Source organism: Dermochelys coriacea, chromosome 1, assembly GCF_009764565.3.
Source record: "Dermochelys coriacea isolate rDerCor1 chromosome 1, rDerCor1.pri.v4, whole genome shotgun sequence".
Lineage (NCBI taxonomy): Eukaryota > Metazoa > Chordata > Testudines > Dermochelyidae > Dermochelys > Dermochelys coriacea.
In genome coordinates this window covers 208,689,252-208,761,340 of record NC_050068.2, presented here as the reverse complement: position 1 = coordinate 208,761,340, position 72,089 = coordinate 208,689,252, and the positions used below count along the sequence as shown (strand labels likewise).

At 41.5% G+C, this 72,089-nt stretch overlaps 1 protein-coding gene across 1 annotated transcript; it reads left to right on the top strand.

The window, feature by feature from the left end:
• Nucleotides 1-15,634: 15,634 nt before the first annotated feature.
• On the top strand, nt 15,635-63,742 carry TBX15 (T-box transcription factor 15). Its single transcript, XM_043505951.1, has 8 exons — nt 15,635-15,674; nt 15,802-16,012; nt 24,389-24,490; nt 25,812-25,983; nt 26,432-26,599; nt 32,283-32,347; nt 44,017-44,114; nt 62,864-63,742. Exons 1-8 carry the CDS (start codon nt 15,635-15,637, stop codon nt 63,646-63,648), a joined length of 1,641 nt encoding a protein of 546 aa, XP_043361886.1. The 3' UTR covers nt 63,649-63,742.
• Nucleotides 63,743-72,089: the final 8,347 nt, after the last annotated feature.

Here is a 72,089-nt window from a genome sequence, read left to right as displayed (position 1 = left end):
TGTGCAAAACCAGCTAAACTGGAACCTTGAAGTCTGTCACGGGCATAGTTCTCCATGTGCAGCACATGCTTTTCAAAGTTTAAAAAAATGGGCTGTGAAATAGCCTAGTTATGAATGTTTGAAAGTGGACAGCTGTGCATGTATGTAGAAAATGTATGTCCCTGTTTGTGATATAGCTTGGATCCTAAAAGTGCCTACGCCACTCCCCCACCCCCATAAATCAATAGCGTGTAATACACTGACTTCAACAGCTATGGGATTAGGCCTTAATAATGAGCCACTTTCATAAATTTAACATTGCCAGATTGATTGGCTATGTACAAGCTACAGTTTAGGTTGGTATAAGTTATGTTGCTTAAGGGTGTGTGAGTAAGCCACTCCCCTGAGCGATGTAAGTTACACCAACCTAAACGCTGGTGTGGACAGCGCTATGTCGGCAGGAGAGCTTCTACCACTGCTCACGGGGGCTGGTGTAATTAAGTCGACAGGAGAGCGCTCTCCCTTCGGTTTAGAACTTCTGCACTAGCAGCGGTACAGTAGTGCAGCAGCATTGGTGCTACTGTGCCATGGTAAGCTGTGTAGTGTCATCAGACCCATTGTTTTCAGATGTACCTTGTAATTTAAGGTTTGGTGAGATCTACAAAATGAGATGGTTTGATATTTCTCTTGTCAGTAATTTGGGATTTATGCAAATGCAAACTTTCTGAATTAAGCACCTTTGAGAATATGCCAGATTTAAAGATTCATAACTTCTAAAATTAGGATACTTCTTTTCTTAACACATACCTTGATGTTTAGCATTGGATGACAGCCATAAAATAAAAACTGTTTTTTGAAGTTTCTAGCATCTAGAGATGTGAAGCTATGCAAGCACAAACTTTCTGAATCAATTTCTAATGCTATAGGACTTGGACATTTAGGCCTGATTCTCCATTTAGATGCACCATTTTTATGCCAGTATCACTCTGCTGGCACGAGCTGGTGTAACAAAGTGGAAAATCAGGCTATATAGCACACAGAGGAGGTGTATATAGCCTGTATATAGTATGTACATGAGACTGCAGCTATGGCTGAAGAGGAATGTACAAAGTCTGATCTCCTGTGGGTAACTGTGAATAGATATAGAGGTAGTATGTCAGGGCAGAATAGAACATAGGTGTTTGAATGGATTTCTTTGTGTGTGACACTGAATATCAGGACAAGAGCAAAGATTTCTTTTGATGAAGGGAAAAGGTTTGGGACCTCTTCAGTGCCTGTCTGATTGGAATGTGTGAGTCTATAAATATGAAAGGAGCTTGCAGGTTCATTTGGTTCAGCTTGTGATTGCCAGGATGTTTGAAAATGTGTGTATGAATGTGCGTGCTCCTCCTGTTTGACTAGTAATGTATACAGATAGGGGACAACTGTATGTGCGTTTATCTCTGGGCCAAATCTTCAGCTGGTGTGAGTCAGGGTAGCTCAGTCAAAATCAACAGAATTACACCAGCTGAAGGATCTGGCTGATGGAATCTATGCGTGATTGCATGTGGTATACGGCTGTCTGGGGTTGTGACTGGCACACTGGGTAAGGATGCTGCTTTGGAAACTTGAACCGAAAATAGCTTGTAATGCAAGAGAGAGAAAGCCTAGCCACAAATAACCATCCATACAACCATGAGGTTTTCTGTTAAAGAAAAAGAAAATGCTCATTAAGACTGGTTCACCTGTCTGTTACATCAGCGTTGTGACGGAGTTACTCCATTGAAATCTATAGGGGGCTCTGGGTGCTTAGAACTTTGGAAAATCAGATCACTTATTTCATTGTTTAAATATGCATTTAGGAGCCTACCTTTAAGCACACATTTTTAAAAAAGTCTTGGACTTAGCATCCCTCTTTAGTGCTTATACTCTTCAAATATCTATATATGGTTATCTTATGCACCTGTGCATCACTATACATATATAGTTCTTCTAAAATCTTTTCCCATAATTCAATCCGTCTAGCTCTTTAAGTGTTTTTTCCTCTAGTTTGAACTCCTTCCGGGTTTCTCCTACATCTTTTGGCTACTGAAGTGCTCCAGTTGAACACAATATTCCAGCTCCCCTCTCTCGAGGCCTAACTAGAGAAGGACAGTTCCTACTATAGGCTAAAAAGAAAAGGAGTACTTGTGGCACCTTAGACTAACAAATTTATTTGAGCATAAGCTTTCGTGAGCTATAGCTCACAGCTGTAGCTCACGAAAGCTTATGCTCAAATAAATTTGTTAGTCTCTAAGGTGCCACAAGTACTCCTTTTCTTTTTGCAAATACAGACTACACGGCTGCTACTCTGAAACCTGTTACTATAGGCTAGTGTGAGTTAACAATCTGCTCTGAGCATGGGGTAATGTGTTGTTGTGCTGTCCCTGGAGTAACCCAGGAGGTAGGTTGTGACATACCAAGTCAAGCACTCCTTTCTGGCTCCCTGCTGCTCAGGGGAGGGAATAAATAGGTATAGAGTCAGTGCAGTATATGTCTGTCAAGGTGCTGGCTCAGCTACGCTGCCTGGCATGTAGGGAGCAGGGATGAAGCCAAGGAGCAACCTATTCCTACCTCTCCATCCACTTAAAGGGGAACGTAGTGGCTCTACAGAGCCTGTTTCCCCTCCTGCACCATGAGTGAAGGTAGTCAGCTCAAGGTAGTAAGGGGGGTTGGCTTCCTACACCCTGTAGGAGAGCTGTCTTACTGGTCTGGCTTCAGATTAGCCACTGCCTCTGTTTCCGCTCAGTTCCAGGGACCTGTCACTTGCCCACACACACCTAACTTTTCCAGGAACAAGTTTCTGCCACACCCAGAATCTTTCAGGTCCTTCTTCCAGGGCAGTATTTGGTTAATTCAAATAAAACAAAGTAAGACAAACTCACAATCAGTGCAGGCTGCCAGTGCAGCCTTCCTTCTCTCCCTTCTCTCTTCTTCCTTTTCTCTGCTCGACCCATTTGATGATGATTCTCCATTTACAATTACACGTTGAGACCTATCAGTTAGCCATCTTTTAATCCATGTAATGTGTGCCTTGTTAATTTGATATCTTGCTAGTTTTTTAATCAAATGTTGTGCTTTACCAAGTCAAATGCCTTAAAGAAGTCTAAGTCTATTACATCAGCACTATTATGTTTATCAATCAAACTTGTAATTTCATAAAATAATGAAATTGAGTTAGATTGACAGGATCTGTTTTCCATAAGCTCCTGTTATATTACCCTCCTTTAATTCTTTATTAAATGAATCCCGTATGAACTGCTTCATTTTCTGCCTTGGGTCAATGTCAACCTCACAGGCTTATTATTATCCAGGTCATCCTGTTCACTCTTTTTTAATATTGATACAACATTAGCTTTCTTCCTGTCTTCTGGAACTTCTCCAGTGTTCTAAGACCTATAGAAAATCAACATTAATGTTCCAGTGACCTCAATCAGCTCTTTGAAAACTCTTGGATGTAAGTTATCCAGACATGCTGATATAAAACTTTCTAACTTTATTAGCTGCTGTTTCACAGCCTCATGAGTTACTATTGGAATGTAAAGAGTATCATCATTGTCATATAATATGATTACATCATCTGGCTTTTCCCCAAATATAGAACAGAAATATTTATTGAACACTTCTGCCTTTTCTGCATTATTGATAATTCTACCATTTCCATCTAGTAATTGACCAGTACCATGCTAGGTTTCTTTTTTTTCTTAAAATATACTTTTAAAAACTCTTTTATTGTCCTTAACTCTACTGGACATATGTTTTTCCTTTTATCCTTTTGTTTCCTTTGTCAATTTTTTACAATTCCTAGCTTGTGATTTATATTCATTACTATCACCTTTAGTTTGTGACACTGTTCTGTCTCACACAGTAATGCAGGCTTTGTTTCAAAGAAAGTTTTGTGTGGTCCTTGGGGGCTAGAAGTTAAAAAGGAAATCTCTATTTCATACAGAGTTTTCTGGTGAGCTGTCTCATTCAACCGTAGATACCTTATTATATGGCCAGATACTAGTAGTACAAATGATCCAGTTTGGATACAAGGCATTAATCTATACAAGTCTCTGAAGAAAGCAATAAATTTGCCACTCAGGAAAAAATACCTGAGGATGGTTATAGACAGTTCAATTAAATTTTCTGCTCACTATGCAAAAAAGAGGTTAAAAAACAAACAAACAGTTAAATTGTATAAGGAAATGGAATAGAAAATACTAATGAAAATATAATTCCATTACATATATCAATGGTACATGCTCATCTTGAATGTTGAGTACAGTTTCAGGAACCCAATTTTTTTAAAATGAAAGGCGTTCAGAGACAGATGATAAAAATAATTGGAAGAATGGAAGAACTTCCATCTGAAGAAAGTCTAAAAGGACTGGAACTAGAAGTGAGAGAAATTCAGAATTTCCATCCCATGGGAAATTCTGACATTTCCACATGTTTGTGTCCCAAATCTGGATGAAAAGTTGAAATTTTGAAAATTTTCACAGAATGGAAATAAAAAAAAACTAGTTCAGAAATGCCAGAATAAACATATTGCAATTTTGAGAGAAATGAAATATTTTGACATTCTGAAATTGAAACATTTTGTTTTGGTTTGTTGAACTGACCTGCATTGTTTTTGTTACTAGTTATTAAACTGCATTTTCCCATTGTGGCACATTGCCTAATAGGAGTTATAGTTCAGGAGCCTGGGTCAGGCTCCCTGGCCAGACTATATCTCCCATGATGCACCATGCAGCTTAGTCAGAAGGTAGCACTGCATTATGGGATCCAAGTGCATAGGGAGAAATGGGAGTCCAAACTATAATTTCCATAAGGCAGTGTGCTGATAGGGAAATGTACTTTAATATTTTGCTGAACTTATCTGAAACTAAAATTTTGGGGTCAGTTCATCAAAACAAAATATTCCAATTCAGGTTGAATCAACCCAAAACAAAAATATTTCATTTCAGCTTTCCTAACAAAAAAATTTAATTTTTGGGGGAAAATTTCTCACCCAAACTTTTGATTTTTGTGGAAACTTTTTTTTTCCAGAAAATCATTCAAATGGAAAATTTCAAGCCAGGTCTTATTGGATTGGTGAATTTATCCCATATAAAAGGGATATGGTAGAAGTATCTAAAATAATGAAGAATACAGAGAAGGGAACAGATGCTTATATTAATGTATTCTTATAATACAAGAACAAGAGGACCTTCAATTGAACTAAAAGGAACATTTAAACACATTTAAAAGTGTAAAAAGAAAATACTTTTTTCCCCCATTGTGCAATTACATTATGCAACTCACTAGCACATGATGTCTTCGAGGCGAAGAGCTTAGCAGGACTCAAGAAAGGATTAGACATTCTTCGTTATAGTGACTGGCTCCCTAATACTTCTGGGTCACAGCCACAGCAAAAAGTGATGGTATAGGGAGACATATGTAATGCCCCTTGTTTGGAGTTCATAAACCCCCACATTTCTGTGAACTGGGATTCAGACACATTTAAAATGACAATCTTTGATTTGTTTGAGTTGAAGTTGTTTGATGGACAGTAGGTTCAGTTTGGCTATGGCTAATTTCGAGAACTTTAATCTCAGGGAGAGTATCACACATTTCTAGCATTATTCCTATGGGCAGTTTGTGGCAGTGAGATGATAGTTTTTCCTTTCTTCACCAATTTTCATTTTTGCTGGTTGAGATAAGTGCAAGCTGAAGAATCCAGAAACAAACTGCCACAGAGTCTGTGATTAGGAAGGGTCAGCCATAAAGCTTAGACCTGGTTTAAAACTGCACACTTTGCAGTTAATAAGATCCAAAATTTTGGTTCAGACCAATTTCTAAATGTTTGTGGTGTGATTTTATCTATAAGTATAAGCGTCCTATGTAAGAGCGACACCATAGGATGTATCCACCTGCCTCACCTTTTTTTTTTTTTTTTTTTTAGTTTTCCTTACCTTTCCTTACCTGTTCCCACTCTTTAATTTTTACATAGACTCTTGGACGTTGGTAGAACAAATTCTTTGTAGTCTGTATAGCTGAGTATCCCGATCAGATTAAAGAGATCACTAATTGCATACTGTCCTCCTCTTTTATTTATGGGCCACTTTCTCTGTAGTACTTTTTATATTTGTAAAAACCCATAGCCTCTCTTTTGCTCTGCATTTGGTGGTGGATGTTGCCCTTTTCTTTTTTTGTGCAGCGTTAACTGATTTGTTAAATTCTTGTCTGGTTCCCTCCTCCTTTTCCATTTCAAGTACAGGCTTTTTTAATCTCAGATATTTGAACAGTCTCTTTATAAGCCAATTTGGTAATTTCTTGTCCTTCAGAGTCAGTGGAGCAATGCCAATTTACACGAGCTGTGAATATGTCTCAGTGACTTTTGCAAAATGCATCCGATGAAGTGAGCTGTAGCTCATGAAAGCTTATGCTCAAATAAATTTGTTAGTCTCTAAGGTGCCACAAGTACTCCTTTTCTTTTAGTGACTTTTAAGATTCTTCTGATTTCTTCCATTCTGGAAGTTTAGTTGCATTTTGCTCACTAGTGGTCCAGTCCATTGAGATACTGAATATCCTCAGCCCCATTTTCTTCAGTGGAAGTTGAAGGTGCTCAGCAGCTGGAAGGATTGAAATATTTTAAATCACCAGGATTAGTTGCCCCGCAAGCTAATACTGAGGGCAGTTGTGGAGCACCAGCATATGCTGATAAAGGAGACTATAAAAGAGAGCAAGATACATAAATCCAGAGATAATAGTGTTGATATAATAGGCTCTTGTTTAACATCAGATTGATGGAATGGCTGAATTTCTTGACTGTGACAGATAATCTTGGGTAAGGTCCAGACTGACTGGTTCGTGGGACTAAACCCTGCAAACAAATTCTGTTCTGAAACATCACATACAACAATTCTGGTCCCCTGCTTCACACATGTGTAATGTGCTTTGCAAGGAAGATTCCAATGGCTAGGTTTTCAAAAGAGCTCAGCATTCAGCAGCTCCCATTCTCAACTGGAGCAGCTGTAAATGGGAGCTGAGCTCTCTCAAAAATCTGGCTCCAAACTGTAATCTTCAAAATGTAAAAGCTTTCTTTACCTCCACACTGCTAGGTGGGACCTCAACACTGTTGAAGAAGAGGACTGACTGGGAGATAAAAAGCCACTTTAAAGTTTTAAGAACAGGAGTACTTATGGCACCTTAGAGACTAACAAATTTATTAAAGCATAAGCTTTCGTGGGCTACAGCCCACTTCATCGAATGCATAGAATGGAACATATAGTAAGAAGATATGTATATACATACAGAGAAGGTGGACGTTGCCATACAAACTGTAAGAGGCTAATTAATTAAGTTTTAGACTGTGAATATATACTCATATTCCTGGATGAAGCAAGAGTGAGCTTTTTGAGAAAAACATATAGGGCCAAATACACTGGTAAACATCATCTGCTTTGCACTGCTCTGCCAATTCAGAGGAGCAGTAAATCCAGTTCAACTTGTGGATTAAAATAGGTGTACAGCAGCTTTGCATTGCTGGAGCAGTGCCAAGCAGATGAAGCATACCAGTGAATCAGGCACATGTTTTTTTACTTCGATCGGACCCATGTTCCTTTACTGGGTCTCGTGTGGAATAAGCCAATGTGGAAGTAATGGAGCCTGGCAATAAGCAGTCCGGTGGATGTGAGACCCACATTGTGAACTAGAATGACTGTTGTTTACTTTTTGTGTTGATAAAAAGGATATCCTGGTGGTTAAGACACTGGACCAAGGCTCATGAGCTCTGGATTGAAATCCTGACTCTGTCCTAGATTTCATGGGTGACTTTGGGCAAGCTGTTTAATCTGCCTGTGCTTCAGCCCCCATCTGTAAAACGGGATGATAATAATACTTACCTTTCTCCCACTTTTTGTCTGTCTCCTCTGTTGAGCTTGTAAAGCCTGTCACTGTGGACCTAATTCTCATTTATGTTGAGATCTGCTCTGGCTGTGTAAAAGGTCTAAAAGTGGAAGGAGATTATTTTAAGGCCCCTTTCTGCTGCCAGAGTGTGTAAAGGGGCCTTCGTAAATGAAGAAAACCAGACCCTGTGTGTCTTTACATTGGCTACCACAATAGGCCCAATATTATCTGGGGGCTGTAGGTGCTACTGTAGTACATGTACTACATATTGATGATAATGAATATATTACAATTGGGACTGCACGCTTTTTATAGTGTACCTCAAGTTTGAGAGAGCACAGTTAATACATTAGAATGAATGAATGAAAAATAGTTTTTTCTGGTAAGACACTCTGGTACACCATGACGGACTGCTGTAGAATTATCTTCCAGCTGTATTTTATGTTTAGCATGTGGCATTTGGCTACTGTGAAAGATACTTAGGGAGAGGTCTATGTGGTTGAGCTGCCACTATGTGGTTGCTATATCCTCCAGGCACTTAGCCTTCCTAAAAGTGACCTTTTGTACTTATGACCCCAATAGCAAGGTCCTTTTATGCATGTCTGTTATATGTGATTGACTTTGTGGAGGCCCTTGTGCTGACATTAGTTAATATGAAAGTGAGAGATCTAGAGAGAACTACAGGCTCTGTCTGTGTTCAGCAGCCTGAATAAGGAATTCCCTTTATAGTCATTTCAGCTGTGTTCTCTCTCTACCACAAGGGTCACTATATGACTATATGTGACCTCACCCAAGTTTGCCATGTCTACGTGTGTGCAGGGTTTTGCGTGATCTATTTAGAGCATAGATTCTTATTGTTAGCAAATGTACTTTAAGAAGAGTAATGGCCACCTGTTGTACAAAATGTTCACAAAGCTTGCAAACAGAAATAAGCTGTGCAAATAAATAACTAAAACCTAACAGCTGCCACATTCTGGCCCAGAGAAACCGTCATTGCAGTGGAGTGGGAAGGAATCCACACTGTACATATACAAACAGAGAGAGAGTGTGTGTTAAGGGTTGTAAAGTGTTCCTGGAGAAGTGGCATTATACACATGTAAGATTTTCTCTTTATTTTTAATATTGTGTAGTTTAGTATCTTGGGTTCTTTACAGTAAGGAATTTTTGAAGCCTAATATAATGAGTAATACCCCCAAAATAGGTGACCAATAGGAGAACCCATTAGGAGATCTGAAGACAGTCATTGTGGACCAGTTCTGCCCTGAGTTACAGAAGTGCAACTCCCAAAACAAAGATTTATAGATTCATAGAGTTTAAAGTCCAGCAAGGGCCATTAGATCATCCAGTCTGACCTCCTGTATATCATAATCCATTACATATCACCCACTTACCCCTATATTGAGCCCAGTAACTTGTGTTGTAGCTAAAGCATATCTTCTAGAAAGGCATCCAGTCTTAATCTGAAGACATCAAGAGATGGAAAATCCATCACTTCCCTTTGGAGTTTGTTCCAAGGGTTAATCGCTCTCACTGTTAAAATGTATGGCTCATTTTTTATTTATATTTATCTGGTTTCAGCTGCCATCCCTTGGGTCTTGTATGCCTTTTTCCTGCTAGATGAACAAGCCCTTTAGTTCACTGTATTTTCTGCCCTTGAAGGTACTTACACTCTGTAATCAAGTCACCTATCAATCTTCTTTTTGATAAGCTAAACAGACTGAGCTCTGTAAGTCTCTTACTATAAGACATTTTCTCCAGTCCATGAACCATTTTTGTGACTCTTTCCTACACCCTCTCCAATTTTTTCCAACGTTCTTTTTAAAACATGGACATTAGTATTCCAGAACTGGTCTCACCAATGTGATGTACAGAGGTAAAATCACCTCCCCTACTCCTACACGCTACTCCTTTGTTTATGCTTGGGTACTTGAGAGTAATGCATTTTTTGAGTGCACGAGTTGCACTACTTGAATGCAAGATTTACCTTATATGACCACGGGTCCTTTTTTCTTAATGCTCAATATTTATTATTGATATTCCAAGTACAAATAAAGCCCTGCTGAAAAACAATGTGTAGAATTAGTGAAAAAAGTCAGCACCTTTCATAGCTCTGATATGGCTTCATCTTCAGCACTGGGTTGCTGTATGGTCACAAGTTGGCTGTTATGGAAAGGTAGGTTGTCTGTGTGGGGGACATTGGGAAACTGGGTTATAGAAAGCACTTGAAGATAGTAGACTGTTGTGTTGTATAAAGTGGGACTCCAGAACAAGTAGGGATATGCAGCTATGCTGCAGAAAGCAGGTCAGGGATGCTGCCCTGTTGTGCACCACATAATGCAGATGGTGGCATTGTATTGTTGGGCTGTGGAAAGAGGGGGATCACTGTTTGTCAGAGAGTGGAGCTGGATGGCAGGAGAGAGATCACTAGATCATTGCCTGTTAAGTTCACTCCCTCTGGGGCACCTGGCATTGGCCACTGTCGGCAGACAGGATACTGGGCTGGATGGCCCTTTGGTCTGACCCAGTATGGCCATTCTTATGTTCTTATGTTATGTTAAATTCTGCTCTTGCTTACACCTATGGAAGGGATTGGAATATCAATAGATTTGCACAGTGAAACTGGGGCAGAATTTAGCCCTGTGTGGGGAAGACACTGGGCTTGTGTATAGTGGAAAATGGATAGGAGATACTGGGTTGTTGTTTCAGAAGGTAGATAGATAGACTTTAATTTTTTAACTAAACAGTAGGGACAATGTCATATTTAACACCCATTTAAAAGTGGTTTGTTACAGTAGGCATGCCCCTTAATCTCCATTAAGTATCTATGTAACACTATTGGTCCACTGAGAACAGTTTCAGTTCACAGTAGTGCACACAAAGCTCTGTGGAGCCCGTAGACAAAAAATGACATATATGATGAAAACCATGGTGAAAGCCATAGGGAGGTTCAATTTATTTGGAGGGAACAGGAAAAGGAGATCTAAAAAAGGATTATCGGTAAAGTTAACAAAACAACAATCATAACCTCAAACAAACCATAATAGTTCCCTCTTGTCCCCCAGTCCCAGCCAGCCTTCCCAAGCACCAACATCCCTGAGGACTCACAAAGTGACCTCATGATGTTGCTGATAGGCACAGGCACTATTAATCATTCCAGGAGTTCCCTTTTCCTTCTGGCCCAATGCTAGCAGATTGCTGGATATGTGGTCAATGTGATATTCAGGGCCTTTCATGACAGTAAAAATCCATACAATAGGGTAACAGAAAGAGGAGAACTTGTTATAAACACCAAGTCCAATAGACAGAAGGTCATTGCTTCAGGTCTAGGGATGTTTATTATGCATGTAAAAAAAGCCCAGGGCATCTTCTGAATCTAACTGTCAATATTGTTGCAAGATGTTCCTCACAAACAGCACCAGCTCTTCTGATGCAGGTCAGAAACAGTCTCCATCATCTGAAATGGGATCAGCTCACTGGTTCTACAGGCACTTTGTGATGTGGGGTAGCAGGTTGTGGACTCTTTATTCCCTTTTCCTTCTCTAGTCTCTCTGGGGAGAAAAGATTGCCTGGGCTGGCTGAAGGGACAGCATGGTACTGTGGTAGGCGGGGACTTCTCTGCACAGAAAACAGAATGTCAACATTTCCTTCCAGTTACATTTCTACATATATCACAGCTGAGTTAAACAACAGAGTACAGCAGGGGGGAAAGAGAATATATGAGGTACAGGCAAGAGAGAAAAGGGTTGTTTTTAGAAGATATTGGAAAATGGTGGGAGAGTCAACAACGCAGGGGTACAGGAAATTGTTCCAGTCAACAGGAGCCATAAAGAAGCTATGGGATTTTGGGAAGGGACATCCTGGAAGTAGATGTTTGATTGGAGGGAGTTCATAGAGAAAAGTCCATAAAGTCAGCTGGTGCAAGTCCAGGGTGGCTGTTAGAAACAAGGAGGGCAGATCTGAACTGAGCTCACCCTAAGTGAAAGGGGTAAGGATACTATATGAAAGGATTAAAATCCTCAATTGTCTCCATTCCCACCCTTACTAATGTCAGCAATGGAAGAGCTCAGTTTTGATGTGTCCTTTCTGAGGGACTATATCCTGCCCTGGAAGGAGGAGAGACTCCACCTAATAGGTCTGTAACCACTAAGAATCAAATGTACTTAGCAAATAGTATGAGTTCCCACCCCCAAGCCCATCAGTGCTGTATATGGCAGCAGGTAGCCAGCCTTCATATGATACCGATCACTATAGTGTTCCGTCCTTCACATGGAGTCACTTGCCTGTTTGTCCTGCACCTCCTCTGGATCTCAGATTAGGCACTTGGTGTTTTGTATGAAGCAGTTCTTCCAGGGGACTCTGGCTGGGCCTTTCCCTGAGTGAGATAGAAGAAGTCATATGAAGCTTCTCTTACCTGGAAGCTTTTTTGTTAGTATCTCAGTCAGCAGCAGTAACTGGTGTTTGCCGTTGCTCACCACTGAGCATGTCCACAAACTTTTCTGCATCAGGAACCACTCCCTCCATAGCCAGAATCATAGGGCTTGATTCTCCCCACAGTTGCGCTGGTGTAAACCAGAAGTAAATCTGTTGAATTCAAAAAGAAGAGAACCAAGCCCAGAAGTTCAAAGTGTCAGAAGTGACTCAGGTGGTGTTGCTACTATATTCCATTACAAACAAGTAGATGGGCCAAAATGATGTATGCTACTGCCAGCCACTGGTCTCTGCAATGAATAACCCTATAGGGACTGGAGGCAGCAGGTTCTTTCTGTTAGGACATAAAACCAAAAAGAGCAGGGCAAGTTGGCCATTCCTCTTTATGTATTATGACATTTTCAGACTCACTTGGGGACAGCAAAGTCCCTGATCCTCAGTATCCCAGTGCGTATCAAAGATAGCATGCTATGGTTTTGGAGTACTGCAGGATGCAGAGTAGGAAATCAATCACTGGAGCTGCCTTTGAGGTGCTGAATACCCGCAACTGATTTTGAATTCATTAGGACTGGAATGAACTCTGGATCTCAAAGGAGTGCTCAGCACTTCACAGGATCAATCTTTTTTTTAAGTTTGATTCCAGATTGGAGGACTTGGCTCAGCAAAAATGAAGGAAAATGCTAAGTAAGTCCCAATGCTTACAGAACAAAGAACTGGCAATGCCAGTGAGCCCTCCTCACCCATCTCCCAAATTGAAAAACAAAACAAAAGGGTAATTTTCTGAACAACAGCATTTGCTGTTCTGAAGTCTAATATAGGGATAATCACAGATCATGTTTCAGGGCACAAAAAAGTGATAGTCATAGGGGTAAGGAAGGATTTGATTTTCCCATGTGTCACATTGCACAGTTGGTCAGATATTGACACATAAGATATTGGCCACTGCTGAAGGCCTAATGGACTAACAGTTTGCACCTGGACAGTGAATTATAATAAAAGGATCTGATTCTTTTTTCACTTACATCATTGTCAAACAGGAGTAATTCTACTGGAGTTACTGGAGTTACATCAATGTAAAACGGGAGAGAGGAGGATCAGGCCCAAGATCTGTAGATCTCGGTAGCACACAGTTCCAGTCAATTCACTGAAATGCTGTTGACTCTAAGGCATCTGCTTAAAGCCAGAGATTGTCCAATGAGAAATCACAGGGATGACTTATACTGAAAATTGCTCAGAGTGAGGTTCAGTGCCAGATTCACTCAGGATTGTTACAGAAGCAAAAGGTTTGTGAATTACACCTTATTCTGTAAATTCATCAGCTAATATGAGCTAAGCAGTTTGTGCCCATGTCATTACTTTTAGGAGGTTTCCAAGAACACTTATGTGCTTCAGGAAGTGGTCCTGGTGGTTCAATAGGTGGCACTTTTCTCTCTGAGTTTTTACTGAACCAGTGCTTTTTGCCTTCAGATGTACTCTGCTGCTGATGGTATGTCTTTCAGACAAACTGTCCTGAGACTCTGACCACTAGTAATTATTAAAGATTCCACCACACTTTTTGCAATGGAAGAGATGCTAGCCCTTGAGCTAGCCTTCCCTATATGACCCCTATGGGCAGTACTTCCTGTCTTAAACAGTATGTAATATTCCTGTACACCATTAAACAGTTGTCTTATTCTCCCATGAACATGGCTGCATTTGAGCGATTGGTGAGGTCATCCCTGGATATAGTTTGTATATCAATTTTTTAAATTTGCAAAGCTCCTTGGAATCCTTTGCTCTGAAAGTCTCTGTGTATGTTTGTTATTTATCAATTGCATTTGATTATTTAATATTAATATTAGTAAGTAATTTGCCATAAAACCAATTTGTAAGGCAATCTCTATTTTTAAAAGGTTATGAATTTCTTTCGATGTAAAGATGGTGTGAATACTGGTGCAAGGAATCACCACTGTTAAACATAACTTTAATTTACCCCAGTAGTCTAGTACTATACTGATTATTGTGCTTTTGCTTGTTAGTACAAAAGATATTTTCAGTATAGACATCTGGCTCAACATACCAGCTTTCCTTTTGGTTGATCTCAGTCCCAGCTCTCTTCTTTAGCTAGTCCCCTTTAACCCCTTCCTTCTCCACAAAGAGATCTTGCGGTCTCTTGAAATCCTTTATGCCATTTGTTTCAGTTGCTTTCCCATGATTCCATATGTTTACCATCCTTCCTCCTTGTCCTTTGGTAGCCTATAGCATTTTCCTCACCAAAAGCGGCATGGTTGTTTTCCCAGGAAATGTCATTGTTCCAAAAATTATATTATAGGAACATGGGTGCCAGGTTTGTATAATTTTTGTTGGTGCCCAGAACGGGTCGAAGTAGAGCTGTCCTATCCATAGAACGGACTGGGGCAACTGCCCTGGGCCCCGTGCTTTACGGGGCTCTGTGCTTCTGGGGGATGCAGGGTCCAGGGTGGCCTGGGGATTTAGCAGGGGTCCTGGTGCTGACAGCAGTGAGTGACCAAGCCCCAGCCCACCCCATTCTGCTCTGTCCTCCCGCTCCCAGCATTGCTCGGGGGAGGGTGTGGAAACCAGAAAGAGGAGGGGCGGGGGCTTGAGGGAAGGGGTGGAATGGGGGAGAGATGGGGTTGGAGCAGGAGTGGGAAAAGGCGGGGTGGGAGAAGGATTGGAGTGGGGATGGGGCAGGGGTAGAGCAGGGGCAAGAATAGATGGGGCAGGGGATTGGGGGAAGGCGTGAAGTGGGGACGGGACAGGGGCAGAGCAGGGGCAGGAAGCAGAAGGACAGAGCTGCTGCCAGTGCCAGGCCCCCCACTAGTCCCCAGACTGCTCTGGACCTTGCGTCCCCCTGAAGCGCAGGGTCCCCCAAAGCGCAGGGCCTGGGACGGTAGCCCTGGTCCGTCCTATGGATCTGAAAATATAAGCCCCAACACTGGTGGAACCGGGCCCACGTTCCTGAATTATTGGTGGAGCACAGGCACCATGGGCCCATATAACTAGCCACCTATGTATAAGAACAAATAAAATACATTTCCAAAGTGGTGCTGCCAAAAAACAAAAACAAAAACCCCTTCATTATTTTTGATGACAAGGGTATTAAAAGGAAAAAAGTACTTTGTTTAAAAATAGCTAACTCTGCAATAGTAGTGTGGGATGATGTGCAATTAAATGGAATGTAGTTTTCCAGTGAGCCCATCTAACTGGGGGTTGAATTATTTTTTTCCTTTCTATTTTTAATCTATACATTGTGCTTCATTCTCGGCATCATGGTGATGTTTTATATTTTATGTTGTGGGCAATTTTATTCAGCTGTTTCTAAAACTTTACTAAAATGCTAGATGTCATGTTGGAAACAGAGATCCAGAAATCAGGTAATAAATCAGAACAATAAAAGGCCATTGCACCATCTCCAGAGGTTCTCACTGTTGGTTCTTTTCCTTTCTTCTCCCACTTGTGCAGCAGAATTGAAGTGTCTTACATGGTGTATTTACTTTTCAGATTCAGAGCAGAGCACTGGGTCAGACACAGAGGTGTTGACTGAGAGAACATCCTGCTCATTTGGCTCCCACTCTGACCTCACATCTGGCTCAGGTCCCCAGCCTCCTCCTCCATCATCCATGGAGGAGATCCAGGTAGAGCTGCAGTGTGCTGACCTCTGGAAAAGATTCCATGACATTGGGACAGAGATGATCATCACTAAAGCAGGCAGGTAAGATACTTCTGGCTTCTTGCCCAGTAAAAACAAACAAAAAGGATACACTTTTTAATATGGCTATGGCTGGGTTTTAAACTAATTTTCTTTCTTTAAAGAAGAATGAATACATGAATGAATTAGAAGAAGCAAACAGTTGTGGAAGTTATGTAGCTGTACCCCCTTGTGCTGTGATCTTCTAAGATCTCACAGGTTAAACAGAGCTGAGCCAGATTATGTTGAGAGAGGAGACCTCTAAAGGAAATTCATGCACTGCAAGATCAAGATATGGTTGATGCTGGTCTTCTTTCTGAGGAAATATTGAAAAAATGGCCATAGTGCTGTCTTTCAGATGAGATATACAATTGAAACCTGTGCCATTCATGTTCTTTAAAGATCCCATAACACCCCAGGAGGTTAGCTCTGTTGATCCCAGTTCTAGTGGAATTAACTCAGGTTTGTGCCAATCTAACATCTTTCTTAAGCTCCAGCTGGGTACATTCTTGACTTCCTCTGCTAACAGGTACATACATAGGATTTCTCACAGCTGTCATCTTCCACCCCAGAAGTAGCTGCATTTCAGTTGGGAGTATGGAGGAACCAGGAGTAATTTGGGATTTTTTTAAAAAAAGGCAGTTCATCCTGTCACACCATCAGCCATAACTGAAGACATTTTCACTCACTGCAATAGTTAAAATTTTATATTAGCCAAAAATGAAAGCTGAGATTAGCTTTAACATTTCTAGAGTTCTCAGATTTGAAGAGGGGAGGGAGAATTCCAACTCTATGTGCATTAATTTAATGCTGTATGTTTCAAACTATTGTCGTTTTAATTCCAATTAAGTTTGTTAAAAACAAATCAGCACCATGGACAGAGAAATGATAAAAGATGAGTGAGCCAGTTTGGCTAAAATATGAACTACTCTGCCCCTTTTTCAAAAACGCAAATAGAACCTTTCTGAAGGTTTGAGGAAAATGATTAAAATATTTCTTAGTCTGGTCCTTTTAGGCTATTCTTGTGGGATGTTCACCATTGTTTTGTGGCTCCGGGAGGATCAGGTAGCTTGGGAAAAGTTTGGAAATATCTATCCTTTGAAAGCTTATCAGAACCAAATTGACTTTTGGGACCTTTTGAGGCTCTCTCATCACTAACTTGAGGTCCCCTCATCATTAGAGGATCACCAATACTCTTTGTGTTGTCATTCTTTCAGACTGCAGTACATGCCCTCCTATCTCAAATAGAAGAGGAGGGGTAACAGGAATAACTTAATAATAATACTTGCTCTTATATAATATTTTCCATCTATAGATCTCAAACCTTGCAGTGGCTGGAATTATGGCACAATTTCCTTCTGCAGTTGTTTGCAGAAGTCACCTAACTAGCATGCACAAGAGAAAGGTATTTGTGAGCTGAAATCTCTTTTGGGATTCATCAAATATCCTGAAGTTCCCAGCTTGAGAAAATTTGGAAGATGAATTGCAGTTCCCTCATCTCCTACAATTTAAATTAAGACCCATTCCCACTGAGCATGAGAAACAAGAGTGGGTAATGGCTTTGGGATCAAGGGGCTAACATCCTGTTTTGTTCCTCAGGTTTGTGCATACTGGGATCCATACTTGGAATGAGTGATTACTATGAGGAGATGTCAGCTCCATGCGTCTCCACTGCCATTGTCAGGCATGTCCCATGGGAATATCTGATATTGCAATATTTATTTTCATCCCAAATATGGATAAAAGTTGAAATACTGAAATTTTACATGGACTGAAAAGTTCCACCAAATTTTGATGGCAGAATATTGTGTGGCATTTTTGAATGGAACAAAACATGTAGATATTCCCCCAACTGAAATGTTTCATTTCTGTCTGTTAAACTGCCTCATGCCCCCCTTCTTTTCTATGGACAAGAAGCTGCATGGCTGGACTACACTTCCCATGATGTGCCTGCAGTCATGTGCTTTCCATGAGGCACCAAGTGGGTCAGTCAGAGGGATACTGCATTGCATCATGGGAGATGTAGTCCAGCTGGGGATCCCAGCCCACAGGAGACTCTGGGGGCATGAGGCATCTGAACTAAAACTCCCAAAATACAATGTGATAGCATAGAAAGGTACAGTTTAATGAAACAAAATATTTTGGGTCAGCTCAACAAACTGAAATATTTAGATTTGGGTCAAACTCATCCAAAACAAAATATTTCATTTTTGCATTCCTTCAAAAAATTTGGAAAATGTAATTTGTGCAGAAACTGCATTTTCTACTAAAAGATATGTTTGATGAAAATTTTCAGCCAAAAACTTTTGGCTGAAAACAGACTCTTGCAATTTGGAATTGTCAAAACATTTTGTTTTGAGATTTTTTTATTGAAACAAAATATTTCAAAATGTCTGGATTGAAACATTTCATTTCAACTTGGCTTGACATTAAACCACATCCCCGGAGCTGCCACGGATATCATGGAAGTTGTAGTTCAATTGTTTCATACATCCCTTCGGCTCTGTGGGCTGAGCTCCCCAGATAGACTACATCTCCCATGATATACCACACTCATGTGATTCCCTTGATGCTCTGCGATGGGTCAGCAAGAGAGGAGGCTGTGGTTTTTCATGGGAGAGTAATCCAGCTGAGGAACCTGGCCCCTAGGGGAGAATAGGGGCATGAGGCACCTGAACATGAAGTGCTATAGCAGCAAAGGTAGACCAATTTTAACTTTGAACTGTCATGAAATAAGACATTTCCCCAGCCTGAAATGTTTTGAGTTGGTCAACATGATCCAGAATGAAATATCTTTTTTTCAATTTTCTCAAAGGGAGCTTTCAGTTTTTGACTGACTGAAAGTCTTCAGTTTTCAGGTTTTCCTTTAAAACCCAATGTTCTGTGGAAAATCTTTGTTTTTGTCAGTATTTTCCATGGATCCTCCTCCCCTCACATGAAAATTTTTCAAAAATCTCTAGAACTGAAACACCTTGTCTGAGATATTTAGCAGCAAATCTTAAAATAGTTAAGAGCCTTAAAACAATCTTCTTTGTAAATAGGATGATACGGCATTCATTTAAGTCATTTTTAATATGGAACAAATTTGGGGAAATATTAAGTCTTTAAAGGTCTAGTAGGGAAGGGGACACTTCTTTCTCTGTTTTGTACCATGAGCCCATTGAGCAATCCCAATGATAGCTACTTCAGGTGCCTTAGAAAATCCCAGCCTTGATTAAATTTATTTTTCCACTAACAAAGTGTAAAATCTCTGGGCATGATACAAAATATATTAAACCCCCACATAAACACAATTTATTGAGCAAAACCATAGACTTCTTCCTATCTCCAAATCATGTCCACTCATGCAAAAGCATTGAAAGAAGAGAGAAACCCTTCACTGTACATGTACTGAAGGTCAACAGACACATGCTCTGGCTGACCAAAGGAGAAACAAATGCCACAAAATAGTCTCTCTTCCTAGCCTACCAACATTCATATCTAGGCACCATTAGCAAAAGCACTTTACCCTACCTCCTCTGCCACTTGGCTTGATCAACTCACACTGGTCTGGGGAGATGAGTTTGGAAGGGAGGGGAGTCAAGAGCTCCATCTGGTGTCGAAAATTTTGACAGGAATTTTGGCATCAAAGTTCATAAGTGAGTTTGTGCAATATGAGCAATACCAAGGTGACACATTAAGATTCTGCTTAATAGAAATCCGGCTACTAGCAACTAGTATTCAGTAGCAACATATACTCCCATTCCACCAACAATAAAGTGTTAAAGTGATTTGGATATGGACCAGAAGCATACTGCTGATTATTCACTTCTTTAAAAGAGAGGTCCTACCTATAATCAATGTCCTGGCTCCAAGCATGCTCAGCTGAGCAGTTCTGCTGCATGCCGTGGGTGCCAGACATGTGACCTTGTTCCTTGCCAATAAAGTTTGGATTTTGGAGGCCCTACATGAGCCTGGTGCTGAAGCAAGTGAGAGTAGCCAAGAAGCTTGGTGTTTCAAAGTTGACTGTTTTGTGCTTTTTTTCTAATTGCAGTTATATTTAACTTTTAACCCCTCGCCTTCCCTCTGCTCATTAATCCACTTACACTGGGACATCTTCCAACATCTGAAAAGCTTCAAGCAACTACCATTGTCTTTTAAAACAACCTGCCAGAGAACAGTTTCCTTCTTTCCCTCTGATGTGGTGTTTCCCCCAAAATCAAACTTGACCAAAGTCTAGATGTGACACTCCTGTGACAGAATAATGGACTAGTATCTCATGACTCAGCAAAGTTAGAAACCAGAGCTTTAAACCATTGGAATGAGGAAGTCCCCAACTTTGGAATATGTATCTGATACCCATCACCACAGTATGTCAACACCTGTCGCAAAGGAAAACTGAGACCTTGTCTCTGTATTAAACAAAAAAGTTGAAACCAAGAAAATGTGCTGGCTGCCCCAAATTAGCACTTCCTTCTAGCCCTGAAAGATCCTCAGATATTGCTCACACTCAGTATGTTGTTGTATATGCAAAAGCTATTTTAAGTAGTTATTAGAGATTTAAAAAATATTAGTTTAGTTTTCTGTGCCCCAAGAGTGCTATACATTTGAATTCATGGTATTATGGCAGCCTGGCTTTGTAGGAGGAGTGAGATGAACAGCTGTACCAATAATACTTTAAAAAAAACCCTCACAAATATTCCTAAACTAATGATGATGATTTAATTCAAGCACATTTCATCTGGAAGCCTACCAAGCCCACACACAGACTTTTTGTATATAGAGAGAATATATGGTGCATGTGTGTGTTTTGAAGATTTTATACAAGCTTACGTTTAAAGACCACTTTACTGCTGAGTAGTAAAAAAATTGTTCATCCCAAATTCATGTTAAAATAAAACCACCATATTATACCATATGTATTCCCTTTACATACATACAGCAATTGTGAGTATAATTATTAATTGTGAAGCTAGTTGGTATAATTCTAGATGAAGGGTACTTGAACATTAATGAAGTCATTAGCCCATTCTCTTCTATTTCCTCCTTTTCATCCCTCAATCCCTGCTGGATGCCCACTGTGGTAGTTCTTTATGTCTAAGAACTTTGAGCTACTTTTACAGCCAAGGCGAAAGAAAACAATAATTTTCTACAAAACTTTACAAATAAACCAAATTTTTTCAGCTGTAGCATTTTTATGAAGGTGGGGCGATGCATAAACTTTTTTCCAATTATTTCAGAGATTACCCTTTAAGCCTGTTGAATGGGCTGTGGTAATCTTTTACAAGGTATTTCATGTGCAACCACCCCCTTTGGCTATTCTGCAACCTTACACTTAAGGTTTTAGCTTTGGAGAGAGTCACTTGGAATACACTGCATTCAATCTTCCCAATGTGGTACACAGATTTAGACCCAAGGAGCCTCAGATTTAATCCTGGATTCCTCATCAACCCGCTGAAACATGACTTATCTTTTAAACCATTCCATAGCCCCCTCTTTCCAATTAAGAAGAGCTGGGCTGTAAAATGCTACATCCTGTACCCATGTGACTTGACAGGTTTAATGAGCCATTGTGGTAGAAACAAGGTAATGCCGCTCTAGTCCATCATTCCTTTTTAATTTATTTAGTTGTTCAACTATGAAACTAACCCCATCCAGAGCATAAATCCACATTCTCACTAAGGGGCGCCTGCACAGAATTCTTCTGACAGTTTTATACCTCTCATTCTAGCTGGCTGGGCCCCAGTGACCACAGTGTGTTTTTCCTTTTCTCCTCCTGTGAATGCCCCTTGCAAAGTGAGATTCAATAATGAATCGATCTACATTTTCCTTCTTTTTGGAATAATGTGGAAGAGCTGTGGCTAGGTGGAGCAGTGACTCAGTAGCACATCAGAGATTATGAACTGGCACTTCCTCCTTCCCCACCCTCTGTCCAGCTGGAAAGCATGAACTGGTTGGGAAAGAATAAAATACCCTCCCATCTCCCACACCCCTACAACAGAGCCTTTAAAAATGTTTGAAGAAATACAGTTAAATTCGTCCATTGTCTCCTTCTTCCTTACTCCCTGCTCAGGCCCCAGTTCTGGATAATTTGCCACAAAGTGAGAATTGGGGGTGGGGGGGCAGGGCATCTGCTAGGAGGATGTATTGTGTTGCTGTTACAACCTCCCTGGTACTTTGACCCAACTTCTATGTGTATGTCTACACCACCAGTGGTGTGACTGCAGCACCTGTAGACATGCCCCAGCTAGCTTACATAACAATAGTAGTGGAGTTGCAGCAGCATGGGCAGCAACACTAGCTGTAGAAACCTGCCCGGGATGCTGGATGTGTACTCAATTTGCTAGCCTGTGCTGCCACCCATTCTGCCTCAGCTTCACTGCTGTTGTTGTTATTTAAACTAGCTAGATCAAAGCTAGTTTGGGTATGTCTACGCATGCTGCAGTCACACCTCTGTTTGCAGTGTAGACTTATCCTATGCCTCAAATGAGGTTAAATTCAGTTTGAAGGATAAACAAATGGGGGAGGAGGATGTAATTTTTTTTTCTCAAGCATGTCACTCTTCTCTGCTGAAAAGAAGAAAAATCATCTTGTATGCAAGGTCTACCAGATTGTGCAATAGTCCCTCAAGGGATGTAGTAAAGGACCCATCACTTAAAACATTAAAACTAGGTAAAACAAAGCCCTGGAGAATACACTCTGGAGAGGGATGAGTTAGACATTGGTCTAGATGTGCTTGCCGTTTATGCATTCTAATCACAACAGAGCTATGCCCAGTATGCTCAGATTGAACAAAAATGCTTACAACTGATTTTTGGGTTTGAACATTTTAAGGAGTATGCTTAAGGAGTATTGATTTTAAGAGTAGAAATCAATCAAGACAGAACCAGTCCATAAGTCACTGGAATTTATATTACAAAAACTAATGTGCAAAGCACTGCCTAGACTTCAGAGAATGATAATGAAATGGCAAAAGTTCTCATTAAATGTGAAATATAGGCCCAATAAAGCAAATTCATATGAGAGATGTGCTTTTAAGAGTGCCTATAAACAGCAAAGCAAGGAGCTTCAGGAAGGGGAACTGGATGGGAGGGATAGCTCAGTGGTTTGAGCATTGGCCTGCTAAACCCAGCGTTGTGAGTTCAATCCTTGAGGGGGCCATTTAGGGATCTGGGGTAAAAATTGGGGATTGGCCCTGCTTTGAGCAGGGGGTTGGACTAGATGACCCCCTGAGGTCCCTTCCAACCCTGATATTCTATGATGTAAATATGACTTAAGGACTACCCCGGTTTCCAGAACTAAAATTGATCTGCTCAATGAAGAAACACAAAAAGTCCCAACTTTACAATGGCTTGGAAGGGTAGTGCTAGATGAACAGTCACCAGAAAAAGCTCAGGCATCTTCAAGCATAAAAACCTTTCTGGGGCTATATAGATGACATTGCTTCATATAACCAGATTCTTTACAAGGGCTTGGTGTCACAACATGCTACAGCGTGAAGTAAAAAATGCTAAGCATAATCCACAGTGCCCATCTGGGTACTGAAAAGTGTCAGAAGAGAGTCTGTGACGTCTGCTTCTGGCCAGCTATGAATGTTGTCACTGAAGGTAAAGTATCCAAGTGAGAAATTTGTAGCTCATTTTGGGAACAGAATGCAAAACAATCCCTGAAACCACAGGAGATTCCTCATTGCCAAACCTATTTGAATTAGAAAGGAAAGATTGTCTCTTATCAGTGGACCAATATTTAATTTTTTGTAAGTTGTTGCACAACACATTGAAAAGCAATGTAGTAACTCATTTTAAATCACAGTTGCTTTCCAGGGGATTCTAGCTGAGTTAGTAATGGCTCACAATTCATGAGGGGCTCATTTCAGCAATACTTTTTGATATATCAGTTCAAGCACATCATGTCAACTCATTTAACTCTGGATAGTAGGGGCTCAACAGAAAAGTCAGTACAAATAGAAAATAACTTGATAAAAACAGCCTTGGTGGATTCAAGATTTAGTATTTTTGGACTGTTGAAGCATGACTCACAATACTTTATTAGCATTACCAGTTCAAAGACTCACAAGCAGAAGGACAAAAATCTAGGTGCCAATCTCTAACAAGATGGGTGAGTCAAAGACAATTAACCCTGAAGTAGCTATGGAAGAACTATGCACTAGGAAACTAGAACAGAAGAAGGTATCTGGCAATCTACCAAGGTAACAACTATAGCACCCTTACCAAGCTGATGTCATATAACCACCCATAAGTCAGTCCTACAAGAAGGACCTGCATTACAAAAGGACGTTCATGCAGCAATATTCTTATGGTTGCTCCTCTTGTCAAACAAGATCCCAACGAGTCTCCCAAGCTTTTCTAATAATTCCTGCATTCACCATTTTCTTCTTCATTTCTAATTTTATTTTTCTAGGAGAATGTTTCCAGCCATGAGAGTGAAAATTACAGGCTTAGACCCTCACCAACAGTATTACATAGCCATGGACATTGTGCCTGTGGATAACAAGAGATACAGGTAAGACTTTCAACGGCACTATGAGGAACGCCATGAGAGCTAGACTCAGAATACCAAAAGAATGAGAGGCTGGGGAAAACATTCACCACTATACACAAGTGTAAAGGTCCATGCTTCAATCAGAGAGAGATTGGATCAGATTCCCCAGCTGGTGTAAATCAACATTGCTTCATTGACATCAGTAGTGCTATGCTGATATAAACCATCTGAGTATCTGATCCATCGTACTGAGGGTCTCACTGAGTCAGGGGATTAATACATTCCCTCCCTTGCATTTCTGGAGACCAGGATTCAAACCCTGCCTTCTGATTCAAGTAATAATCATTTTTTCTCTTTCTAGTCTCTATTGGTCTGTGTGCATTTCACAATTAACCAGGATTAGCAATCACTCACCAAGAGAGTCATGGGATGGGCAACCTGTGACTGAAATAGCAGGGAGTGCTGCAGATCAGGACTGAGCTATTTGCAGATCTGTATTTCGGATGCAGCACTGGAGTAGCAGGTGACACAGGCACTGATGCTCTCAGGCATTTGAATTTCCATCCAAGCAGAGTTGACACAAATCAAAAGAAAAAAAATTGTCATCATCTAATAAATAAGAAATAATAAAATAAAAATGTAAAAATTAAGACTCTGAATAAACATATGTGACGCTATATGATTGCTTAAATAAATGTGTGTAGATACAGTTTATCCCCTGGTAGCAAAAAGAAGTATCCAATTTAGGGTGAAGGCTATATTTAGTTGCATATCAACATGTTTTAATGGTTACCAACCAGTGAGAATCATCTTCTCTTTAAGAAAAGAACTACAAAGTCTAACTGCAAAACAAGATTAAAATAGATGATTTAAATCAGGAATTCTTGCTTGCTGATTTAAAACATGTTTAAAATCAGTGATTTAAATCACTTTGAGTCAAATCAATCCATCCTGAATGTACATGCTGAACAACCCAGTGTGAGAGGTCCCACCCCCACAGGTCTGTCTTTTAGAAATAATGAAGTGTTCAGCAATATTTTCACAGGCTTGTGTTCCAGCACAGAGAGGGTTAAGGAGCTGGGACAGCACATATGGCAGAGCTTTATAGCTGAAAGGAACTGGGAAGGTGATTTTAATAAGGAATCCCTCGGCCACGCGTTCAGTTCAATTATCTGGTTTGCGTTTGCAAGGTGAAAGGTTGCAGTAAAGCACATTCCCCCTATCTGTGCATGAGACCTTGGCATGTGTATGGCAGGGTGGTGGGGAAGAGGAGCTCTGGCAATGTTCCTTCTTCACTGGCTCTTGGGTTCCTTAGCCGTAAAGATTCACCCGTCTCTCTCAGGTACGTGTATCACAGCTCCAAGTGGATGGTGGCAGGCAACGCCGACTCCCCAGTGCCTCCCAGGGTATATATCCATCCCGACTCGTTGGCTTCTGGTGACACCTGGATGAGGCAGGTTGTCAGTTTTGACAAACTCAAGCTGACCAACAATGAACTTGATGATCAAGGCCACGTAAGTCAGAAGCTAATCCCAAAGCCCTTGCCCCAGCCCCGCCCCACCGTGTCCCAGGGAGATATAACATTTCTCAGCTCTGCTGCTCCAAGCCCAGGGATGCAACCATTCCACACACAAGCTAGAAAGGCCTCTTGCACAGCCCCATTGCTTGCACTCTGGGACACTGCCTAACCACATCAATGTATAAACCCTTGTTCTCCAGTCCCAGGGCTCCCTTTGGATAGGAGCTCAGTTTTGTTGGGGTGGTTGCACATATACACACGCCACGGAGGGATCACTGGCTGAATCTCACTCAGTTATCAGACAAGTGTAAAAACTGTGCAGTTGTATCACAATAGGCTAAGTCTTGGGATTTGTTAGCCTGCCCCCATCCCCATGTAGTCATTATGGGCCGAGCATAGGAGACTTGAAGGCAAATAATTTCCCCCCTCTTCTTTATTTAAAGATAATTCTACATTCAATGCACAAGTACCAGCCTCGAGTTCATGTGATCCGCAAGGACTTCAGCAGTGATCTGTCTCCTACAAAACCAGTCCCTGCAGGTGATGGAGTGAAAACTTTCAACTTCCCTGAAACTGTCTTCACCACAGTGACAGCCTATCAAAACCAGCAGGTAAAGCAGTGTGTGTCCCTGGCACCCATCAGCTCCTTCACCTGCAGTGTTTTCCCCTGTGTTTACAAAAATAGTAGCATGTTCTGTGTCTCTGTGAGACTAAATCTCTGAGAAAGCTAGCTAACAGAGAAGATGCACTTTATGGGCAGTTAAACTATGTTGTCATTGCAAAAAAAGATGGCTAGCTATCCTGCTTCAAAATCCTAGGTAGACACAGGGCATTGTAGTTTTACTCTGAGGTAGCTAAGGGAGGTCAATCATTGTGGGTAGGGGGAAGGAGGATACTGTTGACCTCACCTGCCTACTACGTAGTAAAAAACACTAGGATTTTACAGTGGGTAAAGCTAACACATCTTAGGGGTAAGTCTACACTGCAAAGAAAAACCCATGGCGCAGAGTCTCAGAGCACAGGTCAATTGACTCAGGCTCAGGGAGCTTGGGCTGTGGGGCTAAAAATAGCAGTGTAGACATTGCTGCTCAGGCTAGACCCTCACCCACACCGAGTCTCAGATCCTGGACTCCAGCTTGAGCCAGAACATCTAGACTGCTATTTTTAGCCCTGCATGAGCCCAAGTCAATTCACCCAGGGTCTGAGACTCAGTGCTGTGAGTTTTTCTTTATAGTGTAGACATACTCATAGCTATCCCATGGTAAAACACACCAGTTTTTGGCAGTGAAAACAAAGTCATAGATGAGAGAAAGGGGCCACTATGCATAGCAGCTCTTAATGGCTTAATACTTTACTTACAAGTACACTACAAGTACAAGTATTTCAGGACCTGGTCACTTTCCACAGGAAGGTACGTACATTAACTCAGTATACCTTCAGAAAAGGGCATTGCTATGATGAAATTATGATCTGGAGAACTAGTTATTCCTGGAACAGATAATGCTTTGATTATGGACTAACTGTGTTCCTTGACCCAGACTTTTAAACATCCTGAAATGGCATCTTAGCCCATATTATTTATTTGTGTTGCAGTAGCCATACAGTAGTCATGAACCAGGAGCTGTACCAATACTGAAGCAGACGGTTCCTGCCCCAGAGAACTTACCATGGAGAGCTGTGTTTATTCACCTGAGTAAATAAGCATTCTAGATGCACTAAGGAAATTATTATAAATTATTTATATAGGATTCCATACCTGTTCTAATTAGTAATGACTTCAAAAAGATGTTTTGACAGGATATGAATTTCTTGAGACCGAAAGGAAAATAAGACAATGCAAGCAATTGAGATTTTAACCAAGACAGGAAGTTTTGGAGTAGATTGGCCAGTTCTGTGTTACCTAAAACATACCCTGACAAAAGTCTGGTTCACTCTTTCATTCTTCCATGGCTTGTAGAAAAAAATTGGTCCTCTTTCTGAAACTACAGAACTCTGGTCTGAATCAGTGCCTGAGAACTGTGGGTTGTGTTTAAAGAGAAGAGCCCAATTGTCCAGAGGTAAAAGGACAAAGAGACAGCTGGTTCAAAAATCCCATACCGATGGCAACTTTGCTTTCTAAAGACTTTACCTTAATAGGGATGGATTCAGCGGCAGTTTCTACCAGCAGCTCAAGCACATGGCCCATAAGGCAGAAAGTGGAGAGTGGTTTCAATCAAGTCTTTACCGAGCCCCAAAGCGGGGATTACTGTCTGGAGAGGAGGTGAGGTCAGGTCAGTAGGGTAATGTGCTGATCCCTATGGTGTCCCAGCTGTAAATTAAAGCTACCCTTCCCAAGTGGAAATCCCAAGAGAGAGCAGGTGTCAGTGCTAATGCTTGCCCTCATCAGAGTGAATACTCCCAAGGTGCAGGAGGGTCAGCTGGTGCAGGGAAGGAGATGAAAATGACATTAACTGCCACTACCATTTTGGTTCTGAGGACATATTATGTCACACAACTTTAAAGGGGCTTGGAGCAGTTGTCCTGATTCTGGGAAGCTGGGTAGAATTGAATATGAGTTGAATGTGAGCTCAGTTCCTGAATGTCCAGGGAAGTCTGAAAGCCACAGAGAGGGGGCACTTGCTGGGCACAGAACCAGGGTCGGTAGAACAGTGGTTCTCAAATGCTTTGATTTTGGAGAGCACTTCTTATACTTTGCATGCTTAGGAAAGTGTTAATTTGGATCCTCAACTCATTGAAAGGATCCTCCGTTCACCATCTTTGCATGAAAACAATCACAACCATGTGAGGTAAGATGTCATAACAGACAAAGTCCTATGCAGTGTGCCAATACCATGATGGTCTAGTTATATATCATAAACAAGCATCATAAACTAGAATGATAACATGAACTAGCTTGAAAGTAAAAATCTGATAATGTTGCCTGACTTGAAAGGAAAATATGGTCTGCAGTTTGCTGCTACAGATTGCAGGGATGAAAGAATTTGTCTTAAATCAGGAATGGTAATGAAAAGACATTTCTCATCTTAGCTATTTTGCAGATAATAACATTGTAACCTCAATCTTTAGGAATCACTTCTCTTTTCAATGAAATATAGTCAGATTTATATGTTAAAGTAAACAACATTGAAATAAGTGACAATATCCTGCCAACACAATTCAAAAGAGTTTGTCACATTTAATTAATTCATTATTAAAAATGTTTAAACAGCACCATAGAACTTTAGAGAACACAGGGACACACTCTGTTCTGTAAAGAACTTACAACCTTGGCAAATTTTCATTCCATCTGAAAATTGTGTTTGTTGGGAAATCTAAAAAAGGGAAGCGGAGGCCGGGAGAAAATTTCAGAATATGAGGTTTCCCATTATAATATAGGATATTTTCCTTTCATTCCCAAATCCCTCCTCAAATCCCACTCCTTCTTTGAAGCCTTCTAGCTGCAAGGTGATGTGTGTGGTGTAGGATCCTGGATAAATTAGACAGATTGATGCCATATCCACAGTCACTCTGTTTAGATGGTAAGTGTCAGTAGAGGTGGACTGGTTAATGTAGGGTTAATATAGTGTAAGATGATCCTATTTCTCAAAGTGAAAATGGGACACAGCGAGGAGCTGATCCCAGCTGATCATCTGAGACCCTCCACCTCTGCGTGGGGCTGGCCCGATCTGCTTGGCCAAACCCTGCCATGCGGAGCTGGTGTCATCGCTTGCCCCTCCTCCCCCTCGCCCGAATATTCCTCTGAACCCTTTTAGCAGGGCACACACCACTTTTTTGGCAAGAGCAAAAGGGAAAAATACCCCATTCAGCAAAAAAAATTGGGATGTCAGGGACAGGGTTTAAAAGGGGACTTTCTCAGCTGAAACAGGATGTATGGTCACCCTAAGATAGTGCCTTGGGGTATAGGAGGTGATAGGTTCAGTTCCTATCCAGTTTTAGGGTACATTGGTGGCTTATGGGTCTGCTTCTCACTTATGCTGAGAGAGATCATTGATTCAAATCCCAGGCAGGCCCTAGCCCAACAATTAATAATTGTTGGACTTTTGGCTTTTTTTCTGGGTGAGGTTCTATGCTCCGTGCTATGCAGGAAGTCAGATTAGATTCTCATAATGAGTCCTTCTGGCCTTACAATTTAAGGATATATACTGTTTTATTTTTTATTTTATTCACTTTTGATTTTGAACCTTTTGGGTGTGTCACATTGCGGGGTGCAATCCAATCCAGTGAGGGTTCTGTCACTTCTTGCCATGAAACCTGCGGTGCCTCACAGTGCTTTGCTGTTGTAGCTCCCAATCAGGGTTGCTGACAAACAGCCTACCAGCATGCAGGTCACACCCTGAGTGTCTGTGTATAGCTGCAGCCCTGACCCAGCAACCTGTCAGCAACATTCCAGTCACACTCTGGCTTCCACCAGCCTTGGTTACTACTTGCTGGGTGACCCCAACACACTCCCATTCCTAGATTTCCCCCAAAAACATGTGTTCTGCAGTGTCCAGCCCTCTCCTGACTGTTCATATATTAAAGGTCCATTGCTCCCATAAAGGGTCAATATTCAACAATTTGCTACTTTAACTGGAGTTACCAAACAGTTGGGTTTAAACACAGCACTGGATTAGTTCATATTAAAAATAAAACAAATTTATTTAACTACAAAGAGATAGGTTTCATGTGAGTAGAAGTATAAGGTATTAAAGTTAGAAATGGTTACAAAAATAAAGGTAAAACATTTCTTGTAGTTCAAACTTAAGCTACACTTGGTTCAAGGTAAAATCCTTACCACAGGCTCCCAGCAACATGGTTGATCAAATTCTCATTTCAGGCTCTCCCCCAAAAATCAAAAGGCTGGTTCCTTTGTCTTGTTAGGTGAAAGAGAGAGATAAGATGGGGGTGTTTTGCCCCTCACTTTTGTAATCCAGTCACCTTTTGAAATTCATTTTCCTGAGGTTACCCCTAGATAAAGCTCACTCCACTGTGAGGATGGAGACATGGAGTCTTGGGGTGAAAGAGGATCCATGTTGTTGATTGCTAAAATGCACATCAATCTGTTCCTTCCCCCCTTTCGTTGCCAAGGAATGGCCACTTGACAGGTGATTGACAATCACCTTTGATGACACCGGGCTAGAGGCATCAGCTTGTTCTTTGTCTTTGAGAAATCGGCATACCCACTACCCAGACTTATCTGGTAAACACACTGTAGTAATAATTTCAGCTTATGTTTATAACTCTTAATATGCATTTCATACATACATTACACAAGAATTTTGATTATCGGTGTATTCCTAGTTTTTAAATGATGCTTCACAAGGCATATTTTACACAAAGGTTATTACATGAATTATAGTGTGTGAATACAGGGGTGCTTTCAGTGCTAGGGGGCTAGGTCTCTGATCTTTGACTCCTCCAATCTATTGTACAGTGCCATGTACATTATAACAGTATATAAGTAACAATAATGTCCTAAAGTGGGACACAAACTTGAATAATTTCTAAAAGATTCTGATTAATGGCTTTGAGGTAGGGACCAGAGGACTGGGTTAGAAACCAGCTGTACCTCATCCCCTTGAACCTTCACCATCTGACACTTGAACTCACACCAAAGCTTTTTCTAAGGTCTGAAATGTGCAGGTAAGTTTCTGACACTGACATTTTCATTTTCAGCCAAGATGGGAAATGCTCAAAATACTGTACAGTAGGCAGTGACCCTCAGGAGAGGGTGGCAGAAATCACAGCCTATTCTTGTGAGATTTACAGCCTAATTTTGCACAATGAAAAAGTCAGTTTCATCCCTATTATTGAAATTGGTGGAATGGAGTTATTCAAGGTTGACTGTGGATCAAAGAGCCATATTCAGCAGCAGTAATTCTATTGTGGCCATGTTTGGCTCTGGGGTGCTGTTGATTTATTATATGTATATACTCTGCAACCCCAAGATATCTCTATCCTGAAACAATTATCAAACACAAACAGGACTGTTGCTATCAGAATGGCCAGGGAAACTAACTAACCCAACTTTGAGTAGTTATGAATCACCAACCACCAGGAAGCAGAGCTAACAATAGCCCTCTTCTGGTTGGGACCATCTTGGGTTTTGCAGTCCTGCCTAATGTCTGGAGGCTGTGCTCTGTGCTTTGCTGTTGCCTTTTCTCCTTAGCATTGTTTGGGAAGTTAGTAAGTAGAAAATAAAAAAACATGTTGGATGAATAGAGACAGCATATATTAGGTCATTAAGGGTAATTTCATTGCTCTCAAAATAAAAATCTTAAAACAACTCCCAATTCTCAGTTCCTTCCTTTGCAGATCACTCGATTAAAAATTGATCGAAACCCTTTTGCTAAAGGATTCAGAGATTCTGGGAGGAACAGGTAAGAAGATCTCATTTATCTTTCCTTCTGTTAAGCTCATTTTCTCCTTGTACCCCTTACACTCCCCTTTTTAAGTCCCAGGAAAGCACTTTGTTGGGTAATTCAGTTTTACAGCAGAAGAAAGTTGCTGTAAATCTGTTAGTCTTTAAGGTGCCACCAGACTCCTCGCTGTTTTTGGGGATACAGACTAACACGGCTACCCCTCTGATACTTGCTGTAAACTAGTTACCAAAGAACTTTGGAATGGCTGTTTTACTTTGCTTAAACACACCCACTCTATACTGCTGGCATCAGTAGAAAACACAAGAACCAGATTAAACATTTCTCCTCACAAGTCAGTTCTTCCATTTTGTTGCTTTTCAGTGAATGTATTTCAGTTTGTCAGTATTTTCCAGGTAACTTGTGTCCAGAACTCAATGCAATGTTTTAGGCATTGTTACACAAGATCCCTATAAAGAGAGATAGATATCATTTCCCTGCTTCATGACGTTATGCCCCAAAGTGCATATGTGCTTCATATTATTTTTCATGACCTTTATTAGTACTGGGTTTTTCCAAGTTAATTCTTATTTTTTTTATTATCTAGTCATGTATCAAACCTCTTTAGATACTGTTGTTTAATTTTTCTATTCTCTCTGAAGTTTGCACTTTTCTCAATTTAGTATTATCTGCTGATTTAATTGCTGTGGTCTTTGCTCTCTCTTTCAAGTCATTTATAACTATTATTTACTACTTTCATAGTACCATAATATATATAGGGCTTTCCATAATTAATAAAGATATAGCAAAATATTGTTGAGTTTTTCAAAAATAGATGATAAAAATTGTTAGCGGCATGGAGAGACTTTTATATGAAGACAGACTAAAAAGTTTGGGACTGTAAATTTAGAAAGACAAATTAGAAGAGACATGATGGAGGCATGCAAAATAATAAATATCACAGAGAGAGAGTAGACTAAGTGGTTCTACCTACTCTTTGTCATACTTAGAGTTGGTCAGAAACCAGAATTTCCATTCAGTGGGAAATTCCAAAACGCTGGGGGAATGAAACTGTTCAGAATTGGAATGACAAACCAAAACTACAAAATTTCCTGCAGAACAAAAATTCCAAAAGGTTTTGATTTGGAACCACTGCAGTATTTCATTTCAATCATGTCAGTTCATTTTGTTTAGACCCTTATATTAAAATAGTAGCTATAGTATAAAATTATACAATGTAGACAAATATTAACATTAATATTTTCCTATAAAATCAAAACAAAATTAATCAAAATGGGAAAATTGAAACAAAACATTTTTTACCTATCAAAATGTTTCAGTGTTATCAAAACAAAATAAGAAAGTCAAAATAAAATGTTTTGACTTTTTCCAGTTAAAAATTTCATCAAAATATCCCTGTGAAATACTTTGATTTTCAATGAAATTGCATTTTTCAATTGTAGAATGCTTGACAGAACAGTATTTCACCAGCACTAAAACATAATAAGGGATATTCAATGAAATGGAAAGGCAATAAATTAAAAACCTATAAAGGAAATACATTTTATACAATGCATTATTTATCTGTGAAATTCATTATTACAAGTTATTACTCAGGCCAAGAACTAAGTAGGATTCCATCCACAGTTATTATGAATGGTGCGGACAACACTGCCTATAATTAACGTTGCTGAACACATGTCATTATAAGAGTAGAGACTTGTTAGAGTCTGGCAGCTAAAATCTTTGAAGATTCCATTTGCTCTGAGTATGCTCTAGCCAAAGACTTCAGGGGCTGAACAGGGCTTTCCCTGTAATTGCTGCTCCTAGCTGCTGTAGGCCTCCTTGGAGCTGGGTAGTAGAACTGAGAACAGGGAGATTGTCTCTCTGGTGCTTTCAGAGCTCCTTCTGCTGACACCCAGACAGTAAGAGGGAGGAAACAGCCTGATTTGAATGCAAAAGAGACAAGAACTGAACTTGGGGCCTGGGGGACAGTGGAGGGAGTAGATTGAGAAAAGGAGTCTGAGAGGGAGACTGGGAGTGGGACCTGGCAGTGTGTGGGAAGACTGGGATTGACTGTGCAAGGAAGCTGGGACTGGGAGCCAGGTGTGCGGGAAAAACAGGGATGGAAGGGGAAGAGTCAGTAGGGGGAAAGGAGACTGAGGTTAGATGAGAATTCAGTAAGAAGAGACTGGGACTGGATGGGCAAAGGAATTTAGGGTGGGGACCTGGATTTAGATCCTGATCATGAAGGAGACTGAGATGAGGAACCCAAGCCTGGAAAAACTGGACAAGGAAACTGGGACAAGGAATCTAGGGAGGAGACTCCAGTCTCCTGGGGAAGTGGCAGGGAGCAGGACTCTGGAGGGAAAGACTGAGACTGAATGAGGAGCCCAGGGTGGGGAATATGTGAGGCTGGGACTGCCTGGGCAAGGAGACTTGGTCAATGAGTCTGGGGGTCAGAGGGGAATGGAACTGAGAGCAGGGGACAAGGGAAGAGACAGGACTGGGGCAGGAACAGGCTGGAGGAAATAGGGGCAGCAGAGGTCAGGCTCAGAGGGAAGCAGAAGCAGAAGGGTTTCTGAACGCTAGAGCACACTGCTCTCCAGCACCTGTAATGGAACTTGGGATTCTTCTTTGAGTGCTGGTCCCTATATGTATACTTCTGTGGGTATGCATAGCCTCAATGTACCCAGAGTCAGAATTCTTGAAGGTAGCATTTGTTGGTTCATGTGTGCATCTTTGCTCTCCTCATGCATCCAACTGAGGACATAAATAGCAGAGTGGACTGACTGCCTCTCCAGTTCCTTCTTATTGCCTGATGGCCAGACTTGGAACCTCCAGCATCTGGACCTTCATCTATATATCTGTATCCGTATCTATATCTATCTATATCCACCTAATAATTTAGAATTTTTTACTCTACAGTTTTAGCTAAGTTATATAGTTAAATAGATTCCCCATCCCAGGGAACTCCCACCTCATTATGGGTATTCAATTATGCCCAGAATCCCGAGGTTCAAAATCTCTGCTTCTTGCCCATGCTCCTTCTTGGTAAGCAGCAACAATCCCTATACTGCCTTAGGGAAGCGCGTGTTGCAGCAAAGCATAGTATCTGCTCTTTCTCCAGTTGAACTTGTGAGGGGCAGGAACTTTGTTTCAAAAATCACCTCATGGACAAAGCCATGAGGCCATGGTTGGACCCACATCAGGGGACCTCCGTGTACATTGGCCGAACTCAGAAAAGAGTGCACCTTCTGCCAAGAGGTCTGCTTTATGTGCAAGCTGAAATTTTGCATGGTCACACTGGCATCTATAATCCCATCCCTGGGAAAGGACATGTTGTTTACAGCTCTCGATATGAAGGGCACGTAATTTCAGGTGAACATTCACCTCATTCACAACATTGTCTCAGGTTTCAGAGTAGCAGCCGTGTTAGTCTGTATTCGCAAAAAGAAAAGGAGTACTTGTGGCACCTTAGAGACTAACAAATTTATTAGAGCATAAACTTTCGTGAGCTACAGCTCACTTCATCGGATGCATAGAGATCATAAATGCATCCAATGAAGTGAGCTGTAGCTCACGAAAGCTTATGCTCTAATAAATTTGTTAGTCTCTAAGGTGCCACAAGTACTCCTTTTCTTTTTGCGAACATTGTCTCAGTTTCACAGAGTACTCCCATTCGACATTGCAGCTGCCCTCGGGGTCTTTACCAAGGTTTCTTTTTGGTAGTAGTTGGCCATTTCATGTGAGGGGGACTGCGCTGTCTTCCACTGTCTCAACAACTGACTTCTCATTGCCAAAACACATCAAGAAGTCTACAAGTCTACAAGTTAATGCTTCAGCTCCTGTCTTCCCTAGGGGTCAGTGTAAACTTGGAAAAGTCTGTCCTCACTCCAACACAGACTATACACTTCATCAGTCTCTAGATTCAGTCTTTGCAAGAGCTTATCTACCCATGGACAGATTCCAAGTGATGGATGATTTCATACATCAGGTCATGCACAACCCTCGAGCCCCAATCAGAACTTGTCTTTCAATCCTGGGACATATAGCTTCATGCTCTTGTGTTTTGCCATTTGCCAGACTCCATCTTGGATACCTGCAGGCATGGCTTCAAACGGTGTTTGCAATACAAAAGCATATCATATCTACTGTGGTAGAAAAATCTCCATCAAGCATGTGTGGGCATTCCCTTCCTTTCCCCCTCACCAGACAGGACGATCATCACAGGTGACTCCCTCCTGGGCTGGGGAGCCTACATGGATAGACACAGGGCACTCAGATGCCCTGAAAAGCCAGGATGCCCATCAACATTTTGGAATTGCAGGCGGTCTGAGAGGCTTGCAAAGCCTTTCTCCCATTCATATAACGTCACCAGATACCCATAATGTTGGACAATATGACAACTGTCCTTGATATTAACAAACAGGGAGCAGTGAGATATATTCCTCTGTGTGCAGAAGCAGTCACCCTATGGAACTGGTGCATCAGGAATCAAATCACCCTATCAGCAGTTTATCTTCCAGGGACTCAAAAATGTTGATCGACACCCATAACAGACAATTTACTATCAAGAGTGAGTTTTAAATAACTCAACAGTGAGCAGTATTTTTGCTCAGTGGGGAACACCCACCAGGGATCTGTTCACTCCTTATACAGGAAGTGCAAAATATACTGCTACACAGGAGCCCTAGGATGTCACTCTCAGGGTGATGCCTTCCGCCTTCTGTGGTCCGACCATCTGACCTTTGCCTTCCCTTTCTTGCCACTTCTACCTCTGGTCTTATGGAAAATTTGTCAGGACAAGTCATTCTCAATGCCCCCAGTTGATCCACACAATTTTGGTTCCCAAGTTTCCTAAATGAGGCGATGGTGTGTGCGTGTGTGTGTGTGTGTGATTTTTGGAAAAAACAGTGTGTGATCTTGTAACTAAAGACTGTATCATAATGTGTACGCACAAGGGTGGCAAATTACAATGGTACAGGCAATCTTAATTCTGGCATTTCCTAACTTTTAAGTGCTTGACTTTGCAACCTTAATATCCTTTGAATGTAGATTTTAGTTAATAATAATATATAGGGTAAACATTGGGCTGGTGACTGTGGGGAGACAGAACATCTTGTTGGACTAAGAGGAACACTAATCTTATCTGATATGTAATTTCCTATGTTCTCATCTCACATTAGGTTTAGGGAAAGTTAGCTAACACCATCCCTGTTTAGATCAGAGATTCCCATGTCAGGGCACACATAGCAGTTCTGATACTTCAGGAATGCAACTGTTTTCCTGGTCTCCTCTCTTAATGATGAGTGTTGGTCCTTTTTCCTGTTGCAATCTTGCTTCATGTCTCCGCTTAGTGAGGTTGAGTTGCTCACAGTGGCAAGAATGAGGCTTGACACAGTTCATAGCTGAATGGGAGATTGAGGGCAGTGACGAGGTCTTAGTTTGGTGAATTTGGACAGTGCGCTGAAAAGGTTGGGAACTATTGAATCTTGTGGCTCATTGACTTAAGAAAGGTCAAGAAATTGTAACATTGCTGCAGCTGTGGGTAGAACTCATAACACTCTCTGCTGATGTAAAGAGGAATTAAAATACCTTAAAGATATTTACACATCAAATAGGGGAGGTATTACACATCAAAGGGAGTAGCCTGGAGTTTTAAAGAAGAGGCAGGGGGAGGTATCTGAGAGCACATATAACATGAAAACATCTGTCCTACTAATGCTGGGCCTGCCAAGATTTTACTGCAATTCTCAGCCAGGTCGAGAAATTTTCTGTAATACTTAGAACCTTTCTCCAAAAAACGAACACCCATTCCCTAAACACACATACACAGACACGTGTACATGTATGCATCCACCCACACACACACAAGAGAAAAAGGGATTCAGATCCAAACTGTGCGAAAACTAGAGAACTGGAGTGAACACAGAGTGGAACAGATCCTTTAAGTGTGTGGGACTCTAAACTATGCTAGCTAAGTCTTCTTCCTTCCCTCAACCCGCAGCTCCAGCCTCATCTTGGAGGGGGTTGACAGGAAGAACTATCATGTGATATTCTGTGCCTTCCCCTCTGTCCCCCAACAACTTTTGTCAGTTACAGCATCCAGGGTTGCAGCTGGAAAACATTCCTCTCAAAATGTAGCTGTCTTTTTTTTAAAAATAAACTGGCATAATTTGAGAAAAGCCCATTCCTGAAGGAGGAATGCACACAGCTTCTCATTGAGATTTCGTTTTAAAACCTCTTTCCCTTTTAATAAACAAACAAACACCAGTGGGAGCTACAGAATGACTTGTGAAGCTGTGCTCCTCTCTTCAAGCTTCATGGGAACTGTGTCAGTGTCACTGAATCTTGCTATCATGTCTTTCACTAAAGTTTTTCAGCAGGTGATGCAGAACAAATAAAGCAAAGGAAAAACTAGCACAAGATGAAAAGAGGAAAATATTCTGCCTCCTCCTTTTGTTGAGCTTTTCCCCATAGAAACTGCCTTTCGGCTTGGTGAGGGGGCTATTACTGTGAAATAGAAGCTGCCCATTTACTTTTTTTTTAATGTTTTTTACACTGTTCCATTTTCATTTTTATTCCCTCCTGCAGCATCCACAGGGACTAGATATTGCCGTTAAAACTGCAAAATGGGTCTCCATTATAAACCTTTGGTTTTCATTTGCTCATAACTTTCCCCCCAAACTCTCCATTTGGGCAGAACCTGGCTTGATAGTGCAAGGCAATGCTGAATTAATTGCTGCCTTGGGGAAATTGTATGATTGTATGACTATTCAAATCCATCTGAGGAAGATCTTGCCTCATAAAATCCCCGCCCTAATGCTGAATACATTACAGCAAAGCTCTGTGGTTTGTAAGGTGGTCTCTGGCTGCTTGTGGAGCTCAGAAACAATGAGACAACAGGCAGATTATAAATCATGAACCAACAAGCCAACCATAGACCTAATGAGGTTGGGGTGAAACTTGGGTTAGCATGGCCGTATGCCTGGAATGTTCTTCGCTCTCTGCTTTTCCACTTCATTGCCTGTCTCTCTCAGGTTCTAGGCCATTTGCATGAAAGGACTGATCCCTGTACAGCTCACTGCCTGGGTTACCAGGAAATGTGTTTGGAGGAAGAGGAACAAACAATTTGGAGGAAACAAGGGTATGCCCAAGAGCTCAGTGTGATGATCTTGGCTTTAAAAATGTTAGCATTTAAAGCATATTAGTTGGTGGTAGCTAGTGATCTTACTATTTTTTGAAAGAACAATTATGGGAATAACCTAATACTTAGGAAACCTAGATTCAATTCCTTTCTTTGCCACACACTGCCTGTGTGATCCTGGGCAAGTCTCTCTGTGCCTCAATTCCCCATCTGTAAAATTGTGATAAGATAAGATAAGATACTGCCTTACCTCACAGGAATGTTGTGAGGGTAAATAAATGAAAAAAAGTGAGGTGAACAGATAGCAGGGTGATGGGAGCTAGACAAGTACCTAAGATAAATAGTTAGACTCAGGTATGGTTTGGTTGATTTCCTGAAAAGTGGCATGAGCGTGGGAACCACAATTTTCTAAAATAGCTTCTGAATTGCACATGCAGATCAGGTAGCTGAATGTTTAGCTAGCCAATCTACAGATGCAAAATTGCAAGACATATTTTGGAGACCTGCTTGAATCCCTTTTGCATGGGCTCCTCATTCCTCTGGGATGTGGTATTTCCTGCAACCAACAAGAGGCAGCTTACCTGTTAAAAAGTAACAATCTGCAAATGTAGGGGGAGAGGACAAAGAAAAAGAAAACTCTAAGCCATGGGTATGCAATGACTCTTCCCTTTACCTAGATCTCTGGCAGCTGAGATGAACAAGGGTAGGCTCTGCCAGGAGCAATCCGAGTCTTTGGATAGGAAAGGAGATGCAGGAAGGATACTTGGAGGCTATGGATTAGCTTTCTGAGTGAACAATGAAATGGTGACATGAATTCTGCATGCAGCAGGCATGGCCGGGCCAGCCATATGGAATAGATTATTGACACACACACAGATAGCTGGGACATCTTTTTTTCATTTTTCAGACAATGGAATTGTTTCATTTATTGCCCAGTATTAAAACTTTATAGCACTGAAAATCAAAAAATCAAGTGAAAAAAGGAGAGCAAATTCTGGGTACCTATTAAAGGGGCCGACCTTATTAAAATAAAGCTGGCAATGAATCCTCTTCAGATATTCCCCCCCCCCCTTCATAAAGATGGTGTGAAAGAGGGAGGATTTGTGGCTGGGCAGACTGTTGAAATTTTGAGTGGGGTCCTTTGAAAAGGAAAATGGAGATTATGTGGGTACTCTCCAGTGCTCTGTGGGCCAAGTTTTCAAGAAAACACAGCAGCTCCCCTTCAGGCACCAAAATAAGTGGTTAGATATTTCAGAGGAACTCAGCATGTTGAGTAATCCCAATTCAGAAAAGCACTTAAGCACCTGTTTAATTCTAAGTGTGTCTTAATCCCATTTACTTTAATAACATGTGGGCATATGATTAAGTGCTTTGCTGAATCAAGACCAAAGAGCTTTGCGTCCCAACAGTGAAAGAGCATTTTGTAAAAGAAAAGCATCCTTAACAAACAAATAGCACTCTCGAGCCCCTGCTATAACCACTATACAACACTCCCCTATCAGGAATAGATCCCAGGAAGCTTAATTTTCAACATTTGCTGCCCTCTTGCAAACATTTATGTAACCTGCTTAGAGAGTGCCTGTTGCTTCCCCCTCTAGTGGCTAGTGCACATACAAAATAAAAGCCTGGTACTGATAGTAGCTGATGAAGTAACTGATTTAGCTCCGGTGGTAGAGGTCAGTGCTATGGCTCTGGAAATCCTGGGGTCAAACCCAGTTGATCATCTTTTCTGGGGAGGATGTTCATTAGAGTTGCTGATGATGGAATTTTTTTCTTCAGTTTTCTTAAAAAAATAAAAATAGAAAAATCTACACAGAAAAACTGCACTAAAACAATATTATTAAGGTTGCAAAGTCAAGGACTCAAAAGTTAGGGAAAGAAGGAAATAAAGTAGCTCATGAAATCTTAATTCTGCCCCCTTGTGCATACGCATGATACGCTCCTTAATTACACAATTACATACTCCTTTTTCCAGAGGACCCCCCAGCTCATTCAGTGAAAAGAATGGAAGGTGAATAAGACAGAGTTGTTTAGTAAATGTGGCTGTTTGTGTGGAGAAATCCTATCTCATTTGTTGCAGTTGTTGGGAGTTATGCAGTGAATGAGGCAGGGGATTGCGGGAAGAGAAAGGATGGCCTTGTGGTTCAGGCAGTAAACTAGCACACAGGAGCAATAGGTTACATTTCTACCTCTGCCATACACTGCTTGCATGACTTGAGCATTTATAGATAGATGCATTGCATAAGCAACTACTCCTACTCCCACTGGAGCACACTAAAGGGGACAGAGAGGAAGCAGGGCTCTGGCCTTGCCCACCCCTCTGTACTGGCACACAGAGTGGGATAACCTCGTGTATCAATGGGCTCACTTCCCCTACAGGTGGGTATTCTCCTGGTACCTCTGGTATGGTGCAGCTCCACACAGTCCTTTACTCTGAGCTGTACCTAATGGGCACACTTTAGTTCTGAGACTGAAAGCGCTACTCTCCAAAGAGCTCTGCGTTTTAGTTCTGTTTTGCTTTTCATTTGTTCCAAATTATTCCCTTTTTTCCCTCGAAATACCAAAACCTGTATAATTACAATGAAAGGCTATACAATTAGACTCGGAGATCTAGAGCCCGCGGTCAAGCTGAGCCATGCTTGGTGCAGGACCCAGGATGGGGAAGGGGCATTTCTGGTCCTCTGAGCCACAACATGACTGGAGATCACATTGACACACTGGCACTGGAGGTCAGGTTCTGGCGCAGAGAATGAAAAGGCTAAGGGTTTAAGAACACTATTAACTCAGCCAAGCAGTGCATAGATCCTCTTTTCTAGTGAGTAATGTGGGTTGACATGTTATTGTTCGGTATGGGATGTGCAAAACAGCCAAGTTAACATTGCTGGAACCTTTATTCCCTTTAGTTTTCATGTGACAGGAAATCTTCCCTCAGGGTTTTGGCTTTTGATGGTTTCATAAGGCCAAGAAACTGTACCTGTCTCTTCACAGCTTCACTTTTCTGCGTGAGAAGCAGAAAGAGCTAACACACTGGCGTGACACGGGAGCTGATTTCTCAGCAAAGGAGAGAAGACATTTGTAAGGTCTGGGGGATGCCAGCAGCTTACATGTAGCTTCAACACACAATTCTAGGCTTAACTTTTTTGGTTCACGGGTTATTTTGTCTTGTTGTCTCTGAGCTCCATGAGCTGCCAAAGGCCTCCGTATTAACCTAATAGTTGTGTTGTAATATATTCAGTGCTGATGCAAGCCTGCTATGTGGAGATGTCTTCTGTTCCTACTTCTAACAGCTTAGCAGCTAATAAACACCAGGCAACAATCTTTCCTCTAAACCTCCTCTTAAAATACAGAGAGTTTGGTTTGCCAACTCCAATATATTTAAAGCATCCAAGCTTCCGGGGCAACTATGAAAAGTTAACTAAGTGAGTGGAGGCACGTGCAGGAAGACATTTTCAAAGGCAAAAGCCAGCTATAGTATCAGCACTCAGTGGGCTGAGAGGCTCTGGGGATGTTAGAGCCACTTGCACTGAAAGGGGATACATTTGCACATTTAATGAAGCATTGCTTAGCTGTGCTTAATCAGTACAAGGGAGCCAACGTGCCATTGAAAGACAGACAGAAATGAAGCAATCGTGGGATGAGTTGAGCAGATTTCACTCTAGAAAGGAGAACATATTTGGGGAGGAGGATCCATAAAGACCATACAGTTCTTTTCCTGCTAACTCTTCTTCATAGCCCTAGCTGTATACTAGGAACTTAAAATCAAGGCATTTAAGGATAGCTGTAAACTAATAACCCACCTGACACCTTCAAGGTGAAACCCAACCACTTTAGGAAGCCAAGAAAATTTCAGCTCACTTTTTTTTCTTGTCTATTTCTGCACTTATTTTGGGCTAGGAACCAAAGTGGAGGTGGCAGCCATCCCAAGAAAAGACCTCTCACTGCATTTCTGACCCAGGCAAAACTAGAAAGCAGTGGGGATCTCCTGAGAGTCCCTCCTTAGGTTAGGGTTCCAGACTGATTTTGAAATGAACATGGTTCAGATAGGTATCCAAAATATGGGGGAAAGGGCAAGGGAGAATTTCATAAAAAATCCTCCTTCCTCACATCTTCTTGAGGTTCACTAGGCTGAATCCCATCTTGCGCATGTGTGTGTGAGTGAGAGAGAGAGAGAGAAAGACACACACACACACACACACACACAGATTTCATGCTGCACAGCTTGGAAAAGTCAGCAGCAAAGAACTAACCATCAAAACTTTTGCCCACGAAGAGTACAGAGATTTTAGGGTTCTGGTTAAAGAGAAAAATAATTGGAATACTGATACAATCTATTCTTATCCTGGACTGGGAAAATTCAGTTTTATTCTTGTGAACAACACCTGTGCAATAGGGCTTGCTTGTGGAATTCACAGATGTCAAGGTGACCTTACAGTGGCCATTGGCAGTTTGTCAAATGAGGTTAGGACTATTTCTTTATTGAAGCTGATATACTTGCTAGCTGTTTGACATTTTCTTTCCTTGCTCTATTTTCATTCCACAGAACTGGCCTGGAGGCCATTATGGAAACATATGCGTTCTGGAGGCCCCCTGTGCGCACCCTCACTTTTGAAGATTTCACTACCATGCAGAAACAGCAAGGTGAGCCATTGTATAAAGGGCAAAAAATGGTGGCAGGGAGGCAAAAGCCATGTTATATTGTCCAGCTGAGTCAGAGTTTGTTGACTGCCGTGAAAAGATATAAAACAGAAAAGAGAAGCAACCAGCTCTAGAAATATGGAGGTTTTTATAATTTAGGAGATGTGGTGAAGCCACTTGAGTATCCTTGGATCTCTGGGGTATATAAGGGCTAGAATGAGGAGGAGCACAGGTACATGGGGAGCTACTCCAATAAATACATTAGTTTAGCAAATGTGAGGAGAGTACAGAAGGGAAGTGGTGGAGACACGCCTGCTTGAGGAGAAGGTGACAGAAAAGGGCATCGTTACATGTTTACCATTTGAGTCATGCTCTGATGTGGTGGGAGGAAGGAAAAGACTGGACTGCCTGATCCACTGGGGACCTTTTCTGAACCAGAAGATTCCATGAACCTGTATCATCATGTACATGCCAATAGAATCACACCACCTCTCATATGAAACCCAGTCTCACTTTCAAGAAAATCCTTTGTGTTGAAGTGATACTTGTGGAAATTGTCCAGTATACCAGACATACCCTTTTCATAGGTTCTTCATACTGTTTCTTACTACAGTTTCTGCTTGCCATATCTCTCAGTGTGTTAAATGGGGCTTTCGTCTCTAGCTACATCAAGGTAAAAACTTCCTGTGCCTTGTCTCCACTCAGATTTTGCACTGACATAGCTATCTTGAGTTAGCTATCTCAGTGTGAAAACACACCTTTTTTTGTGTGCAGTGAAGACATAGCCGTTACTGACTGGCTTTACTGGATTCTGCAGTGGCATAATAATACTAGCAACACACAGGATTAAAACTCAGACTCTTCTGTCATGCAACAGACTGTGATATGACAAGTACAGGAATGTGACTTCATTTCCCTGCAAGCTAATAGAAATACAGAGCAGAAGGAGCCATGGCCATTTCTTTATCACTGCTCCCTTAAAAAAATTTTCTGCAGTGTGAAAACCCCATTTTGAATACAGTGATGATGTAAGTTTCTCATTGCTTTGGGCCAGATTGTGATACCTCATCTCACATTGAGTAGTTTTTTACAATTGACTTCAGTGGACTACTCATGGTAAAAGGTACCATTCACTGTGAGTAAAGGTATCACAAACTGGTCCTTTATATTCAAATATAAATGCAAAACAAGCAAAAAAACCCTGTCTTTTCATGTTAAGGTTGTGCAGTTAAGCAACCAAAAGGAAAGAAATGCAAATGGTGAGATTGAATGCACAATCTTAGGGCTACTTTCTCTAGTCTGATTTGTGCTGGCACAAGACCAAAAAGGGTGTCCAAAGATCTAAGGTCAGGAACGGACCTAGCCCCAGCATCAATTAGAGCATCTTGAAGCCTGCTGTTATTTATGCTTTGCTATTTATGGCCTAAAGGGGCTGTTCCGATAGGTAGGGACTGTCGGGGTGCAGTGATGCCATATACCCTTTCTCCAGGGAATGCACACTGCTGGGGCTGGGTCAGAAGAGGAATTGACACAGAGGTGCTACTCTGGCTCTGCATCACCTGGGAATTCCCATTGCACCAGCATAATCTCCAGGTAGCCTGTTGAGCCAGCTTTCCAGTGGCACAGAGCCAGAATCTGGCAGTAATGTCAATCTCCTTATACATGCTCATTTCCTGATCACAAACCATTTCTCAAACAGTATAGATATAAGAGAGAGTGGGTTTTCTACAACCTCAGAGACCCAAGTCTAAGAAAACCTGTGAACATGTAGTTAAAGACTGCTTAATGCCTGGAGTCCAAAACATTTTCTTTACACAGACCACATTTTAATAAAAAGATTGTCTTATGGACACCTCCCCTTCTACTCATGATCATTAAAGCAATCTCCCTGCCCCCGCCCCCACCCCTCACTGCCGATTGGCTGGACTACCTGCTTCCTATTTGTGATTGCACTGTTCACTTCCCCTCCCACTGGTTATCAAATAACATCCTAGTAGCAACTACAGCAGTTGCTTACATGGTGAAGTAATGTTAGGAAAGGAAAGTATTTAATATATTTTTAGCTTCTTTTAATGCAATTTGGCAGCTGAAAAACCAGGAAGAGAGCCAGTACCATTTGACTGGCCAGCTCCCTGCAGCCCACCACTAGCTGCTCTACAGCCCACTAGGTTCAGGATGGCCTTAAATAAGTTGTCCCCATTTGGGACGCCTAATTTGCCAATCTTATATCTAAATAACTTTAAAACTACATAACTGATGTTCGTCAGTCTTGACCGGTATGGAGCTCTCATGACGACTTTGAAGAATCATGCCAAGTCTGAACAAAATTGAAAATGTTAAAGGTGTTAGGTCCTGATTCTCTGGAGCATTAGGTCTACTTTGCACCATGCTGGCAACACAAAGCAACCCTAAAGCTGATGAATCCCACTACCTAAAGATTCACCTTACCAAAGGGAATCCTCAAGTGGCATAGAACCTCCGAGGTTTCTACACCCCTCTCTCCCTAGCCTGTGGGATAGGGGGCCTGGCTGTGGCACCTGTGCATCAATCTGATCGCCAGCAGCTGGAACAGACCCCGAGGGCCATGGGCAGCTAGCACAAATAGATCAGACAGCAGGACCCAGTTGCTGGATCCAGGGGTTAAAGCCACCTCTCAGACTTCTGCTGGGCAAGCCACATGATTTCCTTAACTATTTATTTCCTTGCTATTAACCACTTGGGTTGTGTAAATGATGTGACAGGTAAGTCCATGGTTACTGTTTAGCATCCTTGACTTCAGTAGGAACTGTTTGGGCTCAGTCCTTCTGAAGATCAGCCAGCCTGATAATTCAGGGGGCTAAATATGGATGTAGGTGCCTAACTTTAGGCCCCAAGGGTGAAAATTTTGGGCTGAATGCAGTTCTGTTATACACCTTGAGATCTATGATTTGGAAAGTTTAGGGCATTATTTTAATAAATGTGCACATAAACTGTGCACAGAGCATGCAGTTGCCTCTTAAAACGGGTGATTGTATGGCATCTGTGAGAGAGACTGACAGATTGCAGGAATCCATTTACTTCCCACAACTGCATGTTTTGCATGCAATGTAAGTGCCTGTTTTGGGATGGGGCCCATGACACCAGTGAAATGTAAACTTTCTGAAATGGCCGGTAAATTCAAGAATGCTGAGCTGTCAATGTCCAGGAAGGTGGAAGGAGTGTTGTAAGAACTGTGATTGCAATAAAGTGTGGCTGTTTCAGGATCTGCTTCCTGTTAGGAATGAAGGTCAGGCACAGATTCTTCCTGTTACTCCAAGTGACATGGCTGTTCTACACCATTACACCGCAATACAAACCACAGAATTCTATTAACCAAGAACCCTGCCCATCTATTCTGATAGTGGATTTTAATATGTAAGGTTTCAGGGAAACACGCACTTACTGCTCAGTAAAGTTAAGAGTCATGATTTCCAGAGCATAGGAAAAGCAACATGATGGGGCAAAACCAGCAGATACATTAAGGGTAGCATAAAACCCCTTAAAAACAGTATTCCCAGTTGGTCTAAAATAGCATATGAGACGCTACCTGCATTTGGAACATCACTGCTTGCCTGTCCTCTTAAAAAATAGATTTTATAGTTCTGCAGTGTGATTTTTAACTTCTCATTTGCTTATTTTCTCTTGTGATGGCAATGGTGTCTGGAACCTCAGAGCCCCAGATCCACAAATGTACGTTTGCCCCGAATTCCTGGTTTTAGACTCCACTGCAATCCACGAAAATCCTGCTCAGCTGCTGCCCACCCCTGTAGGTGCCTAAACTCACTTGGCACATGAAATTCCCTTGGCGCCTAGGTTCTACCTCTGACCATGCGCAGTGCTACCTCCATCTCAGTGTTTGGACACCTATCTCCCACCAGAGTGATCCATGTTCTGGGGTAGGATAGGCATTCATCCACCTCTCTTGCCTGAGAGGCCCATTCCAGTAGGCAGCCTCTGAGCATCTCTAAGAGATTGGGCACAATTCAAAATGCAGCCAGAGGAGGAGGTGGTGGTGCTGCCTGTGCCCACTGTATCACTTTGTTACTAGGTATCAGAGCACTCAGCTGAGATGTGGGAAACCTGCACTCAATTCCTCCCTCAGGCAGAGAGGGAGAAAAGATTTGAGCAGGGATCTTCCACATCTCTGAGTTCTCTAATCACTAAGCTACGGGATTGGGAAATTCTGATATAGGGTGCTCTCAGTCTGTGACCCTCTCCTGTTAAAGTTATTCCACTTTGTTTAAATAATGAAAGATCTGGGAGACTGGACCCGGAGTTTCCCACCTCCAAGGTGGGTGCCATAGTCACCAGGCTCTCTTGCGCTCTCTCTTCTGCCCAATGACTCTTTTAAGTATTTATCCGCAGTGGAACAGCTTCAACAGGAGAGACTGAGGGAGCCCCACACCAGAATATCCCATAGCTCAGTGGTTAGAGCACTTACCTGAGAAGTAGGAGACCCCAATTCAAATCCTTTTGCTTCCTCTGGCAGATGGGGGAATTGCACATGGGTGTTCTACATCCCAGGTCAGTGCTCTAACTACTGAGCTAAAGGTTATGGAGGGGGAGGGGGGCAATACCACATCCACTTCCTCCTCCTCTGGCTGTTTTGTATGGAATGAGGCAGGTGCCTAAGTCCTTCTGACAAGAAACTGCTTAGGTACCAGGAGATGGGTTCCTATCTGTGGATCACTAGCAAAAATAGGTGCTCCCTGCAACCTGGATTTAGACGCCTATCTCTGTCAGAGGGGAGCAGTTCAGGACACACCCCTCTCAGTGGCATCTCCCATTGGTTAGCTTAGGCAGCTCACCACTTAGAGTGCTGGCTTTTGTGGATCCCATTCCTAGATGTTTTGTCTCCCTAGTCATTGAATAAGGAGCCTATGCACCAATTTCAGGCTTTGGGGATTGCAGTGTTATTCCTGTGATTTTTCTAGAAGCCATTGTGGATCCAGGCCAGATCCTTTCCAAAATAGATCTTGTCAAACAAATCTGGTTTCATTCTTTGATGAGATTACAAGTTTGGTTGATCAAGTATAAAAAGTGCTGTGTAGATGTAATATACTTAGACTTTTGTGAGGCTTTTGACTTGTATGACATTCTGATGAAAAAATTAACCCTATACAATATTTATAAAGCACATGTTAAATGGATTAAGAATTGGCTAACTGACAGATTCCAAAAAGTAGTCGTCAATGGGGAAATCATCATGTTTCTTACAGGGTGCCTCAGGGATCAGTTCTAGGCCTGATGCTAGTCAACATTTTTATCAATGACCTGGAAGTAAACATAAAATCACTGCTGATAAAATTTGCAAATGACACAATGTTTGGAAGAGTGCTAAATACTGATGAGGACAGGGAAGTCCTACAGAGCGATCTGGATCCCTTGGTACCGTGGGCCTATTAAAACAAAATGTATTTTAATATAGCCAATTGCAAGGTCATACATCTAGGAACAACAAATGTAGGCCACACCTATATCAGGGGTGGGGGAGCGCTATATCCTGGAAAGCAGTGACTCTAAAAAGGATTTAGGGGTCATACTGGACAAACAACTGAACATGAGCTCCCAGTGCAGTGCTGTGGCAAAAAGGGATAATGTGATCCTTGGAGTTGCATGTAGCAGTAGGGAGGTGATCTTACCTCTCACTATGGCATTCGTGAGACCAATGCTGGAATACTGCATCCAGTTCCAGTGTCTACGTTTTAAAAAGAATATTGACAAATTGGAAAGTGTTCAGGAAAGAACCAGAAAAGTGGTCCGAGATCTGAAGAAAATGCCTTATAATGAGAGACTTGGCTTATCATAAAGAAGATTGAGAGGTGACTTGATTACAGACCTTCCTGAGGTCCTTCACGGGGAGAAAATACTTGGTACTACAGGGGTATTTAAACCTAGCAGATCCTCAACAATTTTATGTGCCAGTGAGGTCCACAGATTAATCATACATTGTGTGAAAAAGTGTTTCCATTTATCTGTTTTGAATTTGCCACTTTTAACTTAATGTCTCCTTGTTGTGTTATGAGACAGGGAGAACAGAAGCTGCTGATCTATCTCCTCTATAGCATTCATTATTTTATAAATTTTTATCATCTCCCCTCTTAGTCTTCTCCTTTATAAATTATACAATCCCAATCTTTTCAATCTCTCTTCATATGAAAATTTTTCCAGGCCCCGGATCCTTTTCATTGCACTTCTTTCCATCCCTTCTAATTCTTCAATAACTTTTTTGAGATGGGGTGACCAGTACTACTGACTGTATTTGGATGGGGCCGCACCATTAATTTATATAAAGGCATTATAATATTTACTGTATATATAATTCTCCATCCCATTCCCATAGGCACCGTACCATTGTTTGCTTTTTTGAGAGCAGAGCCCACAGTGACATTGCTCAGAATCAAACCTCTAGTGCAGTGGATTCCAGTATGCTACTCAAGGACTGAGCAACACTGCAGTTTTAAAAAAATAACAGGTTTCTGTTTGCATTTGAAATCACACAAATGATACCGCAAATACATGTGTCTGACTGACTTCATTGGGACTACTCACTAGGAAAGCTAAGCGCATGTGGAAGCCTGTGCAGAATTGGTGCTTTAGAGGTCATCACATGGACCTCCCAGTCAGGGGCATGCTGCTTCTGTCCAAGAACCAGTATGTCTTTCAGGGCTGAGCACAGAATGTTTCCTGAGGAACAGAGAGTACAAATGTGTCCCAGTTTTTCAGTAAGTGGAGTTTGCCACCATGACAACAGATCTCCATCCAGCTGAACTTTTGAAGCATGATGTTACCATCACTGAAATCTACTTATTACCAGGGGAAAAAAAATTGGGATTATTGAATACATATGGCAAAGAGATGGGGGGAAAGCCAAGAATCTATTAAACTCTTTAATAGGAATATATTTTTGAAATTTAGACTGAACCTGATCCAGATTCTCATTATTAAAAAAATACGTGGCTTGGTTTCTTGACTCTAACAAAGAACATAAAACAAATAATAAATAAAATAAGAGTTCCAATAACTCTGGATTATGTCACTTTTCAACATTGAAAGAGCTGTTGCTGGCTCCTCTATACTAGTCTGGTCCCGACAAAACACTAAGATGAGCAGATCTTTAACAATAATTGTAAGAACATAGGATTAAACAAACTGGATTAGACCAGTAAGTCCCATATCTCACCAGCATTGTGGTAATGATCAGTACCTGATGCTTCATATGAAATCAAACAAAATGTGCAACATGTAAAAATTAAGGCACCCAGCCAATTGTGCATTACTCTACTTGCTGGGAGAGATTTCCTCCTGAGCAGAATTGCAAAGCTGGCAAAATATTCATGTGAAATGGTGTTTCAACTATGTTGTACCCCTCAAAGTTCACTTGCCCACTAAAGAGCTATTTTCACTTTAAAAATCCATAAAAATTCAAAATTTTAATTCCAAACAATGAATTTTAAGGCACCATTCCTTTCAAATAGAATATCTTTGCTCTGAAATGGGCCTCCGCTGAGAACACTGTACCATCTGTTCCTGAGCCCCATTAACTGCAGCATCCCCATTGATCTCAGCTGTCTTCTGTGTCACAGGTGGAGAGACTATCTCTCTCCCATGCCACAGCCCATTAATAGTCTTCAAGATAGGTCTGGGAGCTTGATATAGATTTAGAACTAAACAGGGAGCTAAAGGAGTGTGTGGAACATTGATGTGATGTTCTTTCATTGCACTCTCTTGTTCATAGGCAGGATGCTGGATTCTTGTGCAAAGTTTCAGTGTAGCCCTCACAGTCAGCCAGAGGTAGAGTGCATTGTAGCAGTGTAATTTAGAGCTGACAAAGGCATGGACCAAAGTGGTCCTCAGCCAAGAAGAAGACACAATCTGGCTATTTTACTGGCAAAATGGAATAAGACTGTAGTTCCAGAAACAGAGATGAGTCCAAAAGGGACCTGAGGCTCCATAGAACCTTGACAGTTGATAGAGAGAAGCCCTGAATTGAGGGTGATGCTGATATTCTAGCTAGTTTTTTCTAAGTGATCCTCTCTTCTCATAGGCATCACCTTGGTTTTATTTATGCTGAGTTTGAGCCACTTGCTATTCAATACTGCTGTGATTCTCAACCAGGGCCCCAGGGCCCCCTAGGGGGCCGCAAGAAGGTTTCAGGGTGGCCGCTAAGCAGGGCCAGCATTAGACTCACTGGGGCCCAGGGTAGAAAGCCGGAGCCCCAACACATGGGGCTGAAGCCCAGGGCCCTGAGCCCCATCACCTGGGGCTGAAGCCGAAGCCTGAGCAATGTAGCTTCATGGGGGCCCTTGTGGCAGGGGCCCCAGACAGTTGCCTTGGTTGCTACTCTCTAATGTCAGCCCTGGCTTTTATATGCAGAAAACCAGTTATGGTGGCACATGTGGGCCGTGGAGTTTTTATAGTATGCTGAAGGGGCCTCAGAAAGAAAAATGTTGAGAACCCCTGCAATACTGTTTATGCATGTGCTTATTTCTATCAGGCCCTGGTAACTCTGGGTCAATGCGGTGATCCCATTTGCTGAAACAAAGGTTATGAGTGAAAGTGTATGTGGGTATGGGTTTGGGGGTTGGACTAGATGACCTTCTGGGGTCCCTTCCAACCCTGATATTCTATGATATTCTATGATTCTATGGGTGTTTGTGCTAAAAAGTAAATGAGATTTAACCCTGCAAGACTCCACATAAAAGAGCTCTTGGGGAGAGGGAGAGGGAGGAGCAATTGCCTGTCAAGTCTCTTTGGGATTTGTCTGAGATCCCAAAAAGAGTTTCTCCCATGAGAACATAGCTGATGAAGTCAAAGGCAGCTGGGAGATCCATGGATGTTTAAGCTTGGATATTTTACCACCTGTCCATTGTCATAATTTTTTTAAACAAGAGTTACAACAGCTATCATGGTGCTGTCTCTGGTCTGAAAAGCAATTGTGTGTGGTCTAGGATAATTGCAGCAGTCAGATGTTAGGGTTTGGTCATCTTGACTAGTTTGACCTAGAAAGAGATGTTAGAAATGGCAATTGTTGGCAGAGTTATTGGAATGAAGTGCTGGTTTCCTAAGGGAAAGTCAGACTATTGTATACTTCATATGGCCAACATTGCTTCCTTTAAATGAGGATAAACTGGGCTACCTTCTGGTAGCTTGACAAACTATTGCTTTTTGGGGAGGCTGCAGTATGGTGCTCCAGAATCTATAATTTCATCATTAAAAGTTAAGATAACCTTCCATATGTGACTTAAATGTAACCAGTGTAGAGCAGTGCAATACAATTGCTGACCAGGCCGTGGGCGATCAGGCCTAGTGGTGAAAGTAAGAGTTTGGCCTGCTGGGTCCAGGGCGGGTGGAGTCCAGGAAATAAGCTGAGGTTCAGTACCGGAGGGGCAGAGGCCAAATGCCAGAGCTGGAGAGGGTAAACCAGAGTTGTAAGCTAGAGGCAGTGCATGGAGCAGTACTGGAGAGATGGAAGCTGAATGTCAGAACCTGAGGGTCATCCAGGGTAATAAACCAGAGGCAGAGCTGGGGGTCAAAGCCAGAGGGGAGCAGGGGCTGGAGCAGAGACTGGAACAAGGGCTGGAGGAAGGGCAAGCACAACTGCAGGTGTGGTGTGTGCTGAGCAGTCACTGACCGGCTGTGGGGGCCAGGCTTATAAGCAGGACTGCTACACCAGCAGCCAGTCAGGCCCCTTGGAGAGTTCTAAGGCAGTGCAGCTGGGCTCATTGGTTGCCTAGCAGTGCAGTTAGTCAGGGAGAAGGCCAGCAGCTGCTCCCAGCTGGTCTGGTGCCTGACAGCACCCCTCTCCCTTCTGGGGTCACCTCCCAGGAGACTCTGGGCCAGGTTTCTTGGGGTAGGTCTGGTGGAGGGTGCTCAGGTGGTCTGGGGCATGGATGTGTTCCATGGTTTCCCACGAACGCCATATCCCTCCCAGTCAATCAGATATTGGAGTCTTCCCCAGGCTTGGTGGGATTCTAGAATCTGCTGGCCCATGTTTTGCTCTTTGCCCTGTTTGGTTATCGGCAGAGCGGGAGGAGTAGTGCATTGTGGGAAGGGATTCTCAGTGAAAGGTTTCAGTAGAGAGAACACAAGGGACCTTGAGGGATTCTTACCGCTGCCGTTGAAAGGCTACCAGGTTAAGTTGTTCCATGATTGCAAAAGGTCCCCAAGTATTTTGTGGTCCCCAATTTTCAGATAGACATGTGGGAGCAAGGGTTTTGGACATATTGCCAAAGCTTATCCCATACCTTGAAGTTAAGGTTAGCTGACAGTGTCAGTTGGCACTTGTATGCTGTGTTAGTCTGTGCTAACCAGTGCCTGAGTTCTTGATGTTCTTGTTGGATGTGTGCAGTGAGGTCAGCAACAGTGGACATTTGTGAAGAAAGGGGTCTGGTGGGTGATGGCATGCGTGGACTTGTAGGCAAATTCTGCCTGGGGAATGAGTGCTAGCCAATTGTCCTGGTGGTAATTTAGGAAGCAGCATAGGTATTACTCCAGGACCTGATTCACTCTCTCTGCCTGGCCATTGATACTAGGGTGGTAAGCTGTCGAGGTGCAAAGTTCAGTTACAAGTAGATGCAAAAATTCCCAGCAAAAGCAGGAAAGTAACTGGAACCCTTGGTGAGATAATACACTTGTGGGCAGTTCATGAAGGCGAAAGACGTTGTCTTCAAACAGATGGACTGTTTCCTGGGCAGTGGGGAGACTGCAATGTGGCATAAAATGCGCCACCTTTGTCAGTCTTTTGTGATAATGCATCTGCCCTCCCATTCCTGGTCTCGGGGTGGTAGGTCACCATGGAGTCAATTTGTGTGAAGAAGCAGGACCAGCGCTGATTTAGGTGCTGAACCATCTTCAGAAATTCAAGGTTCTTGTGGTCGGTGAGGACATGGATGGGAATCTGGCACCCTCCAGGAGATGCTGCCATTCCTCAAAGGCTGATTTGAGCCACTCCACTGGGGTGAGCTTGCACTAGTAAAAAGCTCAAGTGTGCAGCTGACCATTGGAGGCTGCCATTTGTGGGAGGTCATAAGCAACAAGCCAGAGCATTCCCAGGATGACCAGAGCATGGGGGTTCCTGAATCAACCTGAACTGAAGAGGGTCCCAGTGCCCCAGAAGAGTAATTCCAGCTAATGGGTGGTCTGGTGGATGACCAGCACCAAGGCTAGGAGCAACCCAGAAATGGTTTCCGCCAGATCCAGAGAATTCTTATACACTGCAGGAATCCCGTGGGCCTTAGCCACATCCTGCTCTATAAAATTACCTGAGGCCCCTGAGTTGACCAGAGACTCCAGGTGAACCGCTGGTGTTAACTCTGAAGCCTTATTACATAGTTTAAATGTTATCAGTTTCACTGCTAATCAAATCACACAAGGGAGAAAAGGGATTGTCATATTATGAAGAATTGCACAATCTACTGTGAATGGCATCTCATTTCATTATGAGTGGAGCTTGGTCTGTGTGTTGGGCTTGGGATAGTACTAGTATATTTTTTCCCCACAATTCAAAAATCTTGCTTAGCAGTAGGCCTGGAGGCAGGGATCTGCTTAGCATGTACTGGCCTAGAGTTTCCAGGGCCTCTGCTGGACTGGACTGAACTCTATCAAGAATGGTGGAAGGACCACTGGTTGTTGTCTCGGGTTGGTTTCTTTGGTGCTGATGAGACTATCTCAGATTTGATTAATCTTAGCAGCAAAACTGCAGGATTTCCTTGCATATTTCAATATCAGATGCAGAGGGGTGCCACAAGTGTTCATTATTTGCATCCATTCTTTGTTTGATATACTTCATTGGGGCAGTGGCCATTTTGTGGCCAGTATATCAATGATTGTGTCCAACTGATTGTTGTAGTGGTCAGTGAACTATTCTTCCTGTTAGACAGTTTCTCCTCTAGGGTGTCCTGGAAGCTCACTGGATCTAACAGCCCACAGAGATGAATAGGATTAATACGTCTGTATCTGAATTGGGGTTGTAGGAAACTAATTTCTGTAGGTGATATATGGTCTAGGAAAGAGATCTATTTACTATATTACTGCTGGCCATGCTGAAGGCTGACAATCTGGTGCAATGAGCATCTGGTTGAGTGAGTGTAGATGCAGTACAGGAAAATCCTATGGTTGTCATGATGGACACAAGCCATTGTGTGACAGACAATCTGTAAGGGAGTTATTGTCTCTTTTAAGAAAGCATGGCCTAGTGAGTAGCATGCAGGACCGTGAGCCTTTTTGGTCTTGGTCTAAATGTCTGATTGCTAGCATATTTTAAAATCCTGGTGTAAACTGGGCAAGTTGTTGCTTTAACATGTCGGTTGGTCAAGGTGAACTATAGGGGGACCCTTCAGAAATGCTATAGAAATGGAAAGTATTATTGTAACTGGTTCTAAATTATACCCTTCTAACTCTAATTCATTATACCCTTCTAACTCTGAATGTCTCAGTGTCTAATTCTTTGTATGTGTGTGTCCTCTAGTAAGTCCCCTCTCCTCCTAAATCCATCCCTGTAACCATCTTTGTTGCCCTTCTGTGGACCTTTTAATAGAATCATTTGTGAGACTGAAAAGAGCTTCTGAGAAATCCTGGCTGTTGCAACAACTATGCAAACAGCCTTTCAGCCTCATCTCTATCCTTTTGAAGATTGTGCCATAAATTGATAATTCAATGATTGCCCAAAACTTGTAGTGAGGAAACGAGCAGTTATGTTCTTATGGAGCAAATCTTTATGGAGAAATAGATCCGTCTCATCACCCCACGAAAGGGGGAGATATAGTTCCCAGAACCAAGAAAGAAACAGGATGGAGTCTAGCACAGTGTACATCTTGGAAGCAATTTGTATTGCTTCCATTCTTAGCTTGCTGATAATCATGGGTGGAAAATTCCATTGACTTTTGCAGGAAATGTGGGACTGGATTCCAGTTACTCACAAATTCAATACTCAGCATTGTGAGGATGATCAGCACAGGAATGACAGCCTGGATGGAACTGTTAAGCCCAGGGCATTGCTTTTTTGTGAACACTCTGGACTTTTTTCCATTGGAAGGTCACATAGCACTGCACCTGCTGGGACTGAGATGCCTTGAAAGAGGCATCAAAGCTATGTAGTTTCTGAACATCTCCACTGACAGGGAGGTATTGCAGGCGTAAAGAAGAAACGAAACTAATCTGAGAGGTTGCAGGGGTAATGTGATGAAGAACTCTCTGGTGACTCTCTTCTTCCCAACTTTCTGCCATTTTTAGATTTCTGTGCAATTGAGTTCTTGAAAGTTAGGGAAAGCAGACAGAGGTATAGAGAGGGCAAGAGAAGGAGAAATCTGTTGCTTGTCAGTCATATTTGTAATGCAAAAGTTTGGAAGGACAACAGAAAGGGAGGACAGGACCTTTTATGCACAGTATAAAGTTTCGGTTACAGCAAGTGAAAATCTGTCATATATTAAACTACTAGTTTCAGGTCCTCCACTGGGGTTTGATTAATGCAGGAATCCTGTATTATACATGATTATACTCCATAAATGGATGGTTAAAACAAAAAATGTTACTTGTCAGCAAGGCTTCTGAACAGTGGAGGGTATGCAGAATAAATATTAACTATGGTACTCTTTTTAGAAGTAGATAATAGCAACCACTCAGAAGTGACCAGTATGGTTAAAGTTACATAAGTCTGCATAAGCCCTCACTTACTCATAATCTCTTGAAATGTTCACCTTTGGGTTATCATTTTCATTCTTGTTCTCTGTGCAAAGGCAAAGTGCTTTGGAAAGTTGAAATAAGACTCTTGAGCCATTTTTAGTCAAAAGTGTGTGTATGTGTGCGCGCACACATGTATGCGCATGTGTTTATGGGGGGGAAAGGAATTATGTTCTCTTTCTCAACACATCCGTTCCCTGTATGTATGCAGTCATCTAATGACTGTCACAACTAAAAGGGTAAAATTTTGAAAAGCATCTAGTGTGATTTCAATGGGACTTAGGCAAACAGGAACTTTTTAAAATCCCATTAGGCTCATATCTGCATTTTTCAATGCCTAAATACCTTTAAAAATCTGGTCTCAAACCCATTTTCAAAAGGGACTTAGGCAGCTAGGAGCCTAAGTGTCACTGAAAGCCAATGGGACTTAGTCTCCTAAGTCAAGCTGAGCAAATAATTGTTTTTCTGATTCAGGGTCTGAACTAAAAAATCTGAAAAAAAACCCAAAACAAAAAAACAAAAATTCAGTTTGTTTCTAACATAAATAGACTTTTTTGTTTTGTTTTGTTGCCAAAACGAAAAACCAAAACCAAACCCCAAAACTTTTTTTTGTATCAAAACTCACCAGAAACAAAATTAAATTTTGGTTTTTTCAGGGTATTTTTAGATCAGAAATGAATTTCGGTGTCGGGGGGGGAGGCTTCATGGAATATTCAAGAGGGAGGTTCACCTTTTTTTAAAAAAAAATACATATAGCTAAATTAAAAAAAAACCCCTCCATTTTGAAATGAACTCCAAAATGGTTGAAATGAACTGTTTTAACTTTTCAAGGGGAAAAAAAATGAATGTTTTTAGCTAAAACTATATTTTGAATTCAACCTGAATTCACGAATAGTGTCTGTGCCTGGAGAAATGCATTCTTTTGCCTAGCTCCTACACCTGTGTCACGTTTGAAGCTGGGCAGTAGGCTGCTAAGTCACTCAAGAGTCTTTGAAAATTGTATCCTAAGGGGTTATCTACATGCAGATTTGCACCTGTTTGATTAATGACTTGTCTACATGGTGGGGAAATGCGCACTAACATGTTGTGCATTAATTAGTCCGTGTAGACCCTGCTGGTATGCACTAAAATTTTCCAAGTGCACGTCAACATAATGCTGTTTCAAACAGTGATACTTTAAACCACCGTAGGGAATTTGCAGTGTGCACTAGCAGGGTCTACATGGACCAATTAGTGTGCAACACATCAGTGCACTTTAGTAGTAAGCAGTACCTGCTCATGTAAATATGCCCTAAAGTTGTCATTTGAAACCAGTTCAGTGAAACCAGTGCAAAAATTTGTTTAAACATGTATTTCAGTGCAAACCAGGTGTCTTGGCATGAGGAACTTCTGAAAAGTGAGTGGAGGAGTTGTTAGAAGAGAAAATGTGTTAAAAGAATTTGCTTGCCAAATCTTAAGGCTTAGGTCAAATGTGATTAAGGCCTTGTCTATACACAAATGTACACCAGTTTCATTAAACTGATGCAAATCCCTGTGTGGACATTCTTATTTCAGTTTAAAAATCACTTATTTTGGTTTAATTTAAACCTATTTTTAATTGATTTAAGCTAAACCGAACTATGCCTCATTTAAAATGAAATAGAATGTCCACACAGCCTTTTGCACCAGTTTAACTAAATTGGCTTAAATTCATGTCTTTAGTAAAATGGTGCAAAACTCTGCATGGACAAGGCCTTAGTTTGATGGGTGTGCACTTGCTGGACTCAGTGCTTTCTAAAGTGGATATTAACCATCTTTCCAAGAACCAAACACTACAAATGTCAACTCTAGGAAAATATTAACCATATCTGGCTGGTAAGGGTTAACTTGAGTTCTATTCTAGAAGACAGCTCAAAAACTTCAGCTAGTGCAGAATGCCACTGCTTGTCTTTTAAGCAGGGCAAGCTGATATGAATACATAACTCCTGTACTCCATGGCCTACGTTGTCTTCCATCCTGCTTCAGATGGCAAATAAAGGCAATGGTTATCCTTTATAAAGCACATGGCACCTCACTACTTAAGTGACTACTTCAGCCTCATGCCTTCTGTAAGAGTTGGGACTTGCCAGAAAACTCTTGAGTTCCATGCTTAGGGTTGAACTCCTGAGGTGAGTGGTCATCAGCTCTGAAATTGCTTCCATTGTTGTGTCCATCAGATCCTGACCATTTTTAGGGCCTAGGGCAAAATAACTTTTTAGGTTGGCTTTGTCTTAATTACTGGATTTTCACTGCTGGTCAGTGGATGGGGATGACTTGGGGTGGAATCACTTTAATTCCTGTTTAAGTGCAATGTTAGGTGTACAATATAATTATTACATTTTGTAATAGCACTAATATAGATCTTTACATTCTTGCTTTGAGGAAGCAGAATGTCTACTGTGGTTAAGATTCTATCCCAATTTCCTGAACAAACATTTCAAGCCTAGCCTATATGCAGCCAGTAGTTTATGCTGCTTTCCTACACCATTTTCTCAGGTTCATCATAGTGTAAGAAGAGATCACTGAATTAGTCACAATGAATAATTTATTCAACAAATTTTACTACAAACGGATCTCAACATTCTCACAAAATTCATAGAAATTATTTGTGTTCATATTTATTCCCAAATGCTGTCATCATATAATTAATAGCCTGCAGATTGTTCACAAAAAATTCATTTCAGCTCATCGCATTTTTACATTTGTGTTGTGTTGGTTCTTTACATATCACATGGTATTTTATCTGTTCCCTAACTGATTGACTTGTTTAACTAACAAACACACAAAGAACTGCAAATTTTAAAACCAAATACAAAATTCTGAATTCATTTACAGTAAATCTTTGAACATTCAAGCTCAAATGTGCTTTTCATGAGTATACATGCTAGGAAAGCTTGAATACTTGAATGTTCTTGGAAAGTGAAGGTGTTTAAATGCTGTTGAATCAAAATTTACTTTTGAATTTGAATAAATATTTGAGGACACTTTTTTCTGCAGTTTACTCAGAGTGAGGTAGACATTTTCAGATGAGAGGACATTAAAATGATTCAGAATTGTATTTAGTTCTGATAATCACCCAAGAGTTTGGATGCTTATCAGAGCTATCCAGGCTGAGTTTTCAGAACTAGGCTGCAGATCTCATGAGAACAGGTTTTATTTCAATATTTCCAGAACCTCCTTTGCTGTCTTGGCTGGAAATACCTAAGACCAGCCTTTCTTCTTGTATTTCACCATTTCTAGTTCTCATTCCAAATAAATGTGAAAACAGAAACAAGTTTATTAATTTCTTCCAAATCTGCATGTCTCCTTCTGACCTCCCCCACTTAGTTTCATCTCAAATATTCAATCACTTTCTAACGTAGTATCATCAGTGTCCCACCACTCACTCAGACTCAACGTGGTGAAAACAGAACTTGTCTTTCAATCACTGACAATAGCTACACTATCCCCATTATCCAGGTGCCCAGCCTCAGGGCTGTATTCAATCCTCTGTCATTTTTATACCATGTCCAGGCAGTCTCCAACTCCTGTTATTTTTTTCCCATGACAGTACCTCAGAAGCTGTTCTTTCCTTATAAAACTCACTGCCAAAATCCTTCTCCTTACCTCAGTCAGCTCTCACCTTGACTACTGTGTCTTCCTGTTCTCTAATGCCCCTGCCTCTTCTCTGGTCCCTTCCAGCTTGACCAAAATTCAGCTTCTACAATCATCTTCCTCTCCCTCTGCTCTGGTCTCATCACACCTCTAACCATATCACTCCTCCGGCTCCCCTATACTTCTTCAGCAAAGCCCTTCCATGAAAACCCCACACATAAAGAAATATGTAAAATGTAAAAAGAAACATTTGAAAGAAAAGAAAAGGAGTACTTGTGGCACCTTAGAGACTAACAAATTTATTAGAGCATAAGCTTTCGTGAGCTACAGCTCACTTCATCGGATGCATTTGGTGGAAAATGCACCACCAAATGCATCCGATGAAGTGAGCTGTAGCTCACGAAAGCTTATGCTCTAATAAATTTGTTAGTCTCTAAGGTGCCACAAGTACTCCTTTTCTTTTTGAGAATACAGACTAACACGGCTGCTACTCTGAAATTTGAAAGAAAATATCTTCTACAGTCTGTGCTCAGTGGAAAATTGCACTCCCCAAAGCCATGTCTCTGTCATTGTTCACCCATTTCCCCACATCCCTTCCTGGTATGTTCTCTTCTCATATTATTGTGTTTTTAGCTTCTTCATATTATCAGCTCAAAGGGGAAAGGTATTCTATTTCTTTGTATGGCACCAGGCACATGCTTATTATGCAGTATAGTTAATACTGTAATAGAAATTATAATAATCATTAATAGTAAATGAAGGGCATGTAATCCGGTACTGTTTTAAAGTTAAAGCAGATGATGGAAGAACCTTATTCAAACATGCCATTCATCTGCTGTGCAGAACACACTGTAGCTTGTAACCGTTGTCCATTTTTAGTGTAATTTATCCTGTGGCTTAAATCAGTACTATTGACTCCACAATGAGCCATCACAGAAAATCATGGAATGCTGTAAAAATCTTACACGCTCTCAGCCACTTCCTGCCGCAGGCCCACAGGGCTGATGATAGAGCACGTGTGCAGCAGTGCAGTATAGACTGCTGAATAGGTGGTCTTCCTGGAAACTAGTAGAGAGTGAGACAAGACTTTAAATAAGAGCACACTAGATTAATATCCCTGTAAAATGCAGATCTCTTGACAGATGGAGCTGGGTTTCCCCAAAGCTGTTTTCACTGATCTGGAATTTGCTGTAAGGTGTGGTGCTTCTCTCTCCTATGGTAGAATGGAAGAAAACCTGTTTAAAAATCAAATAATAACAAAAGAAGGAGCAAGCAATTTCGTTTGTGAAACTAAGTTGCAAGCTAGTAGAGGCTAGTTTTTATGGTGGCCATTTTGCCTTACATGTTTGTTTACTAAGGGAAGCTGGTTTATAAGGGGACCATCTTGTTTTGCATACGTGCTGTGGACCTTTTAAAATCCTCTTTTGTGTTTTGTTTTTCAGGGGGCAGCACAGGCACCTCCCCAACAACCTCCAGCACTGGGACCCCATCACCCTCTGCCTCCTCTCATCTTCTCTCTCCATCCTGTTCCCCTCCAACTTTTCACTTGGCCCCCAACACTTTCAATGTTGGCTGCCGGGAGAGCCAGCTGTGCAATCTCAACCTGTCCGATTATCCCCCATGTGCCAGAAGCAACATGGCTGCCTTACAGAGCTACCCAGGGCTAAGTGACAGTGGGTACAACCGACTCCAAAGTGGCACTGCTTCTGTCACTCAACCCTCAGAAACCTTCATGCCTCAGAGGACTCCATCATTGATCTCAGGAATGCCTACTCCTTCCTCTCTGCCTAATAATGGTAAGATGGAAGCCTTTGGTGGCCAGCTGGGGTCGTTCCCAGCCTCTCAGTTTCAATATGTCATGCAAGCAGGCAACCCTGCCTCCACCTCTTCTTCTTCACATATGTTTGGTGGTGGCCACATGCAGCAGAGCTCCTACAATGCCTTCTCACTTCACAACCCTTACAACCTGTATGGATACAATTTCCCTGCTTCCCCTAGGCTGGCAGCAAGCCCAGAGAAACTGACCACCCCTCAAAGCACTTTACTCTGTTCTTCCCCTTCCAATGGGGCTTTTGGAGAGAGGCAATACCTTTCAACAGGAGTGGATCATGGGATGCACATGATCAGTCCTCCATCCAGCAACCAGCAAACAGCCAACGCCTGTGACAACAGACAATATGGGGCTGTTCCAGGCTCATCTTCACAGATGTCCGTGCACATGGTTTAACCAGTGATTTTTCTCCTTGGAACTGAAGGCAGCAAGACCCCTCATTGTCTCCATGGGTGATCCTGTCTCAATACCTTTTGCCTTTAAACTTATAATGGAACTAGTAGTTTAATTATCAATGGAAACACAAGCCATCGAAGTTACACTCCAAAGAATCCAAAGGAAAGCCTCTGATCTGACAGTCTCTGCTTGTAATCTGGGGCCTAAGCATCTGCAATAGAGCATCTGCGCCAAATGGACTTTTTAGAGAGAAGCGCCTCACTTAAGAGAAGCTGGAGTGAATCTGAGAAAATACAGTATATGCATTAACTCTCAATTAGCGTGAACTCTTGATGTTGAGGGAGTCTTGTACGTGTGCTATCTCCGCCACACCAAAGGAAAGAAGTCACTGAAGACTTCATCTTACAGAGCTGCACTGCCCATGAGAGGCCATTGCGTTAAGGGCCTCACCCTTCCCTGATTTTTCCTTGCTGCCTGAGTGGTTTAGCATATTGCTGAAGTTAACACAAGTCCTGTGGTCCCCTCTCCCCGCTGTAGTAACAGAACATTATTGCTGAACTGGAACTTCTCTCCCGCAAAAGATATTTACTTTCTGAGTCTGGCTGTGCCTGGCAGGCAGTTTTCTTTGCATGGGTCTAGCTCACAATGGTGCCATGCCTGCACAAAGAGAGAGAGCCAGAGCGAGGAGTTTTAACTCATAAATTAAATGTTTCTTTGAACACCCTAGTCAGCAGAGGTGGAACCTCTGCCATATACTGGGGGGCATTTTAGAATGATACAGAAGGGGAGACGTGTCTCAGCTGTGCAACTCCTGTGGATGTCACCCACAATAGTACAGCCAAAAAGAAATGAAAACCTGTGCTTGGAACATATATGCCCCACAGCATTCAACTCAACAAGACAAAAAGCTCCAGATTCAGCTCATGGTGAATGGTGGCAAGAAAAGAGAGCTCTGCTTTTCTGCAGACCTGAGATATATAGTATGGCCAACTTCATCTATCTTGCATGCAAGAGTTGCCATAGAAAACCTTTAGCATTTAAGTAATGATAAGGACAGGTGTTCTCCACCCAGCCTGCCATTAGATCTCTGTTTTACCAAATAGATCATTGCCTTTTGAAGTTTCTTTCTTTTCTGTTTTTTTCTCCTTCTTCTTCAAATCCTTTAAAAATAAGAAAACAATTGTAGCTTGGTGCGAGCTAAGCATTTAAGTTGTGTGAAAATGCAAATACCAAGTAACAGAATACAGATATTATTGAGATTTGTTTTGAGGTGTTGTATAAATGTATTTATGTGCCTAGTGGGGGATTCAATATTATGAATATAAAAGAGGGCAATAAAAAGTGTATGTAAAATATGTATGAAGAATAAAAGGTGTATAAAGATTTGCCCTATGCACGGAACTCTGTTTCTAAGTGCCAAGCACAGAATGCGCTAAATAAATCTTTGCAATTGTTCCTTTTGTGTTTTGTTTGTCTGTGAGAATCAATTCATAGACTGTGGTCATCAAGTTTTAAAAATGCTGACTTGCTTTTATGGGCAAAACCCAGGAATTGCAGACACGAATGCAAACACAAGGTTGCCACACGTGGAAATTAAAGAGGGTTCAAACATACACACACACATCTGCATGACTGGTTCTGAATATAGGAGAAGTGTGGGCAAAGTTAAGATATTGCTGTGCAGCTGTCATTGTAATAAACAACTTGTGTGGAAGATTCCACTCAAATAAGGAAATTTTATACAAATGAGAACCTTGATATAGTCAGATTCTTATTAACTGCTAGAATTCCTCCAAGAATTTATTATTCTCATGAGATAAGCTGATAGATAGGAATACAGCAGGAATTCCTTTACAAAATAAAAACTTCTCAATAAGCATTTTGTTTTTAAATGTTGGAGCTCTACAAAAAGATTTCAAAAGTCAAACATACAGGATTTGCGAGCTGTCTGTGCTGATAGGAAGGATTATTTTACATGTAACAAGAGTTTCCAGTTTTAACTTTGAACTTATGAAGACAGTATTTAAGGTTAATTTTTAAATGAACACAGAAAATGACAGCTTGTAAATAGTTTGAACTTTCCATTTTTTTTCATTTGTAAATTTTTCTGTGGCATTATATTCCAACCTATGTTGTTGCCATGTTAAATAATACCTCAAGCAATGAAAAAAGCTGAAAAGTGCAGTTTTGCAGTTCATAGCTTTTCCAGTGTTAAATGAAAAATGTTCTCTGAATTGCAAATTGTTCCTTGGAAGGAGGAAAACATTTTGGAAGTTAATTCTCTAAACATTTTTTAAAAAGGAACATAGGAATTGTCACATTGGGTCAGACTTTTCCTCCATCTTGTGTAATATCGTGTCTCTGACAGTGGCTGGCACCAAATGCTTCAAACAAAGGTGCAAGAAATCCTGCAGTAGACAGATGTGGCATAATTTGCATCTTCTCAGCGTGTCTTCTCTTAACCCCTATAGTTAGCTATTGGTTTAATCCCTGAATTAGTGGGGTTTATATCCTTTCCAAAAACTCTTAAATATTTCCATAAATCTCCTATCCCTTTTTGAATCTTGTTGAATCCTTGGCTTCAATGGCACCCTGTGGCAATGAGTTCCACAGTCTAAATTTGCACTTTGTGAAAATGTAGTTCCTTTAATCAGTTTTGAAATTACTACTCTTGTTTCAGTGACTGTCCCCTTGCACTTGTGTTGTGAAGCAGGAAGAATAGATCCACTTTCTCTATATTATTCATTATTTTGTGTTCTTTGATCGTGACCGTTCTATGCATTTCTTTTGTAAAGTAAACACGTTCAATCTCTTTTTATAAGACAGTTTTTCCAGGATCCTAATCATTTTCATCATTCATTTATGAACTCTCTCGGAGCAATCAATCCAGTGGGGGTCGATTTATCACATCTAGTGAAGATGCGATAAATCGACCGCCGAGCGCTCGACCGTTGACTCCTGTACTCCACCGGAGCAAGAAGCATATGCAGAGTCGATGGGGGAGCGCCAGCGGTTGACCTACCGCAGTGAAGACACTGTGGTAAGTAGCTCTAAGTACGTTGACTTCAGCAACACTATTTTCATAGCTGAAGTTGCATAATTTAGACCGATTTAGCTTGCCCCGCCCCAGTGTAGACCAGGCCTAATTGTGTAATATCCTTTTTGAGGTAGGGTAACCAAGACTACACTCATCATTCTAGATGAAGGCAAACCATATATTTATATAATGGCATTGTGATATTTTATGCGTTATTCTCAATCCCATTCCTTATCCAGCCTTACATGCTGTTTGCTTTTTTGACTGCAGCTGCACATTGTGCCAAGGTCTTCATTGAGCTGCCATTTATGCATACTCTTTGTTTTCTGTCTCATACCCAGTTTTCCATACATGACTATTCTTTGCCTCTGACCCCATAAATACGTAGGTTTTAGTAGCTTTTTATGAGGGACCTTGTCCAAAGTCTTTTGAAAATCATGTCAGCCTGACCTTGTTTATCCCCTACTTTATTTATACATTCAAAGAATTCTAACAGATTAGTGAGGCATAATTTTCCTTTGCAGAAACAGTGGTAGTTAGACTCTGTCATATTGTGAACTTCTAGATGTTTTATTCTTTAATTATAGTTTTGACCAGTTTACCAGGTACAGATGTCAGGCTTACTGGTTTGTAATTTTCTGAGTCACCCTTAGAGTCTTTTTTAAAATAGAGGTGCAAAATTTTCTACCCGCCAACCCTCCACTGTAGGAGCGGTATTTAATAAGAGAGTGTATATTTGTTCTACTAGCTCAGCCCAGTTCCTTCACTACTCTTGGATATGCACCATCTGGGCTGGATGGCTTACTGCTTTTTGATTTATCAGTCTGTTCCAGCATGATTTCTTCTTACATGTCAATCTCTGAATGTACCACACCCTTATTACCAGAAAAGATCAGGTCTGGGGTGAGTATGTCTCCAATACCTTCTGTGATGAAGAGTGATGCAAAAACATCATATGGCTCAAAAGCTAAGTCCTTATCTTACTTAATTGCTCCCTTTAGCCCCTGGTAAGCTAGCATTTTTAACTGATAAAAAGGGAAAGTGCCTTGAACATTGATTTAAAAAAATTAAACTGTAAAAACCAAAATATATATCTTCTAAATTTGATTTAAACAAATACCTAATTTCACCAAAAAAACAGCACTGGAAATCCAATATCTAACCTTTCAGACAACAGCCACAGACAACCACAGCAACTTGGCTGAGACTTTCAAAAAACACATAGAGGAATTGGATGTCCAATTGCCATTACACTTAATGTGTTTGTGTGTGTAGTGGGGATTGTGTGTGGGGCAAGGGGGTTTTATGTGTGAGTGATGAGGGGTCTGCACGGGGGGTTGTGTGTGTGCTGTGAGGAGTGTGTACAGGGAGGTTGTATATATGGTGAGGGGACTGGGGGGGTTGTATGCATGTGTGTATGTGGTGAGGGGTGTGCACAGGGGGGTTTTGTGTGTGGTGAGGAGTGTGTGTGGGGGTTGTGTGTATGTAGTGTTGCACTGGGTGTAGGAGGGAAGGGGTGTGCAGGCGGCATGCCCCTGTATGGCTTATCCCCAGTATCACACACTAGTCCCTGTCTGCGCTATTTAATGGATCCAAGCCCTTGCCTGAGAGAGACTCTGGCAATCAATATTTATTGCTAGCCATGGACTACTTTACAAAATGGCCTGAGCCTTACCCAACAAGGAACCAAGAGGTTGTGACAATAGCAGAGATTCTAGTATATACAAACAGAGGCAGGTAGCAGGAGAGTTTTGGAGGATGTAGCTGCTCACTCTGTGCTCGGAGGTAGCAGGACTTAGTGAGTGGGGCACTTGGTCTGTCTGTGACTTGTTTATTTGACTGTTTGTTTTGTCTCTGTGTAGGAGCTGCATAGCTAGGCATGGGGCCCTGAGTGAACAGCTGAGACAGGTTTATTTGTTGGTGCCTCGGTAAGGGCCTTGAGGCAGAGACTCCAACCCTTGGAGTTTTGATCAGCTTGGCTATTTGAAATCTTTGAGTGGTTAATCTCTCTCTGGTGGTGAGCTGATCTAAGCAGGGAGACTTAGTATAAAAAGTCACTTGCTAGGTGAACTTGAGAGTCACAAAAAGCTAACTGGAGAATTTCGGAGGGAGTTTAGAGAAGGAGTGAGAGGATTTCCTTCTAGGTTCAGCTTTACTTGCAATTTCACGATGGCCAGCTGTTATGTTCCTGTATCAGATATACACTGACTATGGAGCTAACTTCTGAGCAAGATACACACCAGATCATCATAAGATCTTTTAATGCACTGCCAGATATATATCAGTTTAGCTCAGGTTAGCTTAAATACAGTGCCACTTACTGACTGAACAGTATGCTATAGTTTAGCATTCCATTATATCTCTCCCTTTAAATTCTACATTCCTACCATTTCCAATATTTACACTATCTTTGAAATTCACTACCTATCAACCTGTTAAGTGTCTCTGAATTGTACTGGTTTTCTAATTACATGACCTGAATGCATAACAACATGGTCATCTGGCTGTTCATTAGTTGCAGCTACTGACTGTGGTCAGTCTAGACTCCTTGGGTCGTCTTCTTGTTCTGCTTCTGATAGCTGTGGAATTTGCTCCGTTGATTGTTCTTTCTGAGGAACAAACCAAAGATGTTTGGTGGCACACAGGATCTGATCCAAGAGGTGACTATTGCTGAACCACTTGGTAATAGCAACCATAATGTGATTAAATTTAACATCCTTGGGGGGTGGGAAGAAATACCAAAATAGATTGGTGAGGCTTGATTTCCCTTTACAAAAGCAAAAATACCAAAGAAACCAAACACAGTAGCATTGAACTTCAAAGAGGACCTACACAAAAATGAAGAAGCTAATTAAGTGGAAATTAAAAGGAAAAGTCACAAGAGTGAAATGTCTACAAGATGCATGTAGACTGTCGGTCCTTCATCAGTTGAGACTGAGCCGATCACAACACGTCTTCCAATCTTCTGTCACTCTGGCCATCCTTCGCCATGCTGGTCCATATCTCCTTGTTAGGAAATCATCCCACCTCTTTGGAGGCCGACCGCGTGACCATTTTTGTTCTTGTGGATACCACTCGGATATAGCTGCAGTCCATCTGTTGTCGCTGAGTCAGGCCACATGTCCCGCCCACCGCATTTAGCTGAGCCTGCTTTCAACAACAACGTCTCACACTCCAGACTGCTGCCTAATTATTTTGTTGGGGATGTGATCACGGAGTGAAATGCCCAAAAATGTTCATTACATTGCCCTCTGTGTGACAGACAGTTGATGTTCTTCAATCTTTGTCAGGGACCCTGTTTCGCTGCCATATAACATTGCTGGAAGCACGGTCGAGTTAAAAAGATTCGCATGAGTTGTTTTGATGATCTTTCCTTGGAGGATGTCCTTGATGTCATTGAATGCACACCATCCAGCTTTTTTTCTGTACGACAGTTCGCCTTTCTGATCATGGTGCATGTTGACTTCCTGGCCCAAATAAACCTATTTATCAACCTCTTGGATCTGCTCTCCTCCAAGAGTTATTTGGGTTCTTGGCAGAACATCTGATCTCATGTATTTCGTTTTCGACTGGTTCATTTTTAATCCGACTTGACTACTTTTCGCGTTCAGTTCTTTAAGCATTCTCTCAAGCTGGGCTGTTTTTTCGGCTATTAGCACTATATCATCTGCGAATCTGAGATGGTTTAGCCGCTCGCCATTGATATTAATCCCACCTTTCAAGTCTGCTCATCGAAAAAACAATTAAAGACAGGCTGTGAATAATTTTGGTGAAACTGTATCTCCTTGTTTCACACCTTTCTCGATGGGGATTCGGAGGGGAGTATCGAACAGCGATATGTCCATGCTGCAGCCAGAGTTCGCTTCCTTTAGTAATGTGATATATTTCGCACTGATGCCCTGTTCTGAAAGAGCTTCAAGAATGCGGTTAGTCTCTATGCTGTCGAATGCCTTCTCATAAATGCATGTACAAATTTTAAAAACACCATAATAGAGGCTCAAACTAAATGTATACCCCTAAATAAATTAAAAAAAAAACAGTAAGAGGATCTAAAAATGCCACCATAGCTAAACAGCAGCAATAACAGAGGCAGTTAGAGACAAAAAGACATCCTTTAAAAAGTGGAAATCAAATCCCACTGAGGAAAAAGAAAGAAGCATAAACTCTGGCAAGTCAAAGGTAAAAGCAATAATTCGGCAGGTCAAAAAAGAAGTTGAAGAGCAAATAACAAGACATACAAAACTAACAATATTTTTTAAAGTACATCAGAAGCAAGAAGCCTGACAAACAATCAGTGGGGCCACTGCATGATCAAGATACTAAAACAGAATTCAAAGAAGTTAAGGTCATTAGTCTTCACTGCAGAGGATGTGAGGAAGATTCCCATGCCTCAGCTATTCTTTTTAGGTGACAAATCTGAAGAACTGTTCCAAATTGAGGTGTCACTAGAGGAGGTTTTGGAACAAAGTAACTAAACACTAACAAGTCACCAGAACCACATGGTATTCACCCAAGAGTTCTGAAAGAATTCAGATATGAAATGGCAGAACTACTAAGTGTGGTATGTAACCTATTGCTTAAATCAGCCTTTGTACCAGATGATTGGAGGATAGTGAATGTAATGTTATTTTTTAAAAGGGCTGCAGAGGTGATCCCGGCAATTATAGGCTGATAAGCCTGACTTCAGTACCAGGCAAAACAGTTGAAACGATAGTAAAGAACAACTATCAGACACATAGATGAATATGATATGATATGTTGGGGAAGAGTCAACATGGCTTTTGTAAAGGGAAATCATGCCTCACCAATCTATTAGAATTCTTTCAGGGGGCCAACAAACATGTGGGCAAAGGTGATAAAGTGGATATAGTGCCCTTGGACTTTCAGAAAGCCTTTTACAGGGTCCCTTGCCAAAGGCTCTTAAGCAAAGTAAGCAGTCATGGGGTAAGAGGGATGGTCCTGTCATGGATCAGTAACTGGTTCAAAGATAGGAAGCAAAGGATAGGAATAAATGGTTATTTTTCAGAATGGTGAGAAGTTCTCCAAGGATCTGTATTGGGTCCTGTCCTGTTCAACGTATTCACAAATGATCTGGGAAAAGAGGTAAACAATGAAGTGGCAAAGTTTGCAGATGATACAAAATTACTCAAGATAGTTAAGTCCAAAGCAGTTTGCGAAGAGTTACAAAGGGATCTCACAAAACTGGGCAGCAGATGAAATTCAATGTTGATAAATGCAAAGTAATGCACATTGGAAAACATAATCCCAACTATACATATAAAATAATGGGATCTAAATTAGCTGTTATCACTCAAGAAAGAGATCTTTGAGTTTTCTTGGACAGATCTCTGAAAACATCTGCTCAGTGTGCAGCAGAAGTTAAAAAAGCTAACAGAATGTTAGG

Bases quoted from the DNA above. Each gene is read 5' to 3' on its own strand.
- TBX15 (XM_043505951.1), top strand. From the start codon at position 15,635: ATGCTAGATGTCATGTTGGAAACAGAGATCCAGAAATCAG. The intron at 25,984-26,431 runs GTAAGTCAGAAG...CTTTATTTAAAG, and splicing joins AACTTGATGATCAAGGCCAC to ATAATTCTACATTCAATGCA. The intron at 32,348-44,016 runs GTAAGAAGATCT...TTCATTCCACAG, and splicing joins AGAGATTCTGGGAGGAACAG to AACTGGCCTGGAGGCCATTA.